Raw genomic sequence first — 72,089 nt, 5'->3', positions numbered from 1 at the left:
TATCCCGAACATCCTTCCATCGGTTGTATAGAATGCTCTGTCGATTATGTTGGTACTCTCTATTACCCATCTCACCATGTCATTGTATGGTAACACTTTCGCACGGGCTGCTATTTTTAGGAGGAAGGAGTTGGCTGAATCCTTAAGAGTATTTTCTGATTTATCTCTTGAATCAGTGGTTCCTCCTTCTTCTTCAATTTCGGTTGGATCCTCGGCTTCGAGTAGATTATATATGCCCTCCCATGAAGTCTTGCCAAGGCCTAGACAAGTAGTATCAGCTATCAGCACCAACTTTGCTGGTTCATCTTTCACTATGACGGGGACCTTTACTTTCCGAGATTTCTTAGACATTTTTGTTGGACTGATGATTTCATATTCACTCTACAAAATGAAACAGAAGGACATAACAGTGGAAAAAATTGTTAAAAACTAATACACAGTGCACAAGACTAACAACAATTAAGCGTAATAGATGATACGGATCTATGATATATTAAGCCACCATGGATGAAATCCTTGAATGATTCAACCATAACTACTTCTTAATGATTTCCACATAACTTCCATCGTGAAACTTTAATGTCGTGATCGTATGTCACATCTCAAATTTATAATGGTCCTTTTTAGAATGGGTATCGTGACTTCCCATTCGGCGATTAGTGATAATTGCATATCACAGATTGGGAGTTACAAGTGCCATGCTTAAATGGTTCCTCTACATGGTTGCAATCGTGATCACTAGTGAGCTGGCATAGGGAGGTGACATGCTTTAAAATTGATAAATCATTTAAATTTTCTTTATAATTGACTTATAACTTTAAACCGCACATGTTCGTAATTCTTCATGTTTTACCTTTATCGAAAGCGCAATATACGATAATGAAATCGCATTGGAAGATTTCAAAGGAGCTTTTGGGATGTGTCTTATGATTTTAGTGATGCGCGATTGCGATCAGCTTATCGCATCAGAGGTTTTCAAAGGAACACTTGGGACGATTTCTTAATGAGTAGCGATATGTGATTTTCTTATAGATTTATCGCATCATTGGATCTCAATGGAACATTTTAAGTCCACCATTGAGATAAAGGATGTGCGCGCTGTGACAATTCGCTTTTATAATTATTTCCTTTCATAAAGCTTTTGACGATAAGGTTTTATTATGACTCAAATCAGATTAGATTTTCTTAAAAGCCCATGGGTTCAAAAGTTTTGGAAATTGTGATTGTGATCTAACCTGCCCTAAAAGCAAATTTTTATATGACCTATTATAAAAATTTATTTTCAAATGTTTAATTGATTTTATTTATAATCTAAAGGGGACCCATTTCTTATTAAAGTCTTATATGAAAAATTTTGAAATTGGGAGGGTTGTTGTATAGCACAACAATTGGCGATTCACAGGGAGAAATAGTTATCTCTGAAAAATAATGCAATATCTAAAAATTTCTTAATTGGAAACAATTGAGGACAAAGAAATCTATGTAAGAATAGCTAGATAAAAATTAACACTGATTTTTTTTTTTCCAATTTCTTTTACAATCCCTTAAAAATAAAAACATTTTTGGTTTCTTCAAGCTTTGATTGGTTGATAAAGATAAAGTAGGAGGATCCTCCAACTTAGCTTTTAAATTTACTCTTTTGTCACATGTAGTGCCTCTGCTGCCACCAAACATCTATAGTCTCAACAGGGTTACCATTTGACCATCAATCATACATTGTCCCATCCATCTAAGAGTATAACTTTTGAAAGATAAATCCATAAAGATATGTTTACATATATATTTTTTGATTTTATATTCTTTTAATTTTTTAAGATAAAAAGCCATTGTCCTGGTTTGGGAGCCAGCTTATAACAATGCCATTCACTGGTTGTAATTGAACTGAACAAGTTGGCTCGTAATGAGACCCCTTGTCTTGTGATTGTAAGCCATTAACCTGTTTTGATATGCAGTATTGATAATGTCAGTTTAATTAGTTCCCTATGATCATGGTAAGCAAGCTCATGATGAGACCTCTTATCTTTTATATCAGACATATTTTAGAATTACACTTGAAAAATCATAAACTTAGTGGATGGGGTGAATCACTTTCTCCGTAAGAGTTTATGGATGACATTTTTAGAGTTATGGATGCTAAGCTTGGAAAAGTCTTTACCTTTTATGAATAACCTTTCTCGACTTTATAAAACTTAGAATGATTTAAAGTATTTTCAAGGTTTTGGAAGATTTTACAAACTTTAAAGAAGTTCTCAAAGTTTCATGTTTTATTCAACTTTCCAAAACCGTAATCATTTCCTTAAAATTTTCGGCCTATTGAAAGCAATTATTCACAATATTCTCTCAAAGAGCTTTTCAATAGTAAAAAGGCCAATGGAAGACTATTTACAACATTATTTTCTAAAATAAACAAACTTGCATAAAGAATATATACAGGTAAGAAGGGGTTACCTCCTTAAGAAAAGAATTTCTTTAAGATAAGCCCATTCACAGGAAGAGAATCTCTCTTTCCTGATAAATCTTGCAGTATGAACGTTGATGAGCCTATCTTTTCAATGATTTGAAATGGTCCAAGCCACATCTTTTGAAATTTGGTATGTTTACCTTTGTCTTCATGTGCTTTGTCCCATTTCAACATGAGATCACCAATTTGTAATGTTTTTGAGCTAGTAGAACTTGCATCAAAAGAAGATTTAATGACTTGTTGATGTTTAGCATGAGTGATTTTGGCCTTTTCTCTTTCTTCATCTAATTTCAGGATTTGATCAAATCTTAATTGGATAGAGGAAGAAGGATTTTCTTCAATAAATTGTACTAGGGCTAGAGATGGGAGTGCTAAGTTTGAAGGTATTACAGCCTCTTTCCCATACACTAAGTTAAAAGGAAAAGTACCTATTGAGGCCTTTTGAGTTATGCCCATAATGCAAAAATTAAAGACTTATGCCAATTCTTTTGATTTTAAAGAGAGAGTCTATACAGGGTGCTAGAATTTTTAAATTTTGTGGAAAAACCTATGAACAGTTTTGAAACCAACGTTTCGGACAAGCTTAGTGAGTCCATCATCAGGGCAATGGGATTTGTATTTTGAGAAGAGAGAGCGCAAAATTATGGAGCTTATTAATAGTTAATTGAAAAATTTCTAATGTTTTCTTTTTTATTGTAGGCTTACAAATGGCTAGTTGATTATTTATTTATTTATTTATATTATTATTATTATTATTATCATTTATTTATTTATTTATTATAATTATTTTATTTTTTTTTATTTATTTATTTATTTATTTATTTATTTATTTATTTTTATTATTATTATTATTATTATTATTAATATTTAATCCTGTGTTATATATTTAACTTCGTTGTTTTATACTAAATGTTTTACTAGAATGTATATAATTTTAAAGAAAAGGATTTTCTATGTTAACTTATTAAATTTTACTTAAAGGAGAGTTAGATAGGGTGCTAGCTATGATAGGTTATATTTATTTACTTATTAATTAAATAAATTTATTTATTATTATTATTATTATTTCATATTATTATTATTATTATTATTTTTAATGAATGTTTGTGAGTCTGTGTTTATTTCTTTTTTTATTTTATTTAATAAGGGTTTCCAAGGGTTACTTAATTTAAGGCCGTTGTCTCTATTCATGTTGTTGGAGGATTTTTTGATTTCAATTGCCTCTTTCACCCTTCTTTTTTAAATAATGGTCTTCCTTGCGAATTAATTTTCCTTGTTCGATGCAAATATAGTGTGAGGAAGAACATATATGCTCTGCGAGACCTGATTTTTCCGACCTACTTCTTGAAATATCATTAATGTGTTCTTTTAATCTTATGCCAAAGGATCTCCCTGTTTCACCTATGTATACTTTGCCACATGAGCAGGGAACCGAGTATACTCCTTTGTGATTTTTTGGGTCTATTAGGTCTTTAGCAAAATCTAGCATGTTTTTGATGGTGTTAGGGGGTGTGAAGGAAACCATGATGTTATGCTTGGAGAGAATTCTGGCAATTTTGTTTGTGGTTCCTTTTATATAGGGTAGGTAGATTCTAGGGTTTTCAAGAGTTTTTCTTTTTTGGTTATTGGTTGTGGATTCTTTGATTATTTTTTGGATAATGTTTTTTTGATAGCCATTGTTTATAAAGACCTTGTAGAGATGGTTAAGTTCTTCTTCTAAATGTTCAGGGTCAGAGATTCTAGAAGCTCTGGTAGCTAGGGTTTTGATGACACCGACTTTTTGCTTCGGATGGTGGTGGGAATTTGAGTGAAGATATTTGTCAGTGTGAGTTTGTTTCCTGAAGACCTGGTGGCTTAGTTTGCCATTTTTCTTGGTAAGGAGGACATCTAGGAAGGGGAGTTGGTTGTCTTTTTCGATTTCAATAGTGAATTTAATGTGTTCAGAGAGGCTGTTTATGTGTGATAAAAATTCATTAAGCTTATCTAGACCATGGCTCCATTTAGCGAAAATGTCATCTACATATCTTTTCCATTCATCAGGGGTAAAGGGGAAAGATTTAAGAGCCATTTGTTCAAAATGTTCCATGTATAAGTTGGCAATCAATGGTGATAAAGGAGAACCCATGGCAACTCCATGAGTTTGCTCATAGATTTTACCTTTGAAACTGAAGTATGAAGATTTAAGGCAAATTCCTACTAGTTCCACAGTTTCATGGTCTGTGATTTTCTTCAATACTTCTATGGCTTCATCTACTGGAATCATAGTGTAGAGAGACACTACGTCAAAGCTAACCAGGAGAACATTGTCACAAATTTCTAGGTTTTTAATCCATTCTATGAAAGAAGTGGAATTTTTTATGTAAGAGGGAGTGTTACCAGATAAAGGTCTAAGTTTGTTAGCAAGGTATTTTTCTAACCAGTAAGTGGGTGAACCTATAGTGTTCACAATGGGTCTCAATGGAATTCCATATTTATGGATTTTGGGCACCCCATATATTTTAGGGATGATGACGTTATTGGGTATTAACCTATTCTTAATAGTTGAATCAAGAGAGGAGTTTTTGATTTTGTTACTAATTAGGTGAAGGATTTTGTTGCTAGGGTCCTTGTTAAAAATTCTATAGCAACCACTTTTGTTAAGGTGTTCTTCCATCTTATTATCATAATCTTTCCTATTCATAATAATGGTGGCATTTCCTTTGTCTGCTTTTAAGATTATGATGTCCTTGTTTTTCTTGATGTTTTTTAAAGCTATGGATTCTTCTTTGGAGATGTTGCTAGGAGGAGGTTTTGCATTTCTGAGAATTCTAGCAACGTCCTGTCTTATTTCTTCTGCCACATTTTGATCTGTGTCTTTGATGATAACCTCAATGTTTCTTATGATATCATTCACAGGAATTTTGGCTGGAGACAAAGCAAAATTTAGGCCTTTTTCTAGCAGCGATTTCAGTTTATCATCTAATGTTAGATTTGAGAGGTTGATTACCATTGACTGTCTAATTGAGTTGTTGTCGCTGGATTTTTCCTGCCAAGAAAGGTTGCAAGGGTCTGGATTACGAGAAGAATGGATGGTTTCAACCTACGCTGCGACCTGAGTGTGGGAAGTTTTGGAGAGAGCGCGTAACCTGCGCTGCGACCTAAGTGTGGGAACTTTTGGAGAGAGCGCGTAACCTGCGCTGCGACCTGAGTGTGGGAAAATTTTGATCGACAGTTCTTTTAATAATCTTAATGAGATTCTTATTAGTTGACTCTGACAAACCATTACCTTGAGGATAGTAATGTAGAATATTTTAATTTAAAACCTCAATTAAGAGCAAATTCAACTATACTACTCCCAGAAAAATAAGATGCATTATAAAAAATAATGGCATTAGGTACACCAAACCTAGTAATGATGAATTGATCAATGAATTCAATGATTGCATCATAAATGGCTACCTTTAATGGAATTTCTTCTACCCACTTTGTGAAGTAGTCTGTGGCTGTAAGGATGTTCTATGTTGCTTGGAAGAATGTGGAACAATCTCTCCTATGATATCAAGCCCCCACTATTCAAATGGTTGCTCAATGTTTACTGGTTGTAAAGGAAAGGCTAATTTCCTTTGTCTCCCACTAACAGTTTGGCATATCTTGCATTTCTTGACATAATCATGGGCATCTCTAAACAAAGTGGGCCAATAATATCCAACATGTATTATCTTGTGAGTTGTAGTATCTTGATGGGAAGGATAATCACACTCAAGCAATAAACCCTTTCATATACCAAACACCTATCAATACCCATGGTTTATGGCCCACAACTTCTATCAGAATCGTTATATCTATGCTTTTTCATTATAAACTAGGGCTACACAAATTTATCGAAAATACACGGAAACCATGGATACACGGGGAAACTCCGCTCCGAAACACTTAGCCAAATCTCAAAAATTATACATCTGCGTTGATAAATTGTCAGGTTCGGCTCATCAAAGCTACCTTTGCCCATGGTGCCATCCTTCGTTATCTCCAATCGCCGATCAAACAAATTGCATGACAATCTTCCACCATTGATCTAACACACTTGATCCGATGGCTGTCAGAGATTTTGGGTGGACAAATGTCACGGGAATTACCCGCCCGAAAAGTAGTTTCCTCTCTCCTCCCAAGTGCTACGTGTCGCTCGGTTAGTGGAATCGGGTGACTCCCCTCAATTACCACTTACCACTTTTACCTCACCTGAAATACCACTTTTGTGTATCCACATTTTCGTTTATTATCTTCCGCGTCCCTTCTCTATGCGATGATCGTTAGATCTGTAGATCTATCAATCGGACGGCTCTCACTCCCCTTTAACAATCCGCTAATGCGATATGAATACTCTACTCCATGCGAATTAATCTAATCCGTTGATCCATGAGATCCAATGGCCCCTATGCATCCACTCTTCTCTTCTCGTTCTATTGATGGACTTACACCTTTCACAGGTTTCCTCTACCATACTCTACTTTCACACCACGACTCCATATATAACAATAATTCCTTTACTCAATGGATCGCCATCGATCCTCATAGTGATCGATGGTCGATCAACATGCTTGCAAATGGAATTTTAAATGATTAATGCATATACACAGCACAATTGGAAAATGCATAAATACACAGTTCTTCTATCTCTCTCTCCTCTATGTGTTCACCGAATTCTACCTGGATACATATGTTACACAGAATCACTAATCTAACCAAAATTTATCATCTCATATTAAATCACACCATCCACACTCAGAATTAACTCTCTGTATATAACATATAAACACATAATTACATATTTGAGGCTCTCCGTCCCTCTCTGGCCTGATTATTCTAATTAGAGCCTATGTTTCCTCAAATCTTCCCGTAGGCTTATGATTTTATCGTGAATCCTCTCCAATCCTCCCTCTCTATCCTTTCAGAAAAGAAAGGAAATACAATATATCTAAGCTAACCATCTCCTCCACAATTGAAGGGATATACTATACATTTAGAAATCAAATCCTATCTTAATCAGAACAAACTAAACTACCTGGCTTGATCTCCATGCAGAGAGGATCACTTGTCACTTATTCTCTCTTTTCCTTAGTATTGTAACAATATAACTACTTACATACTTTGCAATTAATAAAAACTAAATAACCAATTCTTCCTCCAAAGTTTCATTAGCCACAACATGTGAAAACACCATCACATTGCTAGCTACCCGTAGATGCTCTTGCATCAAACTCCCAAGGTTAAAGATAATCATGATCTCCTGATCATGTGCCTTTTATCTGTGTCCTCCTAGATCCCATACTTTATTTGGTAGTCTGTGGTGTAGACATTTTTGGGCACTGCAACCCCAATCATAAATGTCCATAAACCAAGGGCTCTTAAGTCCCTAAAAGTGTTGTTCCAACCCCTAAAAGAACAAGGTCAGCTGGTTACATCATCTCCTAGAAGTTCTCCATGAAAAACTACTCAGAACTGGTCAAAATTGGACCATCTCACCTGCTCCATGGTCAAAGTGAGCTGCATCCCACCTAAATGCACATGGGAGGTGCAATGCATATAGAAAAGCCCTTCTATGGGGTGCGATGGGCGAGAGCAGACAAATGGCAGGGTCAATCTGCAAGGTGGAGGATCATGGAATCTTCTAGAAACTTCTCCTGTGACACTTGCCACTCTGCATTCGCCCAGGGATGAGTAAGAGATCACCAATCTCCAAGTGGAATCAAGAACAATCAGAGAGAGGACACTAATAAAATCTCAAAAGCCAACTCACCCCCCTTGCAAACATCTATATATGGATCCCTCATCCTAGAGATCCGGAGGCTGGAATTTTGTATCTTGTAAGGATGTGCTGCTGGTTTCTTGGTGTAACATCATAGTGTTGGGTGATCTAAGCTTTTCATGAGGTGAAGAAGGGCTTTCTTGCTGAGAGGATGACGCTGGGCAAGAACAATTGGTTGTAATCCTCTTTGTTATTCTTGATTATTAATAAAGTTTCTTCAAGTTTTCTTCCCAATTTTTCCCCAGTCATTGCTGACCAGTACCTCTTTATTTTTGTCAAGCTTGAGGAGGATAACGTATGCTTGTTCTATAATTCGCCCTTCGGGAAAACCCATCGCTATGTTTTAACGAGCCTAGCGATAGTGAAACTCGTTCTTGTCTGTATGGACAAGTTTTTCACTATTCGGTTTTAATGAGTTTAACGACAAAGATAACTCCGTCCTTTTCAATTTTAGAGAGTCTGAAAAGGGACGTAAAGAAAACTCCAATAATCCTTTTTCTTCATATAATCCCTTGAGTCTGAAAAAGTATAAAATAATACAAAAGGGATGAATTTTCAGTAATTTTAACGAGCCGAACAAAACAAGCGCTCAATCTTTTTGTGTAATAATCCCTCAGGTCCAAAAAGATTAAAATCTAAAAGAGGGATAGAACTTCCGGTCACTTTAACGAGCTGGAGAGGCCAATTACTCGGCAATCTTTTCATATTTTACGAGTCAGTTGAAAAGAGCTTAAAGGAGACTCGTTTTTTGAGGAATGAGTGATAAATTTGGGTAGCAGCTAATTCTAGGTAAGGTTTGGAATTTTCCAATCACGGCAATGTCACAAGGATGGCTAACAGGATCACTCTTCGCAGCTGTTCCTCAAAAAGGTTAAACAATCAAATGGAGGTGAATGATCGGCCAAAATAGAGTGGAGGTGATGATGAGAACATGACCAAGGCTGAAAAGGCTGATGATAATGCATTCACGATGGTTATTTACCGAAAATTGGTTCATTTTTTAATGAGCTTAAACTCTAGGGGAATGTTTGCTCATTGCTTATGTTTATTTTTTAACGAGCTTGAATTCCACGTTAAAAATGCTCGATATAATGTTCATTGATTACTTTGATTTTACAATTGACAACTTTGTTCCTTCAAAGGTTGTACTGCCTCTTCAATTGCTTCATCAAACTAGTTAGAAACGAATAATATATGCTTGAAAAATGAGTCAAAACACTAATATTTTACTTGAATTACGTGAAAAGTAATTTAAAAGTGGTTTTTTACCTCTCATTTTACCATTTCAGTTGAAATTTGGTTTGTTGGAGCTTTGGAGGTGCTTTCCCCCTTGATTTTCACTAGCTGATTCCGGGAGATTCTATGGACGATTCTCAGTGCCGTCTGGACCAGGTAGGAGCTAAACCTGAGCTCTTCAGTTTCATCCTTTCCTTTTTGAATTCTGAGCATGTTTTATGGTTTTTCTGAGCCTCTGGGGTTTGAAAAACTCACCCTGGATCCATCGCACCTCTTCTATATCAAAAGGTGTGATGCATGCTGGCTTGGCCATTGGCCAGTCAGCATGCATCCCACCCAGAACACTGCTGGGGGTGCGATGGGCGCAAAGAGGGAAATTAATGCACAGTTTTTCATGGAAATTTTTGCCTGTTTTTTACCAAATCAGGATCCTGACTCTTCTCTTGTTTGCTTCAGAGATTCATTGGAGAAAAATGCATGTTACATGGTGATAACGTGAGCATGAAGAAAAGGACATGCTTGCTTTACATGATCCGGTTACGGTAAATGCACTGCGGAACTGTGGCCTATTCAAGTTTTTCCACATCTCTAGCATGAGGCAACAAATCAACTTGTTGCAATGTTTTCTCGATGCATGGGATCCTACCACCCAGGTGTTCCAGATTAGGGGCAATTCCATCCCCTTGACTGTCGTGGGCATCTATTTTTTGACTGGCTTATCGAGGCGGGGTGCCCCTATCTCATTATTAGGTTCAGCTCGTGAGGGTGAATCTGTGAGAGATTACATTCACAGGTATTGCAAAGAGAGATCTCAGCCAAGTAAGGACAGCAAGATCAATATCCGATATGTCACTGACAGGTCCTTGATGACCATTTTGTTCACTTTTGCTAGACTGGCTGGTAGTGCGGCTCTTCATGTGGCCAACAGGTCTTATATGCAGTACTCCTTGGAATGCCTTGAACCAAAGGTGTTCAACTAGTGTGATGCAGTACTCTCTGTGATGAAAGAACAACTAACCAAGGTGAAAAACGGAAGATTGAAGAAGTTTGGATATGCTTCTATCTTGACTGCTTTCGCCTTGGAAAAGATCCCGCTGATGCAGCCGCAGTATGTTTCACCTGGTTTACCTCCACCGACTGAGCCATGGATGCAGAGATGGGTCGACCTTATGGCTAGACATGCTAGTCATGAGTCCCAGGTTTCCTTTTCTGATACCTTTTTCGAGTGGTTCAACCGTCAGGAGATGGTTTTTTCTGAGTATCCATATGCTGGTATGGATTTCTAGGGCGATCCGGATTTGGTACTGCCGACTGGCGAGCAGTGGGGTTTCATTAGTAAATTCTCTGACCATATCTTTGTTTATCATTTCTTTTATAATGTTATTGTGCTTTCTTCTATCAGGACTAATCAAAACTCATGTGCTCATGCAGATTTTGGACCAGTCCGGCCAGTAGTACGCCTGAGAGTGCCAGTTGCCGCTCCAGCAGGAGAGGCTGTGGGAAGGGCTATCCTTCGCGACCTTGATGTGGCCGAGACTCTCGCAGCATTGCAGGATCAGGTCGAAGGCCTCACTCTTGGTATTCCGGACATGAGGACTGACGAGCTGCCTCTGAAGTTGCAGCGACATACTACCAGCGTGCCAAGTCGATGGACTAGGCTTTTACGCATGATTGCACAGGCGGTGACTTGTTATCACCAGCATCATTAGACTAGGGTGCCCCCTAGCGTTTCGAGTTTTGGGTCATCTGACCAATTTTGTCTTGGTTACAGAACATTATGTGTAAACCATAAACAATTATATGTATATTTTTTATTTTCTGAGTTTTATTTTGGTTAAGTTACATGATCCTGATGCAAATATTGATGAAATGCTTATTTTTATAAATGATGCAAATGTGTATCTAACACATAATTTACCAATGAGTCTGTTAATGTGTTTAAGTTTCTGGAAATATGCTGATATTGAATAAAATCAAATTGCCTTCCCAAAATCTTGACCCTAGGAACATGCAATAGATAGCTGGATTTCAGACGGATTAGATACCAGTGAGTTGTAGGATGACGAGTTGTGAGTCTAGCATGACGAAAAGTCAGCTTATTCCATGTGTGATGGCATCAGAGAGAATTTCTATCAACGCGCTATATTCAGCGATGTTATTTGTTGACCGACCAATACATACCCCTCTAAAACTTACTAACTCGCCGCTTGGATCAAAAATGGCCCAGGCCGCAGAAGATAGGTTCCGCGAACTACGACTCGCTCTGTTGGAATATCCAAAAAAAGATTCCAATAGGTTCAACATCTGCGACAAATGTAAAAAGTGAATTACTTGACCAAAACAATTACCCTTAGCGAAAACAAAGATGTAACAAAAGCATATGGGTTACTACACTGAATCATGCGTAGTAACACTTAAGGTAAAACCCGTTACGAGGTTGCGCCAGTGGAATCCCGTCATAATCCATTAACTCGTAGGCCCCTTTTGCTAATACACGCTTAAAAATATAGGGGCCCATCCACAAAGACTTGAATTTACCTGCTCCCAATTTATCGGATTCCTAGTCGTAAAGTAAGACCAAGTCACCTTCTGAGAAGACACAGGGTTTGACATTTTTGTCGAACTGCGCCTTGACTCATTTCTTATGGGCTTCGTTAGCCAAAGCGGCATCACGATGGGTTTCATCCAATTGGATTAGTTCCAAGAAACGAGCCTCCTCTTCTGAAGTTCTAGGGAGAAGGTCGACTGCAAGTTTGAGGGACGAGATTTCACACTGAACTGGTAAGATTGCTTCTAGGCCATACACCAGTTGAAAGGGTGTGAACCCGGTTGCATTCCTCACCGATGTTTGGTATGCCCACAAGGCCGAGTACAGAATCAGGTGCCAACTCCTTTTGTGGACTCCAATGATCCTTTGCAGCATCCGCTTCAGGACTTTGTTGATTGCTTCAACTTGTGCATTGGCCTGCGGGTAATATGGAGTAGATCTGTGGTGGGACAACCCCAATTTGGCAGCCAATTCAACCATCATGTGATTACGAAAATGCGATCCATGATCTATGACTATGGCCTGTGGAACGCCGAATCTGGTGACTACATGATTGAAAAAGAAAAGGGCAGCCATTTCGCCGGTGTTGTTTAATGTAGGCATCACCTCGGCCCATTTGGTAAAATAGTCTACCGCGACTATGATATACCCATGACCCCCGGTCGAGGTGGGGTTACATGTCATGAAATTTATTCGTTCCCACAGTAACCCTTCCGAATCACCAGTGAACAGAACAACCCAACCCGACTCGGATGCGAAGTGAAAGTGTCATGTTCAAGAGCGACTTGCTACCAATAAAGTTTCTTCAAGTTTTCTTCCCAATCTTTCCCCAGTCATTGCTAACCAGTACCTCTTTATTTTTTTCAAGCTTGAGGAGGATAACATATGCTTGTTCTATAATTTGCCCTTCGGGCAAACCCATCGCTATGTTTTAACGAGCCTAGCGATAGTGAAACTCGTTCTTGTCTGTATGGACAAGTTTGTCGCTATTCGGCTTTAACGAGTTTAACGACAAAGATAACTTGGTCCTTTTCGATTTTAGAGGGTCTGAAAAGAGATGTAAAGAAAACTCCAATAATCCTTTTTTTCATATAATCCCTTGAGTCCGAAAAAGTATAAAATAATACAAAAGGGATGAATTTTCGGTAATTTTAACGAGCCAAACAAAACAAGCGCTTGATCTTTTTGTGTAATAATCCCTCAAGTCCAAAAATATTAAAATCTAAAAGAGGGATAGCACTTCCGGTCACTTTAACGAGCTGGAGAGGCCAATTACTCGACAATCTTTTCATATTTTATGAGTCAGTTGAAAAGAGCTTAAAGGAGACTCGTCTTTTGAGGAACGAGTGATAAATTTGGGTAGCAGATAATTCCAGGTAAGGTTTGGAATTTTCCAATCACGGTAGTGTCACAAGGATGGCTAACAAGATCACTCTTCTCAGTTGTTCCTCAAAAAGGGTAAACAATCAAATGGAGGTGAATGATCGGCCAAAATAGAGTGGAGGTGATGATGAGAGCACGACCAAGGCTTAAAAGGCTGATGATAATGCATTCACGATGGTTATTTACCGGAAATTGGTTCATTTTTTAATGAGCTTAAACTCTGGGGGAATGTTTTCTCATTGCTTATGTTTATTTTTTAACGATATTGAATTCTGCATTAAAACTACTCGATATAATGGTCATTGATTACTTTTATTTTATCATTAACACCTTTGGTTCAAGGCATTCCAAGGTGTACTGCATATAAGACCTGTTGGCCACATGAAGAGCTGCACTACTAGCTAGTCTCGCAAAAGTGAACATAATGGTCCTCAAGGACCTATCAGTGACATCTCGGATATTGATCTTGCCGTCCTTACTCGGCTGAGATCCCTCTGTGCAATACCTGTGAATGTAATCTCTCACGGATTCACCCCCACGAGCTGAACCTGATAATGAGATAGGGGCACCCTGCCTCAATAAGCTAGTCAAAAAATAGATGTCCACGACAGTCAAGGGGTTGGACTTGCCCCTAATCTAAAACACCTGGGTGGTAGGATCCCATGCATCAAGAAAATATTGCAACAAGTTGATTTGTTGCCTCATACTAGAGATGCGAAAAAACTTGAACACGCCACAATTCTGCAGTGCATTTACCGTAACCGGATCATGTAAAGAAAGCATGTCCTCTTCTTCATGCTCACGTTCTCGTCATGTAACAGGCATTTTTCTCCAATGAATCTCTGAAACAAACAAGAGAAGATTCAGGATCCTGATTTGGTGAAAAATAGGCAAAAATTTCCATGAAAAATTGTGCATTAATTTCCCTCTTTGCGCCCATCGCACCCCCAGCATTTTTTTGGGTGGGATGCATGCTGACTCGCCAATGGCCAAGCCAGCATGCATCGCACCTTTCGATATAGAAGAGGTGCGATGGAGCCAGGGTGACTTTTTCAAACCCCAGAGGCTCAGAAAAACCAGAAAACATGCTCAGAATTCAAAAAGGAAAGGATGAAAATGAAGAGCTCAAGTTTAGCTCCTACTTGGTCCAGACGGCGCCAAGAATTGTCCACAGAATCTCCCGAAATTAGCTAGTGAAAATCAAGGGGGAAAGCACCTCCAAAGCTCCAACAAACCAAAGTTCAAATTAAATGGTAAAATGAGAGGTAAAAAACCACTTTTAAATTACTTTTCACGTAATTCAAGTAAAATATTAGTGTTTTGACTCATTTTTCAAGCATATATTATTCGTTTCTAACTAGTTTGATGAAGCAATTGAAGAGGCAGTACAACCTTTGAAGGAACAAAGTTGTCAATGGTAAAATAAAAGTAATCAATTACCATTATATTGAGTATTTTTAACGCGGAATTCAAGCTCGTTAAAAAATAAACATAAGCAATGAGCAAACGTTCCCCCAGAGTTTAAGATCATTAAAAAATGAACCAATTTCTTGTAAATAACCATCGTGAATGCATTATCATCAGCCTTTTAAGCCTTGGTCGTGTTCTCATCATCACCTCCACTCTATTTTGGCCGATCATTCACCTCCATTTGATTGTTTACCCTTTTTGAGGAACAGCTGCGAAGAGTGATCCTGTTAGCCATCCTTGTGACACTGCCATGATTGGAAAATTCCAAACCTTACCTGGAATTAGCTGCTACCCAAATTTATCACTCGTTCCTCAAAAAACGAGTCTCCTTTAAGCTCTTTTCAACTGACTCGTAAAATATGAAAAGATTGCCGAGTAATTGGTATCTCCAGCTCGTTAAAGTGACCGGAAGTTCTATCCCTCTTTTAGATTTTAATCTTTTTGGACCTGAGGGATTATTACACAAAAAGATCGAGTGCTTGTTTTGTTCGTCTCGTTAAAATTACCGAAAATTCATCCCTCTTGTATTATTTGATACTTTTTCGGACTCAAGGGATTATATGACGAAAAAGGATTATTGGAGTTTTCTTTACGTCCCTTTTCAGACTCTCTAAAATTGAAAAGGACTGAGTTATCTTTGTCGTTAAACTCGTTAAAACTGAATAGTGACAAACTTTTCTATACAGACAAGAACGAGTTTCACTATCGCTAGGCTTGTTAAAGCATAGCGACGGGTTTGCCCGAAGGGAGAATTATAGAACAAGCATATGTTATCCTCCTCAAGCTTAACAAAAATAAAGAGGTACTGGTCAGCAATGACTGGGGAAAAATTGGGAAGAAAACTTGAAGAAACTTTATTGGTAGCAAGTCGCTCTTGAACATGACACTTTCACTCCGCATCTGAGTCGGGTTGGGTTGTTCCATTCACTGGTCATATCACCATTGGTCCATCACACCATCCATATTTGGGGTTAACGCTACCAATCCATCATGTCAGTGTCGCCGATATGTTCAAGAGAAGTCGCTAAGAGAATTCACCTGTGTCTCTTCCACTGCAATACATTTACGCTCCATTCTTTCATGACCACCACACTGAACCTTATGTCATCAGATCATTTTCACCTCCATTAAAATCATTTGCTCCGTTCCATGTCATTGATGTGGGATTCACTAAGGCCCTCCTATTATGGATCACTTCTTGTCGACATCAGCTCATTATCCAGGAAGTCGATCTAGGAACAACCTTTTCAGTACTTTGAAGCTTGCATGCCTCAATGGCAAGTTTTTCACTTCTGGAAATAGGTTTACGTCAATGGCCTTCGACCGAAAGATTTTGCGTGGTGTTCAACGCCAAGTCCCTTATTCACACCACGTGAACTGTACTATAGTACCTTGAGGGTCATCATCATTATCGATGATTCCTCTCGCGCCTATTAACAACTTACATCATTGGCTGGTAATCAGGCGATGTCTTTCCATGTTCGACTCCAGAACATCTCTCACATGGATCGACTTGTACTTTGAGTGAAGATCAAACGATATTGAAGACCTTGAATCTAGTTTCATCCATGCGGGCTACGATATATATTCAGGAAAATAAAGACATCAAATGTACATCATTGCTGCACAGATAATCATCCAATCCAAGGGATGATGGCTCTACTAGAATCATCAGTCTGCACTCCGACGATTGTCCGTCTTATGTACATGAAAATGAATTTATAAAGCTGAGCATGGGAATGCCCGCCTCAACTAGATCATGAAAATATTATGAAGATAATGTATTGTATTGTATCTTATTACAGGTCGCCTTCCAGCTTGAAAAAACTTCGGATCCTCATGATAAAGCATTTCACCTGACATCAAAAGATTAACGACCTCATGCTTTAGGGGGAAACTGTTATAGACATTTTTGGGCACTGCAACCCCAATCATAAATGTCCATAAACCAAGGGCTCTTAAGTCCCTAAAAGTGTTGTTCCAACCCCTAAAAGAACAAGGTCAGCTGATTACATCATCTCCCAGAAGTTCTCCATGAAAAACTACTCAGAACTGGTCAAAATTGGACCATCTCCCCTGCTCCATGGTCAAAGTGCGCTGCATCCTTCCTAAATGCACACAAGAGGTGCGATGCATACTGAAAATCCCTTCTATGGGGTGCGATGGGCAAGAGTGGACAAATGGCAGGGTCAATCTGCAAGGTGGAGTATCATGGAATCTTCTAGAAACTTCTCTTGTGACACTTGCCTCTCTGCATTTGCCCAGGGATGAGTAAGAGATCATCAATATCCAAGTGGAATCAAGAACTATCAGAGAGAGGACACTAATCAAATCTCAAAAGCTGACTCACCTCCCTTGCAAACATCTATATAGGAATCCCTCATCTCAGAGATCCGGAGGCTGGAATTTTGTATCTTGTAAGGAAGTGTTGTTGGTTTCTTGGTGTAACATCATAGTGTTGGGTGATCTAATCTTTTCATGAGGTGAAGAAGGGCTTTCTTGCTGAGAGGATGACGCTGGGTCAGAACAATTGGTTTTAATCCTCTTTGCTATTCTTGATTATTAATAAAGCTATTCAAGTTTTCCTCCACATTCTTGTACGATTGATGATATATGCATTTGTGTGGTCAATATATATCTGGTCCTAGATTGTTTATGATAGTAGATCTCTGTTCCTGGATAGTGTCATGCTGCTTTGATTCCATAGGTGCTCTTTGAAGCTGGGTAGACGAGGAAGTGAGTGGCAAAGATCTATCAGAAGGGAGAGGAATCAAGCTAGGAACCAAGCACAAGACAGAGGTTGGTCTCCTTTATTACCCTCTTATCTACTTCTCATAAAGGAAAACGAAAGTGGTTTTAGTTTGTTTGTTTCTAAGGTAGCTACCAGCGTTAGTGGGACTAGCAGCTCTGCATAGACACTAGATTCCCCGATAACAGTCTGTCCTTGGTTACTACTATTTTTGGTTGTTCTCCATGTCTCCATACTTTATGCTGCATTACCCCATTAGATATGCTCTCACTGTCTGTTGTTGTCTTTTTCATATATCTTACTGATTTTTGCTCATCATCACAATTTATGTCAGGCTTCCACACTTTAATTTGCAGTTTACCATTACCTTCACCTGTACCATTCTTTCCAACCCATCTTCCTAAATACACCATAAGATTATCCATTTGGTTTGTATTAGCTTCATCAATTTTCCTAAGAAAACTTTGTGTTCCATATTCATATGAATCAATCTCTTCCTTTCCAAACACTTCTTTGATCTCAATAATTCCTTTGCCATCCTCCTTTTGGCTTATCCTTTGGATGTCATCTGACTAGATATCTTCCTTCACTTCGTTGTAACTTTTCTCTTTATTCTTCATATGACTATGGGTATTCATCTTTTCACCTGTTGATATGACAGTTTCCAATAACTTCTTGTTTTTACCTAAGCTTACATAACCTGCAAGCACACAACAATCATCAGTTTCAAAAATACAATACCTTTCATCCTCTTTTGATGATTCAAACACCAATCTTCCATCATAGATCTTTTGGATTTTAGCAGATCATTCTTGCTGTGACCCCATTTCTTTAAGTCTCTCCTTCTCTAACAAATCAATATGAATTTGTTCAAGTTCCCTGAACTCACTTATCAGCTTGCCATTCCACCTCTATTGCAATAGCTTCCACTTGACTTGTTTCTTCGTTCTCCATCTGAATCTTCAATCTTCATTTGTATTTATTTGTAGGCCCTATGTTATGTACTCCTCCTCTCATTACTGGTAGATTAATCTCTTGTTCTTCATTATGTTGCCAATTGCTATACTCTTGCAATCGAATGCCTTCCTCAAAGTCACCCTCATGTTGTTGATCATCTCTTTTAAATTGTTGGTTTCTTCCATCTTTATCTTGCTAGATTAATACTTCTGTTTCCCTCATGTCTCTAAGGACATGACTTTCTTGTTGCTCTTGATCTTCCATCTCACTTTCAAATAACCTCTACTCAATTTCTCTGATTTCAGCATCATATTTATTAATGTTGTCTTTCGTACCTACAATCACATCACTAACTAAAGAGTCTAAACATTTACTTAACTCTATAAATGTTTGAGACATTTCATCCTTATTATGCATGGTAACTATAATCTCTTCTTTATCAAGTTTTGAAAGCTTCATTTCTCCTTCAGGTTCCTTGAGCAATCTTTCCAAGAACTCTATTTCCATGTGAAATCTTCCCAGTATTTCATCACAACTTTCATTCTCATCTTCATTCTTTTCCTGGCAATCTTCCTGAGTTATCTTGTTTTCTGAACTATCATATTGCAAATTTCTTTCATCAATGCCATAAAACAAATTCATATGTTTACCTTCTTGGAATACCACTATGGAATTTTCATTGGGCTTCTAGTCTATATCAACTTCATCCGACTGTCTTACACCAAACAGAAATTCATATATGAAATTTTTCTGCTGCAATAAATCAACACCTTCTTCCTCTAAAAGGCATTCTCCATCATACTTCACCTCAAGAGCTTCATTCCAGTTTGTGACAGTTTCACCAGACTTTCCATCATCCTCTGCATATCCTGCAAACAAACACAAACTATGAGGATTAAAATCACAAGGCTTCATTGCCTCATCTGCTTTCCTTGTCAACATATCTTCTAATTGTTCTAAACTATTCCAATAGTTCATGAGATCTTCAGATGACCTCTCATTATCCTCTTCACCCAAAATTTCTCCCTGTTCTGGTCTACAAATGGAAACTTCCATTTCTTCTTCTGCTTCTCTAAGGTTTTCCATCAACCCCTTTACCTGTCTTTGTTGTAGCCTTTTTTGCAACTTAGACCACTTCATTGGCTTCTTCTTCAAGACCCAACCTAGTCTTTGGTTCTCCTCTAGTAGCATTACTAACGCATCGAGTTCTTCTCTTATCTCAGTTATTTCCTTGTCAAGATCTGCTTGACTCATCTATTTCCGACAAATTGTTTGAGCACCCTTCTCCTTCATCTTGTAACCTTCTTCTGAACCTTCCATATGACTTTCCATAGCCATCTTCTCTTATGTGTGAGTTCCTACACTTGCAACTAGTCAACTTCCTTCTAAGTTGATCTTCTCACCAAGCTTCTCCTCTGCTTGGTCTCCAAGTTATCTTTCCTTAGAACTTGCACTGAGAAATATTGCTCTCTCTCTGGTTGCTACACTCACTACTCTTAAGGACTCCTCTGTCCCTATCTATTCCAAGCCTTAGCTAGAATGAGGTTCTGCTACAATCTCTAAGAACTTCTAGGAGTTATTCCTACAGTCTTACCATTGTAGTCCTGTGCCAAACATTGCATTCATTTAACATGCTGCGAACTCTCGTACCTTTTTAGTCATAATCTTCATAAGCAAGGCATCCTTGCTCTGATACCACTTGATGGGGAGGATAATCACATTCAAGCAATAAACCCCTTCATATACCAAACACCTATAAATACATGTGGTTTATGGCCCAAAACTTCTATTGGAAGCATTATATCTATGCTTTTTCATCAAAAACTAAGGCCACACAACTTTATCGAAAATACATGGAATCCATGGATACACGGGGAATCCCCACTCCGAAACAATTAGCCGAATCTCAAAAATTATACATCCGCATTCATAAATCGTTGCGTCTGGCTCATCAAAGCTACCTCTATAATGCGATGTCGTCCTTTGTTATCTCTGATCGTCGATCAAACAACTTGCACGACAATCCTCCACCATTGATCTAACACACTTGATCCGACGACTGTCAAATATTTTGGGTGGACAAATAGCACAGGAATTACCCACCCAAAAAGCGATTTCCTCTCTCCTCCCAAGTGCTACGTGTCACTCAGTTAGTGGAATCGGGTGACTCCCCTCTATTACCACTTACCACTTTTACATCGCCCGAAATGCCACTTTTGTGTATAAATCCGCCTTTTCACTGATTATCTTCCGCATTCCTTCTCTATGCGATGATCGTTAGATCTGTACATCTATCGATGGAATGGGTCTTGCTCCCCTTTAATAATCCATCGATTCGATATGAATATTCCACTCCATGCGAATTAATCTGGTCCGTTGATCCATGAGATCCAATGGCCCCTATGCATCCACTCTCCTCTTCTCGTTCTATTGATGGACTTACGCCTTTCGCAGGCTTCCTTTTCCATACTCTGTTTTCACACCACGACTCCATATATAACAATAATTTGTTTACTCAATGGATCGCCATCGATCCTCATAGTGATCGATGGTCGATCAACATGCCTGCAAATGGAATTTTAAATGATTAACACATATACATAGCACAACTGGAAAATGCATAAATACACAGTTCCTCTGTCTCTCTCTCCTCTCTGTGTTCACTGAATTCCACCTGGATACATATGTTACACAAAATCACTAATGTAATCAAAATTTATCATTTCATATTGAATCACACCATCCACACTCAAAATTAACTCTCTGTATATAACATATAAACACATAATTACATATTTGAGGCTATTTGTCCCTCTCTGGCCTGATTATTCTAATTAGAGCCTATGTTTCCTCTAATCTACCCATAGGCTTACGATTCCATTATGAATCCTCTCGAATCCTCCCTCTCTGTCCTTTCAGAAAAGAAAGGAAATACAATATATCTAAGCTAACCTTTTCCTCCACAATTGAAGGGATAGACTATACATTTAGAAATCAAATCCTATCCTAATCTAAACAAACTAAACTACTTGGCTTGATCTCCACGCAGGGAGGATCACTTGCCACTTATTCTCTCTTTTCCTTAGTATTTGTAACAATATAACTACTTACATACTTCGTAATTAATAAAAATTAAATATCCAATTCTTTCTCCAAACTTTCATTAGCCACAACATGTGACCACACCATGACATTGCTGGCTAGGCCTAGATGCTCCTACATCATATCTCCTCCAAAATTTCCACCTACTGGACCATCATGTAATTCCTGTAAAACCTTTTGTGCTTTAGTTTTTCAAGGCATCTTAATAAAATTGAATCATAGTTTCTTCTAAATAACACATCATCAATGATTTCGAAGTGTTTTTCTTTTAATCTTAAAGCACGTTTGTTTTTGTAACTGAAATCAGGGGGAGAATATCCATTTTTCAAGTAAAAGATCAGATCAGCATATTGAGATTCAAAATTTATGATACTTATCTCGTTCACTTGAAGAGTATTATCTGAATCTTCATGTTCTGGAATATTAGAAGCTCCTACTAATAACCTGCAAAAACCTTGCCCTCTCACAGTTTTCGCTAGTTTAATATCAATATCATACTCTTGTAAAGTTGTTACCCAATTAGCTCTCTTTTCTCCTACTTCCCTTTGCACTAGAAATTGCCTCACTGCAGAGAATGGGACTATTACTTTTGTGTGTGTTTTTAGAAGAAATGGTCTAAAGTGTTTGATAGATTTAAACACAGCAAAAGCTTGTTTTTCTACTTCTGAATAGTTGATTTCAGCACCCTACAAATTGGAACTAAAGAATGATATAGGTGCTTCTACTTGCTAATCATTGATTTGAGTTAAAACAGTAGCATAAGATGTTTTAGTGGCCAAAGTATACAAAATAAAATGATTAGAAAAAATGGGAGTATTCAATGTAGGAGCATTAATGATTCCCTATTTGATTGAGTCAAAGGATTCTTTTTCATTATGTCCCCATTTGAAAACTGAATTTTTCTTAATCATAATTTGTAAAGGTAAGACTATATGAGAAAAATCAGGAACAAATATTTTTACAAAATTTATCTATCCCAAAAATGATTGCATTGATTTCTTGTTATGTGACAAAGGAATATCAGAAATCTCTTTTATCCTGTCAGGATCAATATATATGCCATATTTGGATACAATAAACCCTAAGAGTTTTCTTTCATTAAGAGCAAAGAATGATTTCTTGGGATTTAGAGAAATCTCATACCTTTTACATCGTTCAAAGATCTGTTTTAAATCATGTAGATGATTGGCCCTTTTCTTGGAAAAGATAGTTATGTCATCTAAATAAGAAACAACTGACCTATTGATCAAAACTTTGAAGGCTATATCCATGGCTCGTTGGAAAGTAGCTCCAGCATTTATCAAACCAAAGGGCATTTTCTGATAAGCATATGTTCCCCATTTAGTTCTAATGTAGTTTTTAGTCTATCATCTGGATGCACCAGTATCTGCTTGTATCCTAAAAAACCATCAAGCAAGGACATTAACTCTGAACCAGCTACTAATTGAAGTATCTATTCCATTTTTGGTAATGGGAAATTATCTTTTTGACATGGCTTATTGAGATTTCTAAAATCTATACAAATCCCAATATCACCATTATTTTTTCTTACAGGTACCAACATTGAAACCCATTTAGAATGACTGAACGGAAAAATTATTTTAGCTTTCAAAAGTTTATTCAACTCTTCTTTGATTTGACTTTCCATATTTGGGTGAATTTTCCTTGACTTTGTTGTATAGGTTTCTCATCAGAAATCATTGGAACTGTGTGTTGAACGATAGAAGTATCATAAGTTCTGAGATCTTTGTAATTCCAAGCAAAAACATTTTTGTATTTGTTTAATAATCTGATGAAAGAAAATCTTTATTCTAATGTGAGTTCAAGTCCTATATTGACATTTTGTGGTTTTACCTCAGTGCCAAGATTTACTAATTCAAACCTTAAAGTAGAACATTGAAGTTTTGCATTAGTGACCTTTTTTAATCTATCTTTGATATCATAGAGATATTTTAGCTTGACAACAAATTTAGGAATAGAATTCTCATTTAGTCTTTGTTTTAGTTGAAGATCATGATCATTTTCATCGATAATCTGATCATCATAATATTTTTCAGAAGTCAAGAAATTTAAGATGTCTTCATCATGATTAAATACCCGCCAATTGGTGACATTGTCTGGGATAGATGGCTGAAAAATTAATTCAATTGAAAACCTATTTGGACTATAATCCTCGGATGGAAGGATCTTAGAAGCAACATTAGCCAATAAATCAGTTGTTGCATTCTGAGATCTAGGAATAGGAGAAATGTTGAATGCCAGAAAATAAGTTATGAGATCTTGAACAAGGGATTGACAATGTTTGAGATGACCTGAGAGACAATGAATAGTATTCCTTACTTGTTTGTCAATTTCGGAATCACCAAAAACTTTCAGATATTGGATATTCATGCCTATTTCTTTATAAAGCCCTTGAATCAATTCCTCATTTTTTGCAGTGTTATTGGTACACTCAAATTCTAGTCTACATGATGGCATAGTTTTTTCCCCTTCTGGACTAACTAAAATACACCTTGCTCCTGCACCGTCATTGGATTTTGACCCATCAAAATATAAAGACCAAAATAAATTCTTATCTACAGCTTTATTCACAAGTTCATCAACAATACTAACACATCTTTAGGTATCAGTATGAGAGAAATTTTCAATTTGTGATGCGATACTACTAGCAGGAAAAGGCGATCGTTGAGCATTAAAATTTCCAAAGAATGACTCAGTTGAGTAATTTCTGAGAATGTTGTTATTGAAAGCTACAAGTTGGTTTTCTTGTTCAAACTCCATTACTGTATGAGTCATGTGTTTTTCCCGATCTATTTTGATTTGATTTGGTTTCCCTTTATAGGGAAGCCACATGTGAGACCAATCAGTGGAAATGTAACCATGGAGTTTCTTAGACCAATCCCTGCTTAGGATTAAACCATAAAACTCAGGGATGTCAGCAATCAATATATCAATTCTTTGAACTACTTTGGGATCAACTTATAATCTAATAGTAATTGAATTAATATCTCCTAATACTTTCACTTTAGTCTGATCTAATTGAATAATATGAACTACATATTTCTGGGGCTCAATGTTTAATTTGGAGCAAATTGAGGTTGGCATTATGTTTGATGAAGCCCCTAAATCTATCAGGCAGTTATGCAGATTTCTATTATAGATCTCATAAGTCAAGAGAAAATGAGGAGTATGAGAATTAGGCATATCTCCAATCAAAACGGCATCAGTAGCATCTACTTTATCCGATGGTGGCTTCCCTGATCCTTTAGCTTCCTTGGATAATACACTGGTTGGAAGAGGAGAAGAAGGTACCACATTCAATTCTTTTAGTAACAACTTCTATTGATGTTTGAGCTTTCTAAGTTCATGTAAAGAAATATTTGCTCGAGTCTTCTTCATGTCTTCCACAATGTTGTAATCCATAGAGTCATAGACTACTAATGTTTTAGATGATGAGGGAGGATTAGAGGATGATGGTTGATTTTGGGTAGGCACAACTAGAGTTTTCTTCATGGGAGCTTTGCCTTTAGTAACAAGGCTTTAATTTTTCTTCTTTGGATTTGTTTGAATATTCTCTGCTGCATTTTTACTTCTAGTATTTACTGGGAGAGCTTCTTGTTCAGTTTCATAATCAGAGTTGGGCAAGATAAAGTCCCACATTCCATGACATTAAACTGTTTCATCTTCTTCTGTTTCCTTCAATGATAAAATTGTGTCTTCATCTTCATTGTCATCTAGATCTGATTCCGCATTAGATATAGCATTAGGTTGTTTAGGTTCAGTTGATTGATTTCTTCTAAAGTTTCTAAATGGTTTTTTAGTAGAAGTTTCAGCTACCTGCTTTTTTATTTCCATCATTTCATTGGACATAGTTTTCAGAACCTTTTGTAAACCTTCCATGTCATATGGCTCTTTAACTGCTTTTTTTTTTTTATCATCTTTGAAAGTAACTTTTTTGGATTTTCTTTCTTCAAGAGCGTTTTTCTTTTCCAAAGCAATGACACGTTATTCAACATCGATCGCTTCCTTAATATTTTCTTCTAATGTGGCTTTGGCAGCCCTATCAACGAAGATGGCTATGTTTGAATGCAAGGCAGAGATATACCATTCACTTTGGACTTCTTCACTAGGCTTGGATGTTGCAGGAATTTTATTCGGCAGTTTATTAAATCAGAAGTTGAAGTCTTTGATGGGTTCCTTTGATTCAGATTTCATATTGGAGATATCATTAATCAAATTTGCTATGGACCTATCGTCTCCAAACTTGGTTAAAAATTTCTCCTGAAAAGCATCCCAACTATTGATGGATCCTGGTGGTAATGAAAAATACCATGATCCAGTTTCTCCTTGTAAAGTGTATGGAAATAGTCTAACAATGACATCTTCTTCTGTTACCCCATTCAAGTTTATTGATAACATAAAAAAATTTATATGTTCTTCTGCTAATATGACAATGTCAGGATTAAATTTTGGTAACCATTTTTCAAGATGGGCTGGTAATTGCCTCAAAGGTGTGGGCATTGCAACAGCTCCTAGATTGGTCCATGACCTTGGTTGAGGTTGTGCCATTGTTGCACTAACAGTAGAAGAAGGTGAGGAGGAAGTTCAAAGTGATTGGGTAGAGGATTTTGGAGCACCTATACTGTTTTGGACTATGATTTGGAGTTGTGAAATAGATGGTTGACTTTGCAATGGTTTAGATGGAATGGATGATGATGTGTAAAGAATCGCACTATCAGACTCTAAAGGTGTCTTCCTAGCTCTTTCTCAACTTGGCAGAGGAAATTCAGTTGGTGGAATACCAAGCTTTTCACTATGTGCTCTCATAAGAGGCTGGGATGGAATATATTGCGAAGTCACACTGCCTTGGGATAACTCAGACTATTCTTGGGATATCGAAAACCCTTGGAGTTTATGAATCAAGCACTGTACTTCAGGGGGTTCAAGAAAAGAATTGTTAGGTGTGTTTAAGTTTTTAGTAGTGGGTGTTGTATTTTCCTTTTCAACTTCTCACTTAAAAGTAGGAGATTTAGAATGCGAAGGAGAAGTTGGAGGAGATGGTGAGGGAGTTTTACTCTTAGAATGGCCTATGGATTTCAATTCGCTCGCCATTCATAGTTCAGAACCTCCTTCTAGCGCCAAAAATGTTGATTCCTCTAAAATCCTAGCACCAACATTGGGGATAACCACCTGGCCTGAACCTTAATACAACTCCTTTTCTGTTTGGTATGGTGGCTCCGACTAGATATTATGGGACCAGTTTCCCAGTAATATATGATTTGATGGGTGATTGTTTTATAATGTATAATAAAGATGATAAGTGCTTTAACCTATAACTAAAAAATATACAAATATACTTATCCAACCTAGGTAATGTATTAACAATGCGATTTATGATTATTCCTAACATACAAATAATCATATAGATGAATTACTAATCGATAGAAAGATGCATTCGTAGATAATGATTACTTTGCTTAAGAAATTAAACAAAGTAATTATAAAAACATATCGGATTCATAATAATGTATATCGCTAACATATATAGTTAAAGTATAACAATTCTAAATCTTTAGAAATGACATGATAAAGAATTATTTGAAGAGCATATATATATCAACAATAGCAACTTTTAAAAGGAATGCTTCATCACATAACGAAATAAGGCAAAAGAACAATGATAGAAATACCACATGCAATTGTGTCTTTCCAATGTAAATAACGCTCCGATTCCACTTTCTTATTTGAAAAAACTTCCAGGAGATACAAAAGTTCAAGTCTTGAAACGTTTCTTCACAAAAATGTAGAACCTTCATCCACTACTGATAAAAATATATTCATGAGTACAAAAGTGTAACTTCTCTAGTCAAGTTTTATACAAATTGAGGACCCTTTCTTAAAAGACATGAAAGGGTTTAAATAATAAAATAAAAACTGACTGTCAATAAAAATCGCTTTGAGCTATTGAAACTGCAAACATGAAAATATGGGATTTGATTTATGAAAATAACAGTGCGATAGCCTTTGAACTAATTCATTGTATCTACTTCTTCTCTTTCACTTGCAGCTGACCAATTGAGAGAATTTCCTGAATTTCCAAAGGATGACTCAGCCTAGAATGTAATTGACCTATGTATATGGCATCTGAAAGTTTGGGAACCATGTGATTGACAGTGTCAACAAGGCATTTGGCAGCCATCTGCTGACTGTGCGGCTTGACTAGGAAGAACAAAAATGCATCCCAAGTCAAGTTTTTCACTTTGCTGATTTGTTCTTCTCTGCTAGCCAGATCTAATCTCCATTGGTTTTCTAGTGCTTTTACCTTCGGGAGCATTCCTGGGAGTAATTGGAGATCAAGTTAGCTCCATATAAGTTGTCATTTACCAACTCGATCACATTGTTCATTGTAGCCCTATCTCTAGAAGTAGCTCTTTCGTCCTTTATTAACTGTGATTCCCACTCCGAAAACAAGAATTCTTTGTGTGATTCTTGGATTTTCAGTAGATTAGCAGCCATACCTTCTTCTGTACTTTTCCAAGAGAGAAATTTTGTGACCTTATCATCTGCGTTTTCAAATTCTAACCTGGTGTCAACTTCCTGTTCAATGAGTGATGTAGAGATGATGAACAATGGGTCAACCAATGATATTTTATGGCAAAGGATATTTAGTTGCCGGGATAAGGCTTTAGTCACACCCAGGGCTTCTTTTTTGAATTCAACAATCTTCAAATAACCTTTGAATTTCTCTACCTATAATTGCAGCTGTGTGATTTGTTATTCTTTGGCCTTCCTTTCCTGCTGAAGTGCCACTTGAGGCTTGCTAAGTTCTTGAGACAACTTTTGTTGTCTCTGGAGAGCCTGCTAATCGATCTTTTGTTTCTCTAGATTTAACTATTATTTCAGTTTCTCATTCTGTTGTTTTTGCTTTGCTAGCTATTGCTCAAGCTGACCAATTTTCTAATGTTCCACTACTACTTGCTCTTCAAGTATGGTGATACTTATATCCTTTTCTTTGATCAGTTGGCTAACTTCGGAGGCCTTGTCCATTGTAGTGGTTGTATAGGCACCTGCATATTGAGATAACTTACTTAAATCCTCAGAAGGATTGAATTCTAAGTATTTTGATACCACATTCATAAGCTCAGCTTGAGGAGTTGAGAATGGTCCCTAGTCAATTTTCCTCTTTTTCCTCTATCTTTTGACTACATCCCTATGCTTTGGACTGTAAAATACATCTAGGGTTGGTATTTCCTCAACGTTCAATACAATCTCTTCAAAAGCATTTTCTGGAATTATTTTAATATAATGTTGAGTGTTCACTGTGCCGACTACCTCTTCAATTGTAATACTAATAACAATAGGCTCTTGTGTTGTGGGCGATTTTGGTATAATGAAGTTTTGGGAGTCATTCTAGTTCTTGATTTGCTGATCGAATTGCTCCCATTCCTTGATTAATTTGGCATCAATATGCACATTGGTATCTAAGAGCTCACTGGTCTTCTCATTTGTCTACTCCTTTTCAGGAATCTTCTCAGTAGTGTGTTCTTCACTGTGGCCTTCTTACTGCACCATAGGGGTAGTGTTCAATAAATCCAGAGGTAGTGTTTGTAACCTCTGTGTCCTGAACTGCATAAACTTATATATCTCCCCTGCTCCCAATTTGATCCCTTCTAGATGTTTTACCTGTGAAAACGACACAAACAAAGTGAACAAGTCATCATAGTCATCTTTCTCATGTTCAAATTTGGCAAGTTTCACCTGAGTGGTAAAGTTGTAAGCCACTTCATTTGGGTCATACTGTCTCTTAGGGATGACTGCTAACTTCAGAATTTTTATCTTCTTTGCTTCTTTCTCAGCATGTTTGAAATCATGCAGTGAGTAAGTACCACAGCAGAGGGGAAATGTAGGCCACATTTGTTTCTTGGACTCTTTGAGGTTCCTGGACATTCCTTTCTTTGTTATCTAGTAAGCTATTTCTTTGGCTAATAGCTTATCAGGAATGTACAATGGGAGAACATGTGGATCTATGGTGCTGCCAAAAAGTCTAACATAGGTGAACTTTTCTTCACCTAACCAACTGTTGATTGATGTTAGATAAATGTTGGCCTCATCGGATAACTGAGGAGCAGGTCTGTTGCATATGGCGTAATGGATGGGTAAAACAAAAGCATGGCAAATTCTATATATATATAATCTTTATAATGGGCCTTCCAGAAATACTTATGATAAATGTGAATAGGAGTTGGGTCTTGAGGAGTCCATTTCCAACTTAGAATGGGGAAGTTAGAATTGAAATAGATGGTATCCATAATGTAGGCACTCATATAGAATGGGGGTATTATCTGGGTAGTTACATACATATTTCTTCTATAATCAAGGATTTGGTTGGCCATTTTATCTGATAAAATGGTTTCCCAATGCATGATAGAAGTGTTAATTGATTCTTCCATTAAAGGAACCATTTCTATGGAAAATCTAGCTGAATCAGAGGCTCCAAAGAGTCTAGATATCATAGTACCAGCATAGCAATAGGGAGATGCTAAGGATTCCACCGAGTACATACCAAAGGATTCATGCTTATGCTTGTTTGGGAAATGTCTCCATTACTTGATAGGGTCCGACTCTACCTCGTTCTCCTTGGTGAAAGCTTCTAAAAATGCCTTGTTTTAATGTTTATGGGGGTCGGGCAAATGATACATCTTCTTGCAATCTTTTGCCTTGAATGTCTCGAACATCCTTCCATCAGCTGTATAGAATGCTTTGTCAGTTATTTTGATACTCTCTATTACCCATCTCACCAGGTCATTGTATGGTAACACTTTCGCACGGGCTACTATTTTGTGGAGGAAGGAGCTGGCTAAATCCTTAAAAGTATTTTCTGATTTATCACTTGAAATAGTCGTTCCTCCTTCTTCTTCAATTTTGGTTGGATCCTCGACTTCGAGTAGATTATATATGCCCTCCCATGAAGTCTTGCCAAGGCCTAGACAGGCAGTATCAGCTATCAGCACCAACTTTGCTAGTTCATCTTTCACTATGACGGGGACCTTTACTTTCCGGGATTTCTTAGACTTTTTTGTTAGACTGATGATTTTAGATTCGCTCTGCAAAATGAAACAAAAGGACGTAACAATGGAAAAACTTGTTAAAAGCTAATACACAATGCACAAGACTAACAGCAATTAAGCGTAATAGATGCTATGGATCTACAATATATTAAGCGAAAACTGATGAAATCCTTGAAGGATTCAACCATAACTACTTCTTAATGATTTCCCTATAACTTCCATCGTGAAAATTTAATGTCATGATGGTATGTCACATCGCAAATTTATAACGGTCCTTTTTAGAATGAGTATTGTGACTTCCCGATCGATGATTAGTGATAATCGCATATCGCAGATCAAGAGTTACAAGTGCCATGCTTAAATGGTTCCTTTGCATGGTTGCAATTGCGATCAGTGGTGAGCTGGCATGGGAGGTGGCATGCTTTAAAATTGATAAATCATTTAAATTTTCTTTATAATTGACTTATAACTTTAAACGGCACATGTTCATAATACTTCATGTTTTACCTTTATCGAAAGCGTGATATACGATAATGAAATCGCATTGGAAGATTTCAAATGAGCTTTTGGGATGTGTCTTATGATTTTAGCGATGCACGATTGTGATCGGCTTATCGCATCGAAGGTTTTCCATGGAACACTTGGGATAGTTTCTTAACAAGTAGTGATATGCGATTTTCTTATATAGTTATCACATCAGTGGATCTCAAAGGAACATTTTAAGTCCACCATTGAGATAAAGGATGTGCGTGATGCGAAAATTCGCTTTTATAATTATTTCCTTTGATAAAGCTTTTTACGATAAGTTTCTATTATGACTAAAATCGGATCAGATTTTCTTAAAAGGACTTCCATGGGTTCAAAAGTTTTGCAAATTGTGATTGCGATCTAACCTACCCTAAAAGAAAATTTTTATATGACCTAATATAAAATTATTTTTAAAGGTTTAATTGATTTTATTTACAATCTAAAGGAGACCCATTTCTTATTAAAGTATTATATGGAAAATTTTGAAATGGGGAGGGTTTTTTTAGAGCACAACACAAGGCAGGTCAACTCCTTCACCAGGGCAAGTGGCTCACCACGAACCAAGTTCAACAGAAGTTTCCTCATCTCATGGAGGAACTCAACGCAATGGGGACCATTACTTCCTAAAGGGGGAGTAATGATCTAGGTGGATATTGGTGGCCACCTGCCAAGTCCACTTGGACCCACACCATTGCTTGTTTCAGCTTTTCAGTTTCCTTAATTATAGCACAATTTACTATTTTTAGCAGTTTTTCATGTCCTGAACTTCCGAAGCCGTTTTCATGCCCTAAACGACGTTTCTTAGGAAAAATGGGAGCAACATGGGTCCATGGACTGATGTTTCTCTTGCTAAAGTTGTAGTTCTCGAATAGAGCTTTCTAACGAGATACTGTGCGCATCAAACGAAGATCTCATGCCAAAGTTACGATCCCGGGAAGTTGATGAACCAATTTACCCAAACAGGGCCCACAATTTGGCATTTCATCTTCTAGGGTTAGATTTTTGGATGTTTATGGTTTTACATTATTTCTCAACAATAAATAGGCCTTCGAGCCTCATTGTAACACAGTTCAGAGGCATGTAGCCGCCACATCTCTTCTCAGAGATAAGCTACCATCGCGCTAACTAGTTTATTTCCATCGTTGTTTATAAGCATATTTGAGTATTTTACATTAATGAAATGAAGTATTATTTCCACTGCATCTTTGTGTTTATGGCTATCTCTGTAATTTTTTGCATTCCAGTTTAAATCTAGATCACCTCCTGAAGCACTTTCTTTGCATAAAACATGTGTGTCTTCCAAAACGCTTTGCAACAAGATACATTTTCATAATCTGGAAAAGCCGAATTAATGAATCAACTCCCTATATTATGCATGAAGAAAGTTGTTGAAAGGAATGAAAGCATGAGTGAGATCTACTGCAGAGATGGAGATGAAAAAGATGACATTGAAATCTATGTTGCAAAACTAAGCAAATACTAAATTAAAGACAACAAACTCCAAAGATCATTAAAGAACTAGAAATCTGTGTTTCTGGGGCTGCTTAAGGGTCCCTTCCTCAAGTCATGGTCCCAGAGGGAGGAAATGAAGCTGAGACACCTGCTAACAACCTTGTGGTGATCCTTTTTCTCCTTGCTAACCTACTACTTGAAATAAGGAAGAAATGGAAGCGAACTATTAAACAACCAATCTAATCTACACTATTTGTAATGGAGATGCATCTAAAAGGCAAAATAACAATGAATCTATGAATCACACTAAAGATACATGTAAAATAAAGAGGTGCCTTGGCTGCTAGGGTTGGGCCCTAACCCAAGAGCTTCAGCCCTCTAAGTTAACTCAGTGCTGGCTCAAAACAAAACTTGTTCTTATTACCAAAACAACAAATTACATCAGTAGAACTTTCACAAGTCTTGCAACTCGAAAATAGATTAGAGTTTTACAATAAAAATCTGAATCCTACTGAGGTCCTAGGCCTCTCTACTTATACACCTAAAGTCCCCAATGAATTCTTTAAAATCAGGGAGGCTCGGATCCCAAACTCGAGATAAACTGGTGCTTTGTCTCTCACTTACTTGGGTGCCTTCTAGTCCTCATGATTTGGCTGTTTTCACTTCAAGTTGATGTGATGAATGGAGGAATATTCAAATGGAGGAGTAGTAAATGAGGAGGATTTACCTCCTACAATCCCTCTCCCTTGTCCCATTCGAGTTTTGACCTTAGTCTTTGCCAAAATTCCTTGATTTTCTCCTTTAATCCTGCATTGAATGCATATGAGTCCACAAAGCATAATACCCAACTCTAACTCACCTCATAAAAAAAATATAATCAAAAACATGTAATAAGTTATGAGAAAAGTTTGTTTCACTAAGCTAGGAGGTGAATTAAGGCCCATATAATTACCCAATGATGAGGCTCATCATTATATTCAGGGCTTGTTCTCCATCTATCCCTGAATAACTTTCCACTTCATGTAGCTCTAAACATCAAGGTAATTGCATAACCCTCTTTTCATACAAGAGCATTTAATCCAAGTATTCAAAGATCTTAAATACTTACCTCGCGGTCCCTTGAAGAGGCATTGCTCTGCTTCGTTGTAGTTGACCAAGGTATCAACCTAGAATTCTATCACGAATCCTCCAATGACACGATCAAGCCAGTGATTGACAGCACGCGTGATCTTATCTTCAGAGGCTTCCAATCTCTGCACTAACTCCGAGGTCCACACAATTGGACCGTCAAGCCTCCACCTTCCCTAGTCATCTGCCAATTTAGCGATCCACTCGTATAGCTCGATCGGGAAGGAACAAAATAAAATTTCATGTATCTCTGTGTACAGATACCTGTCCAACCACTATTCTTTCGTCAATTATGGATTTTTGTTTTCTTGCGTTGCGAATTCATGGATCTTTCTAACCAACCACTCATCAATTTCTTTCTTTTTTGGAACCTAGTGATTTGACATCACACATCTATTTATGCAAATCCTAGTCCCAGGAACGAAACCATTTGTTTTCTTAGTGGGTCCTTACCCAGGTTCAAAGTTAAGTTTACCTAACAAATCCCTACACTACTGGCCCTTTTGGAATTAACCGGTGGAGCGTGGACTGAAGTCTCACCCAAAGCAGTATGAGGGGATGATGGAACCAATTTTCCACACCTAAAGATGAGTGTGATGTCATTTTAGGCCCTAAACCTACCTTCACACAGACTGATAAGCCCTTAGGGCTTATCGATATAACTTCCCTTAATCAGATTATATACCTCCACGACTGTTCATGACTATCTTTCGTGGACCCTAAACATGTGAATCAACCACTTACGCTCCTATGTAATTACCCTTAGTTCTATATATACCCATATTGGCTTAAGTGTTTGATAACATTAACATGCAAAAATATATTCTTCGCGTAAACAGTTATTATTACTTGTGTTCATTTAACAATATAAATCATGTAAAATCGTGCATCAATACAGTATTAATTCATAAACCCATCATTCATCATAGCATAATAGTGGATTCATTCATAACAGAAGGAAATAGATAAACACAGGAATTTCTAGAATAATATCTTTATTAATACTCCAATTCTTCTTACAGACTCAAGGCTTCCTTGTGCACACAGCAGCAGGGGTCCGCGCACTCAGCTGCAGACTCTACCCTAGGCCTCTACACACACAATTGCAGAGCCTCTCTTCTACTCTGAGACTTCTTCACTCTTACTCTTAATGACCTATTACATTTGTATTCATTGATATCTATTATGCCTTATGCTCTTTAAGAATCTCCTTTTTATACAATCCCATGGTCCACGGATCATGGGTAGATCTACAAAAGCCAACACAACTTACATAAAAGAAGGGTAAAACCATTTATGACACTTTACTATCTATGCGCTCTGCGACCACATCTTGTGGAGACTTTACATTCTTCACAACAAAAATTAGTCTTTTTGCCCCAAAAACTTTGGCTTTTGCCCCTAAATTGACCCTAGGGGACCCTGTCCCAACAAGGAATATGGACCTCTAGGGTTATTTGTTTATGTGAAAATGTCATTATTTCATACTCTTGTAATATATTTTTGACCAATACACATAGCGGCCACCTCTCTACCTCAAAGATAGCTACCATCATTTTGACCACTTTGTTTTCTATAACATTATGTTATTTTATTTATCAATTAAAGTTGGGTTTTCACTATATTGTTATGATCTATGCTAATTTTTTTTTGTTTTCTCCATTTCTATTCTTGCATTTCATTTCATTCCTTCTATAACCTAGATCAATGGTATCAAAGAAATATGTTCCTTTTTGTTTCTCAGTGCATATACCCAACAAGGTCAAGGTATAAAGAGTTAGGTATCAAGCTAGTTTTAGTTGAGAATATTCACTCTCACATACCAAAGTGGCCTCCCATGGTGGAAGATAGGAGAGATGAGAGATTACGATATCCTATCAAGTTATTTCTCGAGGAAGCACTCATATGAAAGAGGAATGAGATGATGGACAATCTCTCCAAAATCCTTCGATGACATCCAATAATAGCAAAGGAACTTTCTATATGCAAAAATCTTAGAGGTATAACACCCTTCAAGGTACAAGTTAACTTTGATATCCCCTTATTTAAAGTGCAAATATATGAAAATTCTTTGGATAAATCATCAAATATGTTCGAGGGTTGTTACTATGTCCAAAAAAATTCTGACAATGAAAATATCACCTTGGCTCTCCTAAAATCCCTTCCCTATATCAAATATTATTGGGAATGTTACTAAGGGAGACACAACGAAGATAAGTCTATGATATTCAATGCATGACCTACTTGGGATGCTTTTTTTTATGCCCTCAAGGAGGAATTCTACCCTGTAGGGAACTACGTTGACCAATACATGAGATGTACAAATTTATGATAGGAGAGAGACCAGACCGTGTTGGAGTACATCAATATTTTTCATACCTTGCTAATGATCCTATTAATTATTGCTCAAAAATACAACCAAATTAATATGGATTTAACTCTCAACTTGGGGCTCATATGAAACCTACAACTTCAGTGCACTATATATGTAAGGCTACACTCTCTAGTTCCACTAGCTTGTCTTATGGTTGTAGTATTAATTTCTACTTTTGTAGATGGAATATAGACAATTCATAAGCTTAGAAAGGTTCTACAAATTCAAGAGTAAAATGACTAAAGTTACTTGCAAGAAAGTAAACACACTTTCCAAAAACTAAACACATTTGTAGGAAATTAAACACACTTGAAATAAAGTAAACACTCTTGCATGAAATTAAACACAATTACAATAAATTAAACACGCTTCTAAGAAAGTAAACACACATGCAAAAACAGATGGGGCCCTCATGTTGCTTTATACCATTAGCGGAAAAAGAAACATGCAATATGGAAATAAAATAAACACACTTGCAAAATTGAAATAGCACACTTCTACACAGTGGTCTTAGAAATCATATCCCTATAATGCCCAACTTAGGTATAATAAACTACACTGACAAGAAATAAATCTCACAAGAATAAATGAATGAAAGTACTAATCATTGCCAAGATGATCCTTGTATTTACTGAGACCAACAAATGTAATCATTGCATTGAACACATTTATTCAACAATGTAAATGAATGCAAACCAATATGAAATGTAAGCATGTCAAATTAGAAATAAACATGAATAATCAATTGCATAAATAAATTGATAAATAAATAAATATGACTATGTTTGAATAATTAATTAATTAATTAATTAAATCATAAAACTAGAAATTAATTATAAAAGTAAATAAAATAAATCCTATGTGAATAAATGACTTAATTAGATTACACCACCAGAAAAGAGAGCTACCTAAATTATACAACACTTTGTTCTGTTAGAGTGGACCCTCCCTCCATAGCATAGAGTGTTGATATTTATCATCACTTGTGAGATTGACATCATAAATTAATTTAATTAACTAAAATAATCAAATAAATTAATATTTCATAGATATGCAAAAGTTATGCCAAAAAGAAATTAATTAAATTAATTAATCAAATCATAAATTATAGAAATTATAAACTATGTTTAATATAAAATCTTAATAATTAAATTATCTCATCATGATTCAAAAATTACTCTAAGAGTCTTCCCTATGGAATTAAAGTGTAACGTATTTTATACATAAGTTTTGTTTAAAAATAAATAACAACCAATAAATGAGATCCACAAGTTTCTAATATGGTTTGCTAACAAATAGCAAACAATAGATATGTCTCCATGAGTTTCTCATGTGGTTTGTTATTAAGTAGAAAACAATAAACAACTCATACATAATTCCAAAATAATTATTAAGAATTCAATTAATCATGTCTAATATTGAACCAAATTGAAATAATGGAACCACAATTGTGTAAAAACATCAAAACTAGTTTCCAATCAACTCAAGGTTCTATCGGATCATGGTTCCATTATCAACTTGTGGTTTCAAGAGTTGCAATAGCAAGTTGCAACACCAGAGTTGTGACTCTAGAGTGCAGTGCCAGAGTTGTGCTACCAAAGTTGTAGCACCAAATTTGTGGCACCATAGTTGTAGTAGTGAGTTGCAGAAACATCCTAAAGTTGCAACAACAGGGTTCCAAATTTATGAAAATGGTACTCCAGAGTTGAAAAAATAATGATAACCAAAGTTGCAACTCAATCTAGTCATGGTGTTATAGCTTGAAATGCCATCACCCATTTTCGCTATCCAAATTGTAGCCATGGAGTTTTAGCAACAATGCTCCAGCGCTGCAGCAATTGCAGTTCATCGTTTAATTGCATCATTGTACTTTCAACAATTGAAGTACAAGAATAGTGACCAAGGTACACATTGTAGTGACATTACAACCTACACATAAACCTTTTTGGTACTTCATCCTTGCACATTATCTCGGAGATAAATACAAGATGATATTTTTCCAATGTTTAGTCATAAATTCATGTAAAAGACTAAGGAAATGCAACGCAAAACATTTTATGTCTAAAACCCATGTATAAGTATTATAATGGACCCATCACTTGCACTCAAAGTTAGGTATTAGAGACTCTAAGAATAACTTGGTTTTGAAGTGTTGTAGTGGCCTACATAGGTACATCCAAAATGAGATAGATTTCATGTAAATCACCTCATTAAGAACCATTTATCAATATACTGTCAAAATTGAGAAAAAAATTAAGCAATAGAATAAATGAGAGTTAATTTAATCAAATCTATGTAGAAATAGAAGCCTAGAAAAGGCATCCCTAACTCAAAAAACAAACAAAGTAAGGAGATATAACCTTAAGACAACCAATCTAAGTTTTAGGAAAATAAAGGTAATGGGAAATCGAAGAAGGATACTCAAAAGTGGTCTGAGTTCCACAAAATCTCCTAGCACAACATTGATGAATATTACTTGAAATAACCATTGTTGGTTGAGCATAAAGAAAAAGAAGTGAAATCTGGCTCAGCTTCCCATTTAGAACATGATAAAGGAAAAAATATCATCAATGCAAAACCTAGTGCTATTGTCATGACTACAAATATCCAACCAAAAGAGTCAGAGGAGCATGAGGAGGGGGAGAATATCTTCCATTCATAGATGTGGGTAAAGGGGACCCCAAATGCATTTCATTATTGATAGTGGGAGATGGAATAACCTAACAATAGTCAAGGTCATTAATTAAATTTTCCAAAAATTCTGCATCCCCATTCATACACTATTGGTTGGTCAAACCATGGATGAGACATCCATGTTAGCCAACAATGTTGTTGTCCTACAACATCAAGCTCTTTAAAGATGACGTATTGTGTTATTTTCCCCACTCAATGTTTGTGATGCTCTTCTAGGAGAACCTTATACGTGGGAACATCATTCTATTTATGAGTCACATACAGGTAGTTTCATTGTTACTCTAAGGGCTCAACACTATAGGGTACTGGAGGTAGCTATGACTACCGCCATTTCATTGATCTCAGCAAAATAGTGCCAAACGTTAATCCTCATAATACATGTTTTTTTCTCCTTCATGATTCAATTAGAAGGTGAAATGAAGGTTAATACAACCACCATAGCCTCAGAACAAGGGCTCTCTACAAAATATAAGTATGTGTACAAGATTGTAGAAGCATATAGAGATATGTTTGCTTCTCCTGTGGAGGTGCCTTTGCACTGTTAGGACAAACACTCAATTGACTTCATACTTGGTGCTCCTTTACCTAATGGCCCAATATATATGTTCTCTCTCTTGGAAAATTAGAAAATAAAAAATCATATTCATGAGCTCATATAAAAGGGCCACATTCAAATAAGCTCCTCACCTTGCAAGAGCCCAATTGTGTTGTTGCAGAGGAAGGATGATACATGGAGACTTTGTATTGATTATAGAGTCCTTCAAAAAATAATTTTCAACGGTATATACATAATCCCCCATATTGATGATATTATTGATCAATTTAAGGGTGCCATGTTCTTTAGTAAGATTGATTTGAGGCTAGGTTATCACTAGGTTCCAATTGAGTAAATTGATGTATGGAAGACAACCTTCAAATATAAAGAAGGCCTTTTTGAGTGGTAAGTCATGGCCTTTGGCTTGACTAATGCTTTAGCAATGTTCATGACGATGATGGATTATATATATTGGAAATACTAAGGGGGGGTGAATTAGTATTTCACTTTAATTAGTTAGTTTTAATACTCAGAAAATTAATTAACATTAGCATCATATCAAACCATCACATCACAACAACACCATTCAACAGTGCACAACATCAAATATAGTACACAAGATATCTTTAGGTGGAAACACTTATGGGAGAAAATCCACCAAACACTTTTAACATAGGTCTTTGAATGTTACATCAATAGGAAGCTCAAACTTCTAAGATTCTCTAGTAACAACTAGAAGGAGGCTCCAACCCCCTGATTTATCAGATCCAACTGAAAGGATTCTCCAATGCCCTAGTTTACCAACTCTAGCTTTAAGAATGCTACAATGCCTTGGATTTATGAGCTCTAATTGAAAGGATTCTCCAACACCATACAAGCTCCAACTTTCCCTAGCACCACCTTGCCACCCTTAAGATAGAAGATAAAAGAATAAGAGAGATCACACGAGTGACACTACTTTAGCCACTACTGATGTCACTAAAATTGTTGCATTGCCTTTTCCTTTTTCCAATTGTCATAAAAATGGAATTAATGGGAAGTTTGTAATGTGTAAACCTAAGTAGCATACTATGGAAAATTCACTGACGAAATAACCCGCTCAATACATCAATTTCTTTCTCTATTTTGCATACACCCTCAACAACTTTATAGAACTCCATTATCAAATCCTAGTAAACAACCACTTTTAACAATATTCTCATCAACAATGGTTAGCATCGACATACATATTAGCCAATTACAACCCTTATCTTAACAACTTTGATTAGGGCATACACATGTCTTTGTCACACCCTATCATCTTCAGGCATAAACCCTTGCGCAAGATAAATCAACATCAAGACAACATGCATATAAATTATCTACATCCTTTGGATCATACCAGGCATGCTCAAAAATATGTCATGCCCTAAAAGCTACGTGCTCAGAAATAATAAGACTTCAAGGATAATGTTCATTCCAACATACTACCTGTAACCTTTTTTTATTAGCAACAATAGAAGATACCTTAACTTCTCAACAAGATACAACATTCTCTCTTCTTACAAACCTCATCCAACTCAATCATATCCTGATCAAATTATAAAACTTGTTTCATACCTTTAATGAGAGATGTGTTATTGATTGCTTCAAAATTTTGTTATGACATATTCTATCAAGGATGTGTCTTATGCTTCAGAATTGGCTAAAAAAATTTCACTTGAGGTACTTTGACAAGTTTTGTAGTTCTTCAATTAAGCCTAATAGTGAACTTCTTGCAACTCAAGACTATTGAAGTATGTCATAAACTATTAATTTTAGTCCCTAAAGATTCCCTTGAGTGATCTGAAGATTGCATAGCCTTCAATACACTGCTTCCTATTGATGATGTTCTTACTTTTTCCCTCAACACTTGCTTCATATATATCTTTCATATTTTTTTGGCTAAAGTAATAGTAGATCCCTTGCATCATCTACGAATCCTTTTAATAAACTTTAAAAATTTTCTTGCATGCATCCTAAAATACTTCAAATATTCACAAGATGATGTGAGGATTAACCCAGGAAACCTTTTCACAAATGATTTTCAAAGAAAAATATGATCAGGTATTGATCCAACCTAAGAAATGACTCAAAATAGCAGACCTCCAAATTGAACACAGATTAGATATCAATCTCAGACTCAGTCTTGGATTAGGGGCTTAAATAGGACTCTTTAAAGATCAGTCATAGAAAATATTTGCCTTGAAAACTCAACCAACTTAAATTTGTCCTCTGTTCAGCAAGGATTTTTGGACTCTAGCCTGGTCACTAAATTATTACTCACTTAATAAATAGACGTAAATAAGTGTCATAAATGAGCTGAACAATTTTCCTTGGAAAGAGATTGAATGTCTACTTCAGATAATGAGAAAATGACCTTAGGCAGACTCTAAAACTGAACATGTTCTTGGGTCCACCAAAATTTTACATAACACAACTCACATGAACCATTAGAGAATTGACCTTGAAGGATTGTCACATATTCTTCAATATAAACTAAAATAAAATTTTAAAAACAAGAAAACAAAGGTCTGAGATGCCTCAAAAAATTTCTACAAAGGAAAAGGATTAATCCTTCTAAGAAGTGTGAGTTAGATCACTGAAATGTAAGGTTTATCCGACAAAGAGGCATCAGAATATTTAAGTACAAAAGTTTGATGTATATATCATATTTAAACTCATAACATCATAGAAGAAATAGTAATTTAGCCGAGATATGTCCTCTAGAAGGGGGGTGCTCAATAATCTCAGATAAATTCTAGCATATATTTTCCCCAAAAGACTAGTGAATGTTTCCTCACAAAGTAAGTCTTGAAAATTACAATGAAGACTACCTCAAGATGTTTGAACTAATTCACAAAAACCCTGCTTAATTTACTCTACAAGCTAGTGAAAAAACCCTTAACCAAAAGCTGATAATTAATTCTAATATATCTCCTAAAATATGATCTTCTACTTTAGGTATGCATGATTGTAGAAGGCCATAGGAATCACAGAGAATCCACAAAATATGTGTAATTTTTTAATGTGAAATTTAAGCATAGACTATGGAGCTAACCTTCCAAACTCAAAATTTGAATTTTGAATTTTGAAAATTTTGGATCCGACTTTTTTAAGCCCAACTTAACCTCTGTTGCATACTGAATTAAACTAAAAAAAAATTAATTAATTTCTTCAATAATAATCTTTCCTAGCTAGTTGATTTGGGTCAGGAACGTTCTTATTTTAAGATATGATAAGACCCTCATGATTTAGTCAAATATTTATCCAATCATTAATCTACCTTCATCATCTCATTTTGGGGACTCTCACCACATGTTTGGGGCATAAAATTTAATCAACCTATATGCTTAACCATGATGAGTTACAAGTTGTGCCACCTACTGTTGGAATCTGCACAAGGAGAATCAAATGAATATGGTACTTCTTTTAAAGACATTGATCTTCCCTATCATATTCTCCATCAAAGGTGGTGCCTCATGACCATACATCATGTGTTTGCTTCCATCTTTTCCTTTCCTCAAATTGGAGATTCCAATAAATGAAATATACAAATCAATATTAAAATATTTCAAGATTCAATGTTCACATCAATGACAACACCATTTGACAATCTCCCCCTTTTTAATTTATGGAAACACACCTACTCACCATGTGATTAATGCTCCCCTGTCTTCATGCTTCTAATCTTATTTTCTTGATTCCTCTTCCTCTTTGACATCAATGGAAAAGGGTTACTCCCTCCGATAAATATCTCATTTTTTCTTCCTACAATGTGTCTTTCTTTCTTTCACTTCCTCTCTCCTCCTAACATGTTATTCCTCTCATGGCTTTCCATAACTAATTCCACTTATCAATATGAATTTTCGAAAAGATTTACCTCTATGACAAAGAAAATTATTCCTTTTATAATTCAACAATCTCAAAAACTCTCCTCGCTTTCCAAATTTTCTACTCTAATGAACACAAAGCTAACTAACATTCCCATAATGTTGATTATTGCTCTGACAACTTCTTCACATCTGCCATATGTCAAACTATCAAAGGATATATCTCTAAGTTTGTAACCACAACTACTTCGACTGCCCCTCTTCAACATTCACAAGACAAGGAGTCATCAAGCATTATTATTCAGAATAATGTATGAACTAGCTCTACAATCAGATCATCCTGAACCTTTATATCTTGCATTATAGATTAATCATTGTTGGAAACTATATCACTACCTAGAGGGTGGGGTGAATCAATAGTGATGACCTTTATATCAATTTTAAATATTTTTACCACAATATCAAATATTCATGCACATTCACAACATTAGATTAACTGAATATGAAAGCAGAAATAAACTCAAAGCATAATAACCATGAGAAACATCAACACAAGCATTCACACATAGAACAAAAGTATCTCTAGGGGAAATCCTTTCAGGAGAAAACCACCCTGCTACTTTTGTGCAACTAAATTCTTCTATTAATTTGTTGAACAAGATTTTACATGGATTAGATTACAACCATAAGCTGGAAGACTTGGCTTACTTCACAATATGTTGGCATCTATCAATTAGGAAAAAACAATTCTCTCACATATCTATGGACTATCATCCGTTGAAGGCCACCACAATCAACGATCCTTACCCAACTCCCATTCAATTATCCAAATCCTATTAGATGGAGAAATATGTTCCTCCTACCGAATCTGCCAAATCATTATCTACTATGAAGCCTCCACGCCTTCACTTCCTCCATGTGAAGCACATTTCATATATTTTCAAATTTGGTTCTCATTATACTCAACATTAACAACCCAACAACACCATCATTCTGAACACAAAATCTGAATCAAACTCTGACCTGGAGGAGGGAAATTCTTCTCTTCTTATCACAACTAACTTTTCTCTCAAACACACCACAAGTTTTCAATTCTCTGCCAAAAACAACATAGAAATTTTGAATCTTCTTCTCAACTCTATCTCTGTTTTTTGCATATAATTCTCGGATATAACTCTGCAAAAATATGTGAGCAGTTGTTGCAATCTCTATTCACTCTCAATTCCCTCACAATGGCATGCTCTTACACTCTCAAGACAACCAACCTAATAGACTCAAATCCTTCCTCTATTTATCATTTTTTTGTGATGATTAACTCAGTAAATGCTATAGGTTATGGACCTCTGTTCATTTGCTTGATTTGATCCGAATTCAGCTTCTTGACTTGATCAATCAACTAACTTCAATTAGCTTACGGATATATTCAATTTTAACCAACTTCTAGAAGCTCCTTTACCTTTTTCAACCATATACTGAAAATTTTCAATCAAAAACATCACCATAATACCAAAATTAGCTGCAATGCACGAGGAATCCGAAGAAATTCTAGCTAAATTCTCAACCACACCCACAAAAGTGCTCTATCTAGGCCACAACCGCTCCCATAGGATTTTTAGCCAGTTGTTGGAGCCTTTCAACCACTCCCACAAGCTTGCATGTCAGCAGTTGGGGCATAGGATGGTTAAAACCCAATCAAATACCCTCATAAATTTCTCAAACTTCTTCGAGAGCTTCATAATCCTATGTAGGAACTTTAGAAGCCATTGTCACCTCTGTAATACTTTTCCAAATGACTACCACATCACAAAATCCACTCAAAATCCAAATGCAGGTGATGAACAATGGGATACAATACTGAAAGATGAGAATAACAACAACACTCCTCCACATAGCAGAAAAAGATGTGCAATAAAATCCCCCTAGAAATAAGTTTTTCCCGATCAACAAAAAAATAGACCAGTAGTATAAATCTCCTGTCACTAGTAGCAATAAACTCTTTCACTCCCAAGACAACATGAAAATAAGCAGCAGCAATAATAAATAAAACTCATGCTCTCTCTTCTGAAGTAGTAACAGCATAATCCATGTCAAAATAGTAGCAGCAAATCAAATAACCAACACATAACATCAACAACATAATGTAACCAACTAGCAATAACAACTTTGATCAACTCTATAGTAACAACAACATATACCCAACTAACTCTAAAGCAACAATAGAAAATACATCCTCTCCATAGTTTATTATCCAGCAGTAGGAAAACTCATACATCAGCAGCAACAATGACTATCTAGAAGAATCATCTCTTACTCCTATCTCAAATAGCAGTTATAACATCCCCTGAGTAAAACATGATTACAGGGTCATGTTAGCATGACCAACCATACTATATTGAATGAAAACATCTCCATGGCTGAATGTAAATTGATATATGTATCACTGACAATTCCTCCTTTCCATATGCAAGAGGCTACTCCACATAAACCAATGACTATAACCAAATGATATGAATTAGAGTACAGGGATTCATAACCCTATTACATGAATACCAAAATGATAATACATGATTGTACAATGACAACATAGACCCATATATGATTGAACCAACTCTCATGACTCACTATGCAACATATGCCAATCATGGCTCATGACTCTATGACCAATACCAAATGATTTACAATAAGAATCCATGATTTCATGAGCATAATACAAGGCTTTATCAATGAGATATACCATTGATAAAATGACACCAAGTGATGAAACATCAGAATGCATGGCTAAAATATACACCCACCACAATGTCCAAACACCATGGCTCACCTCTATGCATGACATAAATAAGTAAATCACATAAATTATTAGTAATATGTGCCTTATATGACAAAAGGATAATAACAATGCATATCTGGCCCTACTAGTCTGGCCAAGGGGCTTGATTCCCTTCAGTGGTTGTGAACCACCCGAACCACCTGATAAAAATAAAAACAAAAACAAAAAAACAAAAACAAAAACAAAAAACAAAAAAAAACAAACAAAAACAAAGAAACAAACAAAAAAGAAAATAGATAGATATATATATATATATATATATATATATATATATATATATATATATATATATATATATATATATATATATATATATATATATATATATATGTATATATAAAATAAATAAATAAAATAAAATAAATAAATGCATATCATATGAAGACATGTGACAGACTCTCCAAATCACCAGCCATAAATCAAGATCTCAGTAGTAGTAATCAGCATCACATAACAATACATAGTGGCCCAACAATAGCATATATCACTAGCATCATAAACCAGTAACATAGCACACCAATCAACACAATATATTAGCTCCCTATAGTAAAACATAGAAACAATGATAATCATCATATGGAGCATGAATCTATGAAATATAAACTAAACTAGCAACAGCAACAAGATGTAGTGACATTAGCAATATCACATCAGCAACCATACTTACAAATATAAACATCATCCACCATCATACTAATCTCCATAGCAGCAACACATGCATAATATCATCAAATGAGGATGGTAATACATGCCAATTGCATGTCAACTCATATAGGAAATATATAATCCATGCACAATCAAATTACAAGCTCTTGCAACAAGCTCATGTTAGATAACCACATAGCATGGAACATATAGTAAACTCCTATAGGGAACCATGATTCCATCAATATCATTTAAAAACATTGGAGGCATATGACATGCTCCCCTTCACCAAGTGTCATCACACTTTTTCAACCTTCTTCCTGATCACAATAACCTTAGAAAAAATAACATCAGTAGCAAAAACCCATCATCAATCAATCATAACAAAGAGATAAGCATCATTAACATCAAATCCTAAATGCATGCAAAACAATATGTGCCATATACTCCCCCTCATCCTATGAAGGCCTCACATTCATTTTGCGGTCTAAATTATCAATCATGCAAGAGAGGACGACAATATGTGCTGATCTCTTCTACTCAGAATCTAATGATGAAGAGTACTTCTTTTATCTCCTTTCTTTGCTTACTCTTCCCTTCAATGCATAAACATTGTCTGGCGTCTTGAATCCTTTAGAAATCATGCTCTTTGATACTTCTTTCCAGATGAAACAACCTTTGGAGTTGAATACCACTTCCTTACCTCTATCAACCATTTGGCTCACACATAGAATATTTTTCTTTAGACCCTCAACAAGCCATAAATCTTCTGCAAGAGTCCTCTTCTCACCAAGGTTTGCTTTACCACTTCCCAATACTTGCGCTGGTTCACTCCCTTCTAAACAACATGACCACTCTTTATTCTATTTAAGAAGTGAAATTTGCTAGTATCTCCTGACATATTATGTGAACATCCATTATCATTATACCATTTATCATCCTCATCATGTGAAAAAAAAGACAAATACCACACTTTCCTAATTGTTCCTCCTTTTTCTTCCACATAGGTATTGGTTGGTTCCTTGGTTGAGCTTTATCTTCTATCTGTTTCCTTTGACTAGATGGCCTGATGGATCTAGGTGTCTTACAATTTTTGGCCATGTGCCCAAAATTATGACATAGATAACACTCTATATGACCAATATATGAAGCCAAAGGATATGATATTTTGTTTATCATGTTATATCTCCATCTACTTGTACTAGATATGCAATCAATGGCCTTATGGAAAAATAGGTTACAAGCATAACATAAACCAGAAAACAAACTTGTATACTTGAAAGAGGATCATCTTCTTTGATTTCCAAGATTCTACATAAATGTCTCCAATTTCTCCTAAAAATGGCTTCCAAATGTCCAAAATTGTGACATTTTAAACACTCAATCTCATTCATCCAAGGGGGGAAATGATTTTTGACTCCCTCTTTACAGCTAGTGATGAATTTCCCGCCTCTTTTCTCTGATATTGTCATGGTTGCTCACAACCTTCATTGCATGCTTCTTTGGTTATGTTTTGTTGATCTTTCCCTCATGTGAACTTATCTCTCCTGTTTGAAGGCTAGGGCTAGATCTATTCACTATTATGCTACTCTTAACTTTTTCCAGTTGCTGGTCTTTTCCATCAAGTTGCTTTCTCTATCTGTCTGTTACATTTTCAATTGCTTCTACATAGTATTTCTTTTCCTTTTTCTTACTGCACATATTTCTTCAGTTATTTTTTATTTTGCAAGAAGGTACCTTAAGGTAGTGATCTCCTCCTTGATATTTTTCTCCTTTTCATCACAATTCACAATAGTTTATCCTGATCCTTACATGCAGTTGTTAGTCTATCCATTTCAACAACTAATTCTTTCATTACAACCATTGTTTATTAATATTTAGCCTTAACAAGAGAAACATCATTATCCTCTTCACCACATAACTCAATAGAACCATCAGAATCATAATTCAAAAATTCTTTCAACATATTACCTCGTGACACAACTGTTTTGGGTGACATCTCATAACTTTTTGCTTCATTTGCAATGAACTGAATCTTTTCCTTCTTCAAACCCTTTGTCTTTTGAGACATCCACTTCTTACTTTTACCCATGATCCATGGTCTTCTCTCTAATTAGTCAACCTTCACTCAAGAGAACCTGGCTCTGATACCATTTGCTGGAAACTATACCACTACTAAGAGTGGGGGTGAATCAATAGTGATGGAATTTATATAAATTATAAATATTTTTACCACAATATACAAATAGCCATGCATATTCACAACATTATCTTAACTTAATGTGAAAGAAGAACTAAACTCAAAGCATAATAACCATGAGAAAAATCAACACAAGCATGCACACCTAATAACACAAGTATTTCTGGTGGAAACCCTTTTGAGAGAAAACCACCTTCTTGTTGTTGCGTTGCTCAATTCTTCTATTAATCTGTTGAAAAATATTTTACATGGATTAGCTTACAACCATAAGACAGAAGACTTGGCTTCCTTCATAGTATGGTGGCATCTATCAGTTAGGAATTTTTTTCTCTCATAGATATATGGACTACCATCCATTGAAGGCCACCACAACCAATGATCCCAACTCCCATTGGATTATCCAACTCTTATTGGATGGATAAATTTTTTCCTTCTATTGAATCTGCCAAATCATTGTCTACTCTGAATCCCTTGTGCCTTCTCTTCCTCCATGCAAACCACATTTCATATATTTTCAAACTAGGCTCTCAATTTTCTCAACATGAGCAACCCAACAACACAATCATTTTGCACACAAAATCTAAATCAGACTCTGGCTGGGAGGAGGAAAATTATTCTCTTCTTCCCATAACAAATTTTTCTCTCAAACATACCCAAGTTGCCAATTATCTTCCAAAAACAGCATATAAATTTTGAATCTTCTTCTCAACTTTGATTTATGCATATAATTCTTTGATATGACTCTGCCAAAATATGTGAGCAACTACTATAATCTCTATTCACTCTCAATGCCCTCATAATGACATGCTCTCACACTCTCAAGACAAACAACCAAATAGAGTCAAAGTGTTCCTTTATTTATCATTTTTCTATGATGATTAACTCAGTAAATGTTACAAGTTATGGAGCTATGTTCATATACTTGATTTGATTCAGATTTAGCTTCTTGACTTGATCAATCCACTCAATTCACTTAACTGATGGATATTTTCAAGTTTAACCAACTTCTAGAAGCTCCTTTACCTTTTGCAACCATATACTAAAAAATCCAGCTCACGAACATCATAATAGTACCAAAATTAGTTGAAATGCGTGAGGAATCCATAGAAATTCTAGCTAAATTCTCAACCGCAACCACACAATTATGAGATCTAGGTTGCAATTGCTCCCACGAGCTTTTCTGCCAGTGGTTGGAGCCTTTCAACCACTCCCACTGGCTTACATGTTATCAGTTGGGGCAGAGGATGGTTAAAACCCAATCAAATCCCCTTAGAACCTACCCAAACTTCTTCCATAGCTTGATAAGCCATTGTAGGACCTTTGGAAGCCACTGTCACCTCTAAAACACTTTTCCCAACCATTACCACATAACCATTATCATCACAAGTCAGACGACTTGGATGCCAACCAACAACCATACTAACACATGTATCATCAACCTGCTCCACAACAACTCTACCATCAAGATGTAACTCCAGAACATGTCAAACATCCTCCAACACCTGTACAACAAACTCAAGCATCCTCTGACACTTGTAGATCATCGCCAAGCCCTATGTATCATGTCATCAACATGAGGGCCTAATTTGGGACATGGAGACCTAATCTACCAAACTCCTCACTTCTAACTCTTGTAGAAGAAACCAACACCTGTACGTAGCAACGTGATTAGTCAACATGATTAAGCAGATCATCACATTTCCAACACAATCCACTAAACATGCAACACCTATGCACAGTGGATCATCGTGGGAAATGCAACAAACCATCCATGTACAAGTCACTTGTAATCAAACATATAAGTGTTGACCAGCTCACTTGCAACCCAAGCTAATAGGTCGACATCAATGCCCACCAACAACACACCTACAACACTGTAACACACATCAATGCCAACAATCATGACCTTCTGAATTTACATGTACAAAGAGCATAACCACTGGGAATTCATCATTCACCTTATCTTCTTTATTTTTCTTTCTTCTCCAAATATTCTTGTACCTAATATTAGATTAATTCTCCGTCGTGGAAGATTCCATATTGTATCCTAAAGCATGAGCTATATGTCCATAGTTATGGAATTTAAATCACTCTACATGGTACTTAAATGATGAAGCAGCTGAAACATACTTTATTCTAACGAAGGAATTTCAATATTTGTCTTGTGTTCCTGCAAGCTTGCTTCTACTAGCCTTGATAATCATCCCTAACATAATATTTCGAATCTCTAGCCTAATGCCCAAGGTTAGTACATGAAAAATAATACCTAGAAAATATACTATGGCACTAGATAAAATTGCTTCCCTTGATGTTGTTGATCTTCTGAAGAAATTCTTCCTTGGAGGAGGTGCATCAGTCTGTTGATCTATGTCCTCGATTACCTCATCATGACTTCTTGAAGTATCACCTTTAATCTTCTTTTATCCTTCACTTTAATTTGGCCTTTAAGGGATCTTGCTATAAGACTTCTCATCAATATTGCTCTGGGGGGCTTGAAGCTTGTGCATTCATTGCATGGTGCTTCACCTACTATTTTTCCTTTATCTTCAACTAAGAAATTTATTGATCCTTCTTATTCATGACATGATTTTTATTTCGACATATTGCAATTTCTCCTTCTTCCATTCCTTGAGCCTATTTTTTTCATCTAGAGCTGCATCGAGTTCCTTTTTATTTTGAATAACTTGTGTCTCCTAGTTATAAATAGATTCCTTTAATTGGATTGTCAATATCTTATCTTTCTTCTCTATGTCCACCACTTGAAGTATTAAAAGGGAAACTTCTTCTTCAAATATTTGATTTTTCTTCCTTTCTTTGTTGAGATCACTTAGAGGCACTGATAATTTCTTCCTTTGTTTCCACATATACTTCTTCTTTATCATCTTCATATTATCTAACCTGAGTATCTTCTCTATATGAATCATGATAAACATAATTATCTTCACCTTGACTTGCAAGCTTCCTTAAGTGAAGACTTTTAAGCTTCTCCCAAAGATGTTCAAATGATGAGCATTGATCCACTTTGGCCTTCATAAAATCTGGCAATGTATTTTCATTGTACTTTCTTGATTCATTGGTAGATGTGTCCCCAGAAAATAGATAAGACCATACATCATAACCAAGGGCTCCAAAATAGAAACTACTCTTTCAAAAATTCAAAGCGGACATCATCGAACAAAGAAATTGGACCACCTTGATTCTCTTCAATAGTTTTAACAAGTTTTGAACCTATTGCAATGATGGAGACTTCCTTTGATTCCTTTGAGTGCTTGGCATCTTGCTCCGTTGATCTTCCCATTTCTAATCTCCTAAAATCTACCTTCCATCCATTGGGCTACAACTAAAGGAACTTGGATTTGATACCAATTGTTGGAAATACTAAGAGGAGGGTGAATTATTATTTAATTAGTTAATTTTAAACTTTAGAGAAATAATTAACATTAGCATCATATCAAAAAATCACAACACAACAATATCATTCAACAATGCACAACATCAATTATAGTACATAGGAGTTTCTTAGATGGAAACCCTTCCAGGAATAAAACTATCAAACACTTTTAATATAGGTCTTTGAATATTACATCAATTGGAAGCTCTAACTTCCAAGATTCTCCAGCAACAACTAGAAGGAAGCTTCAACCCCCTGATTTATCAGCTCCAATTGAAAGGATACTCCAACACCCTAGTTTACCAGCTCTAAGTGGAAGGATGCTCCAATGCACGGGTTTTATTAGCTCCCACCAAAAAGATGCTCAAATTCCCTACAATATCCAACTTTCCCTAGAACCACACTATCACCCTGAAGTATTCTTAGGCTCCAACCTAAAGGAGTCTCCAATCTCTTCCTTACACCACCCTTCCACGCTCAATGTAGAAGATAAAAGAGTAAGAGATCACACTAGTGATACTTCTTCAACCACCACTATTGTCACTACCACTTCTTTTGTCTAGTTTTCATAAGAATGACATTAATGGGCTCTCGTTAATGTGCAAACCTAAGGAGCATACTCTGAATTTTTATCTAATGAAACATCATGCTCAATACATCAATTTCTTTCTTTTTTTTGCATGCATGATCAACAACATTGCTCAACTACAGTATCAAAACCTAGGTAACAACCTCTTTCAACAATTCTCTCACAAGAAATGGTCAACAACATACATATTAGCCAAGTACAACCCTTTTTTAAACAAATATACTTAGTACATACATATTCCTTCGTCACATCCTGGCATCTTCAAGCAGAAATCCTAGCACAACATTCATCAACATCAAAATAGCATGCACATAAATTATCTACATCCTTTCCATCATATCAAGTATTCTCAAAAATACACCATGCCCTAGAAGCCATGTGCTTAGAAATGCCATGCCAACATACTACAAGTAAAGTTTCTTGATAAAAAACAATAGAAGATACCTTAATTTCTTAGTAGGCTACAACATTGTTTTTTCTCACAAACCTGAACCAACTCGATCATATCTTGAACAAATTACAAAACTTGTTTCATACCTTTGATGAGAAATGTGTCAGTGAATGCTTTAGAATTTTTTTAGGGGGTACTCTATTAAGGATATGTCTTATGCTTGATAATTGGATAATAGTTCTTCTCTTGATATACTTTGACAAGTTTTTGAGTTCTTCATTTAAGACCAATAGTGAACTTCTTGCAACTCAACACTATTTAAGTGTGACACATATTGCTAAGTTTAGTGAATGAAGATTCCCTCGAGTGGTTTGAAGATTGCATAGCCTTCAATACATTGCTTCCTATTGATGATGTTTTTACTTTGTTCCTAAATACTTGCTTCAGACAACATTTTAGAATTTTTCGGATAAGGTAATAGCAGTTCCCTTGCGTCATCCAAGAATCCTTTTTACAGACCTTACAATTTTTCTTGGATGAGACCTCAGATACTTCAAATATTCATAAGATGATGAGTATATTAGCCCAAGAAACCTTTTCAGAAATGATTATCAAACAAATACTATGATCAGGTCTTGATCCAACCTCAACAACAACTCAAAATAGAAAACCTCCACAATGAACGCAGATTAGATATCAATCTCAGACTTAGTCTTAGACTAGAGCTTAAACAAGCCTCTTCGAAGGCTAGTCACAAAAAATTGTTGCCTTCAAATGTCAACCTTCTTAAATGTGTCCTCTATTTAGTGATAATTTTTGGGCTATGACTTGGTGTTAAAATTGGCAACTAGGGCCAAACTCCATGTGGGTCATCTTATTTATGGCAGTTGATATTTTTATTGGATCCCTCTTGTCGAGAGGTGTAGGATTGATCTAAATATCATCCAATTCTGATAACTATTTATGGAGATATTAATTTATTATGATTATGGAATTATTATCAAGCCGACCAACAATTTGAGTAGGCTCAGAAGCCCAATAGACATGCCTATTCATCATCTACGTTTTAGTATAAATTGGAAATGACTTTAAGTCATTTTTACACACACTCCTTAGGTGATCTCCTCTCCACGTCTTGGGTTTTTGGAGAAGGAGAGATACTAAAGAGTATGATGCCCTAACTACCATATGATGCCCTAATCCATTAGCAATGGGAAGCAACTATACACACAATAATGTGATGCCCTAGATGCAGTTATATGCAGTCATGAAAAGAAACCGTTGTCAAGGCATGGAGCCACAATTAGAGGAGATCTGGACGTAGTAATGGAGCAGCCCTAAAACGTAGTCAAGGGATACATTGATACGATGTCCTAGAATCCTTCATATGCTACCTGTAGCAGCCTAAATGCAGACTTGTTCACGCAGTCAATGGAGGAAGAAGAAGCCGCAGTTATGTCAAGGATATTTGGCCGCAGTTAAAAGGAGACCTGTAGCTACCAAGCCAATACGTAGTGTGAAAGTTTATGCAGACCTATACACTGTCATAAATAAGTTCTAATCACTGTACAGAATAGCCCTAATCTAAGGCTGTCATGAAACAAGGTTTTGAATATTATGCAGCCTAACGCTGTCAAGGTGAGGACCGATGGAACCACTATACATGAGAATATATACGCAGCAACAAGGATAGGTATGAGGATCAATCTATTGTCATAATATTAGATTGTTGTAGGCGATAGCATGAAAATAGAAGGATAGTTTAAGATGGTTGTGTTGGAAGGTATCTAGAACTATAGCCTAGCTGCTTTGCTAGGCTGCAAGCCATAACAAGCAGCTAAGGCTGATCTACTTATTGTTGCATAAATAAGGCAGCATGATGCAAGAGATCATGGGCAGCATGATTAATGGGCAGCATAGTGATGAGAGATCATGAGCAGCATGATGTAGATCATGGGCAGCATAGTGATGAGATCATGAGTAGCATGATGTAGATCATGGGAAACATAATGTATGGGCAGCATAGTGATGAGATCATGAGCAACATGATGATGCATGATGCAGCATGATGGTGCTACACGGAAAGGTGTAGAAAATGGACGAGATGCAGCACTATGATAGGTGAAGAAGTCACCCTAGAGAATCAATTGAAGCAATATGTCTTCAACTGATCTCTGTAGATATCAAAAGTAAAAGTGTTGACTTCTATTGTATATGTATTATCTCTCTCACTTTCTTTGTTGAAGTTTGAAGAACATAAAAGAAGAATAGATCAACGGTTCCCCACATTGTGGGGTTTGTCCCTGGCTAGCGCCACATCTTGTGTCCTCTTGCCTTGGCTTGTCTTCTGCGATTTATATTTATGTTCTATCTGAGTTTACTTTAATGCTGATGTGATTGCTAACTGAGAAAATTTAAATAAATTTCTCTAGCATAGAACATACCTAAAATTAACACCTGGCCACAGAACTAGGGTTCACTTCAGAAATAGATGTAAAGAAGTGTCACAAATGAGCTAAACAATTTCATTGGGAAGTGACTGAATGTCTACTTTAGATAATGAGAAAACCACCTCATACAGACTTTGAAATTGAACAAGTCATTGGATCCAGCTAAACTTTCCTTAACATTCCTCACAAGAACTGTTATAGATATTACCTTAAAGGAGTGCCACGTCTACTTCAAGATAGATTGAAACAAATTCAAAAAACAAGAAAAAAAAAATGCCCAATGTGTCGTAGACATTTTTTGCAAAGGACAAGGATTAACCTTCTAAGCAGTGTGAGTTAGACCATTGAAATGTAGGGTTTATCTTATGAAGAGGCATCAAAAGATTCAAGTTCAAAAAATTGGTGTAATATATCTCATATTTAAACTCAAATCATCGCATAAGAAATGTCAATTTAGCTTAGGTATTTCCCCCCATAAGGGGGGACAAATTACCTCGGATAAATTCCAATGAAGATTTACCTAAAAAAACTAGTGAATGCTACCTCACAAAGTAAGTTTGGAAAATTTTGATGAAGACTACCTCAAAGAAAAACAAATAAAAGTTGCTTCAAGATGTCTAAATTAGTTCACCAAAACCCTGCTTAATTTACTCCACAATATAGTGAAAAAACCCTTAACTGAAAGCTAAGAATTATGTCCAGTATATCTCTAGAAATACAACCTTCTACTACAGATATGCATGACTATACAAGGTCGCAGGAATCACATAGAGGCCACAAAATATGCGCATTTTTTATGTGAAATTTGAGGGAAGATGTGCCCTATATTTATACACAATTAGGAGAGTCTTCAAAGGGGTTTATTACTAGCCCAAAAATCTATGTAGCCAACCTTCCAAACTTGAAATTTGATTTTTTTATTTTTTAAATTTTGAAGCAAAATTTTGAAGGCCGACTTAACCTCCTTTGCAAGCCAAATTAACCTCCAAAAAAAGTAATAAATATCATCAATAATAATCCTTCCTAAACAGCTAATTTGGGTTAGGAACATTCTTATTTTAGGAGCTAATAAGACCCTCATTATTTAGTCAAGTATTTATCCAATCATTAAGTTTCCTTAATCATTTCATTTTGGGGAATCTGACCACACATTTAGGGCATAAAATTTGATCAAGCTTATCTCCTCAATTGTGAGGAGTCATTAGGTGTGCCACCAAACATTGGAATTGGCACAATAAGAAGAATCACTTGAAGATGGTCTTGCTTGAAAATACATTGATCTTCCCTATCATACTCTCCATCAAAGGCAAGGTTTCATGATAATATTATAAGGGCTTGCTTCCTTCTTTTCCCTTCCTAACATTGGAGATTCCAATCAATGCAATCCATAGACGAATATTAAGAGCGTTCAAGGACCAATGTTGGCATCAATGACAACACCATTCAACAATATCAAGCATTCATGCACAAACTCTTTTTGTGGTTATATATTTGGATGACATATTCATATTTGGCATAACCTAATAAGAAGATTCGCAACATGTTCAACAGCTTCTGAGCACCATGCAACAACACAATTTTTTTGTCAATATGGAGAAATGTTCATTTGGAATGCATTGAATTCAATATCTAGGATACATCATGGATGAATATTGAGTGCATGTGGACCTAACCAATATCCAAGTCATCTGAGATTGGCCATCTATGATGACCCTAACATAGCTCTACAGCTTCTTGGGCCTTAATAACTTCTACTAAAGGTTCACATTTTGGTTCTCTCATATTTCTTGGTATAAGTCAAGTGATCAAGGGTCGAGATAAAGTATTTTTTCTTGTTCTGAATCATAAAAAAAAATCATTTAAGGATCTAAAACATCACCTTTTCTCTCCAGTGGTCCTCACTTTCTAGACCAACAACAAGAATTTGAGATTGAGACAGATGTCTTTGAATATATTATTGGTTCATTCCTTCCTTAGCAAATGCATTCAGTGTCTTATCATACTAAAATTATCTCTAATATGGTCTATATATACCCCACCCGTGACAAGGATATGTACTCCATCATGCAAACATATTGATAATGGAAGATTTATATTCTAGGGAATGAGACAATCATCCACATTGATCATAAGCCTCTCTAGTTCATGCAAACATAAATAAATTTATAGAATGTTTGCAATCAAAAACATTCCATATACCTACAAAACTTCCACTTGAACATCAAGCACAAAAAGGGTAGCACCAACCATGTTGTAGAATGTCTTAGTGGGTCCCCAAGTATGGCTTTAACCACTACAGTTCTTAATTATTGTGGGAATGAAACATCAGGGTGGTCATAATTATATAATAGTGACTCTGACTTTGTTACTACGTATCATATATTAATCACATTTAAACAAGTTCCATACTTCCACCTCCAATATGTGCTCCTCTACTACCTAGGCCACCTATGTGTTCCTTAAAGCGAGAATTCCAAGATAATTTCGGAGGCACATTATAGTTGGGTGGTAGGGAATTTTTGTGTGGAGAAGAGAGTAGTAGTAGTTTTGAAGTATTTATGCTAGAGAAAATTTCAACACGTTGTCCACCAATATATCAAATCGTGCACTTCATGTGTCATTTCTAAACCACTCACCAAGAAGTTGGAGTTGTGCATGCCTCTACTTAACCCAAGAAACATTGGGAGTTAGTGTCCATGGATTAGATGTCAGGCTTACCCTCCACCAAGCATGGTAATGATTGTGTGTTTGTGGTCATTAATTGGTTCTTTAAGATGGCCATCATGACACAAGCAGCAAGAAGAGTATCACAACCAAATCCACTACTAAACTCTTATTTGAGTGTATTTGGGTTCATTTTAGGATGCCTTGGACCATTGTTTTAGACATGGGTAGCAAGTTTCTTAGTACCCTTTTCAAGTCTATGGTCTCTAATGGATACCAAGTAGACCAAATTGACCACCTTTCATGCCCAAATCGATCAAAAAATAGAAGTGGTCAACAATACTATTATGCATATCTTGTTCATTTACAACTCCGAACATCCATGTAAATGGGTTGGATGCCTTCCATTTGTTCAACATGGCTATAATTAAAGCCTCCTTATCTCTATTGGCCACAATCATTTTCAGTTGAGCTTAGGGTTCCAACCGTTGGCCTCAACTGATGTACCAATTCCCATTACGCCTTCACCGACAAAGTCCTCCCACACGTAATTCAAGGTAGATAGAGTAGCTAAACTTGTGGAACATACCCAACACCTCAAACAACAGGTTCATGATATCCTAAAGAAATGCAATGCCAAGTACAAGCAGCAAAAATGACCAACACTAAGTTCCACACAAGTTTCAATTTGGTGATAAGGTGTGGTTGCACTTACAAAAAGTGCGCCTCACGAACCCCCATAAGAAGTTAATACCACTCTAATATGGGCCTCACAAAATCATAAAGGTTATGGGTCAAAAATATTTTGAACTGAGTATTCCCCCTTTCCTTGGCTTGCAACTAATATTTAATGTGGAGCTAATTCAACCATAGTTTCCACCTCCCTTGGATGCCTCAGAGGTAGCTAATATATTATCCCCCATACAAAGCAATATTGATTACATTCAACTGGTTCTATTGAATTGGAACATGGACACCAAGACAAAGGATACTCACTAGAAAAATAGACAACTCTATCAGGTTGTCAAAGTAGGGCAGCTTCTTCACCAACACGAGTGACTCACTAAGATCCAAATTCAGCAGAAGTTTCCCCATCTAATGAGGGAAATTGACACAATCAAGACAATTACTTCCTAAGGGAGATGATTGATCCAAGTAGATATTAATTCCACCCACCTATTCCATTAACTCTATTTTCTTGACTATTTTTTATGGTTTTTTGGGTCCCAAACTTATAGGGTTGTTTTGAGGTGCTAAAAAATGTTCAACGATTCTTTTCAATGCGATATTGTGCACCCAAAGTGGACATTATATGCAAAGGTTGCACCCATAGGAATTTTATGTACCAATCAACCACCTTAAGGTCTGGAAACCTTTTGGCACTTCATCTTCTACAGTTAGGGTTTTATACCTTTAAGGTTATTTCTTTATGTTAAAAGGCCATTATTTTTTCCTCTTGTAATATGTTTTTGGTGAATGCATGTAGATGCCATCTATGCCTCCTCATAGATAGATACCAATATGTCTATTCCATTTCCTTTATTTCCTTTCATTTTTTCCTTGTAAAATCCATATTAAAATTTAAAATGGAGCAAAATTACATTGAATCTCAACCATAAAGAGATGTTTAGTATTGTTGCTTATGAGAACCTAATTTCCTTCACTTATTTTCTAATTTATTGTATTAATGGAGAGCAAGCCCCAAGGGTTAGTTGAGTTGGTCAAAAATCGTGCCTCGCCATCGGGAGGTCACAAGGTCGAATCCACCTGAAGCCCTTTAGGTCAAGTCTTGCAGTAGGCCGAGGGGTGATTTAGCCTAGCTATCACCCAGATTTTTCTATGGATGTAGCGATCACTCACTGACCAGGGTGCTCGTGAACCACATGCAAAAAAAAAAAAAAATGGAGAGCTATCAATTTTTTGTTTATACCTAATTGAGTAAGATATTAATGGTTTTCAAATATTTCTAATAATAACACTTAAATTTCATTCAATAAAGGTGCACAATTACTCCAAGTTAATTTGTCATGCATGAGATTCTTGAATGAAATTCAATTGTCGGCCTTTAGATGGAATCTATCTCTAAATGCTTGTAGGTAGTTTCCTTTACTTATTTTATTATCCTTATTTGTTTTATGTATTTATTATCTATTATTAGACTATATTTCCGCCATTTTCCTTCAATCTATTATTCTTATATCTAATTACTTTAATAACATAAATAGCATGAAGAAATGGTATTATTTCATGAGGTGGTGTATTTGCAACATACTTAAGACATTTGGTGTTGCATATAAATGGGTTAATTTATGTTCATCAACAACATCAAATATATCTTTCTCATTTATATTTCAATAATAAGTGTTGGTGCCATCTTGTGCAGGCATGACCCATGCAAAATCCCAACCATCACAATGAAACATGGGTGTTTTCTAGAGGTCAACATGCTTAGACTTCATTTCCCATTTATCAAATTATTTTCATGATTGGAAATATATTTATGATTATCACTAAAATATGTTATATTCTTTTCTAATTCATGAATCATTTTCATAGTGTTGATCATTTCCCTAGCATCAAAATTATAAAGAATAGCACCAGCCATAACAACCCTATACCTATAGCTAAGAGGGAAAAGATAAAGATACTAGTTTAGACTAGTGTTACTATTCTACATATATCTCCTTCTATGAGGTATGGGAAGCCACTCACATAGCGGGTTTAGGATTGTGTTATATTATTTTCACAACTACCACCATGTGTTATATGTTGTGTTGAGTGCAGCACCCTTGAAGAAAAATTGGGTGGTTTTTTTCTTCTTTTTTTTGTGCTTTTTTACACATGGTTTTTTCTCTTAGCATTTTTATGGTCCATGGTTTTGTAGTTTTGGTTAAAGAAATATTGTTACATTATAATCCAGGGTCAATGGATTATTAATTTGGTAATTTATGGATGACATGATATATATATATATATATATATATATATATATATATATATATATATATATATATATATATATATATATATATATATATATATATATATATATATATATATATATATATATATATATATATATATATATATATATATATATATATATATATATATATATATATATATATATATATATATATATATATATATATATATATATATATATATATATATCTTCCTATAGGATAAAATATATATATATATATATATATATATATATATAAGAGGAGTATATATTGAAACCTCTTCCTAGTTTTCCTGGTTTGGGTTTCTAGGATAAAATATATTTATTAGCATATGGTGTGTGTCATTGCATATTTTTTATTATTATTGAGAATATATTTGCATCAACTAACTATACAAGGCCAAAACATACATTTGGTATGAGAGATATTTTGGCTTCAAGTGGATTCCTTTGTGGCTAAGGGGTTTGGCGCAGGCCTATGGCAGACCCTATTATAGTGGGAGATCTATAGAATCAATTCTTGTGGTGAAAGAAAATAATCAAACAGTTCAAATATAGAGATTAATAGATTCAATGGGAAGAATTTTGAGTCATGGAAGTCGAAATGAAAGAGCTATTGGTGGACAAAGATCAATCGATCATTGTGGATTCAGGGGTTGCACAAATGAGGATTTTGGCAGAAGACTAGACCAAATTGGTTTCAAAGGAAAAGAGAAAAATATGATTGTGCCTCTCAAATTAAATATTATTGAATTTTTTGGGAGAAGCTACAATGAAGACATTATGGAACAAGTTAGGGACTTTCTATGAGTCAAAGTCCTTGGTGAACAAGTTGCTCATATGGAAACAATTATATAACCTGAGGATGAAGAAGGAGACGTGTTGACATAGTATCTAATCACCTTTAATATTATGGTAAGTTAGATATTATTTATTGATACTAAGATTTCAGATGAATAAAATTATATTAGTTTTTTGTGTTCTTTACTAAACTCGTGGGATAATTTGGTTGCTTCTATAGGTAGTAATGAAACTGCTTTAAGTTTCAATGATATTGATATTGTCTCATCCTTGTTATCAAAGAAGATGAGATATAAAAAAATGGAAATTTAGAACATAGATGCCTGGTCTATAAGAGGACACTCCTGGAATATAAATATAAATAATTATGGGCATATAACTCTAGATGGAAACCTAAATCTCCAAGAAAATTAATAAAATTATGTTGCAGATGTGGAAAAGAAGGTAATTACAATAAAGATTGTAGATCCAAAATTGCAAAGAAAGAGAAGAGATATGATGATGCTCCTTCTACAAAAGAAAAAACCTCCTTAAATTTAGGAGGGGATGTGTACTTTGCTTATCCAAATACACGTGTAAATCATGAAGCATGGTTGATTGACTTAGGCGGGTCATTTGATATGACTCCCCATAGGAAGTTATTTTCTAAGTATGAAAGATATGATGGTGGTGATATTTTCAAGGGATATAACTTGAGAGTCAAAATCATAGGATTATAAAATTTCAAGTTGAAGCCCATGGGTGGAAGGATTATAAAACTCCTAGGTATTTTGCACATCCCATGATTGGCTAGAAATTCGATTTCAATAATCAATATGAGTGATGTATGTGTAAAAAGCATGTTTTAAATGAATACTTGTAGGATGACTTGAGAAGCAATGGTATTGCTTAGAGGAGTTCAGATTAGAAATCTATATAAGTTATTGGGAATAAATGTCATTTTGAGTGCAATAGTTCCATTGTTCTTGAGAGTGGATCTCAAGAAGAAAAAACTACTATAGTCTTTGGATAAAAGACTATGTTGTGGAATCAAAGACTAGGACATATCATAGAGAATGGCCTCCAAGTAATGCATGGTAATGGTATGGTAGAAGGTATGTCTAATTCTCTGCAAATAATCATTTTTGTGAACATTTTTTATATGGGAAATGGAATTGGGTAAGATTCTCCTTCGGTGCTAAAAGGGTGGAGGGAATATTATAGTTAGTGCATAGTGACGTGTTTCTACCTTTGTTTATTATATCATTCTATAGATTTTTGTACTATGTATAATTTATAAATGAATTATTGAGGAATACATGGATTTTTATTTCCTAAATAAGAAATCTAGCTTCATTAGAAAATTCAAAGAGTTTAAGGTTCTTGTGTAAAATCAAATAGAGAAGAAAATTAAAATGTTGAGGGGTTGAGAACTCTACAGGAATGAATTCAAATAATTTTATAAGAAGATTGATATAACAAGGAAGAAAAATACTCCATACACACCTCAAGAGAATGGATTTGTATAAAGGATCAATAGGACATTGATGGAGAAATAAAGGAGCATGCTTGGTGGTACCACATTAGGACAAGAATTCTAGATAAAGGTAGTGGATGCTACATGTTACCTAGTAAATAAATCACCCTCATAAGTGTTAGATGAAAAGACTCCACGTATTTGGATGTGATTCTTATGTTCATTTTCCAAAATAAAATAGGAGTAAGCTACATATGAAAGTTCAAAATTGTATCTTTATTGGATATAAAGATGGTATGAAAAGTTATAAGCTTTGGAACCCAGACACTAAGAAGGTTGTGTATAGTTGAGATGTTTTATTTAGAGAAATAAAGGATGTTGTTAAAGAGCTAGTCCTACCAATGGAGAAAGAATTGGAGAAGATAAGAGTTTTAATTAAAGGATGAAGAATTATTCTCTATAGAAGAATTGGAATTAGAGGAAGGAGAACGACATACTCTAGAATAAAGGATATTGCTTCGAGAGAAAAGGTAGCTAGAAAGGTAAACTCAACTTGATTTCCATTAAAAATTTTATTTCTTTATTTTATTGATTATCCTAGAACTATTATGGAGAAAAAGGATTTTGAGGATGGAGGACTCGCGAAAAAGGGCATGGTTGAAGAGATAATATCCTTGGACAAGAATTAGGCTTGGGATATAGAGGAGTAATTGGATACAAAAAACCCCATTGGTAACAAATTGGTGTTTTGAGGTCGATCCTGGCTAGTTACCATATATTTCATTAAGGCTTCTCGGTATATTTTCTTGGGTAGTCCAAAAACAGAGATTGTTGCATATGACGTATCTAGTTGTAATGATCCCTGAAGTTTGGCTCCCTATGATCTGGATAGAAGCATGCCATACTTTGGTGGGATGTCAGAAACTACAATATCCATAAGGATGATTTTGGCAGGATATTGGACTAAAGTGACACATAGGTCTTTAATCAATCCTAGACACTTTACCTGAATGGAGTCAAATGAGAATAAGTCTTTATAAGGCCTTGTAATGTCTAGGTTTAATTTCTCCATCACTGATTTGGGAATTAAGTTGTGAGAGGCCCCAGAATCCAACATTGCATTGGCTAGAATTTTATCATGGATACTAAGGCTAATGTAAAAAGGTGAAACTCCTCCTTCTAATGGTTTGCCATTAACATTTGGGCCAAATATGAGTTCTAGTTGGTCATCAAACAAGTTGACTGAATCCTCATTCTCAGCAATGTTTAATGTCTAGGTTATCTATGATTTATAAGTTTCATTCTTGATTAGTTTTGTTAAAGGAACTCAAATATTTAGCTTTTCTATATTCACTCCCAAACTGAATGGAAAAGAGACTTTTGCTGTTTGAAGGTTTTGAAGTTTTACAGTTGGGATTTAAGTACGCTCGTCTTCTTTCCCTTTATTGGGGTCCTCCTTATGTGGATTTTCAAATTTGATGTTTTGAGCTTTGCCCACTCGTTCCTTAGGTGGAATTGAAGTGGATGGTTAATCAGTAGAAGGTTGATCAGAGGTTATGTATACAATTGGGGGGCTAGCAAGTTTAGGGTTTTCCCTAGGGATAATTTGGAGGATTTTTGAAACAGGGGTCTCTTTAATTTCTTGGATTGATTTTGTACTGTTCTCTTAGTTTGATCAGGGACATCAGCATTCTTCTTGCTTCTTAGGTTATACTATTTATGAACTTCAAAGATGGCAAAATCATATCCCTGTTTGTAAGTAAATGATTCCCCAAACTGTACCTACAATTGTTGCAGCATATACAGTTCCTGCTCATCTTGGGTTAGAACAACAGTGTCCTCATCATTTATTCTCATTAGGTTAATTTTTGTATCTTTTTCTGGATCTTCTGGATGGGCTGTCTCTACAAAATTTTCTTGAAAGGAGACTTAATGTTCTGATCTGGTCCATTTTTCCCAATGTTTTGGTTTTTTTTTGAAATTTGGGTTTCTAACTGGAGGTGCTTTTTGGTTATCTCATTAGGGTTTCCTTTCCATGTTCTCTATTCTATCCATTAGTATTTCCATATTTTTTGTTAAACTTTCTATTTTAATGTTAGATGGTGAAGTTTCATCCTTAGCAGTTCCTCTCCTTTCGTTTCTAACTCTAGCCCATTTAGCTAACAAATTAGCTTCAACACTAACAACTACACTTTTCATTTCTTCTAATAGTTGGGGGTTCTTTCCCTAAGTTGGTATGCGATATCTGTGTCAAAACCATCAGGGAACTTTATTAACACTAAGTCAGGTGGGGGCCTAAGGTTAACTAGGATTGCATTATATATATTATCGAATCTAGTGTAGTAATATTGAACAGTTTCATTAGGCCCCCTTCTAATATTCTCATATTCTGAAAGGATTTGTAGGGGATTCTTTTTCTTTTCCCACCTATCAATAAATAATATTTGAAAATTTGCTAGGACTACATTATGGTTGGTTGGAAAGGCTTTAAACCACTTCTCGACATCACCAGTCAAAGTTTGGGCAAAGAGTCTCATCTAGACATCTGCTTCATCTATTTCATGTAGTTCAAAAAAGTCAGACATCTTGTTTACATGCTGTTGGGCAGTGTACTGACCAGTAGCATCAAACAAGGAAATCTTACTCTCATAATCTACAGGCATAGAATGAAGATGGGCAAGTAAAACAAGAGGAGCATATTTGTTTGCCATTGTCGTAAGCTGGGAGGGGTTGAGATGTGGGGTTGAGGTACTTGGAGATGATGCAGAAGTGGATGAAGAACCAAGACTAGTAGATGATGAATGAGTAATGATAGGTTGGTGAGGGAGTGTAGGTATAAATGGTGGTGAAGAATGGACTTCAAAAGATATTATTGTTGAAGTTAAAGGGAATAATGCTGAACTCAAAGTAGTGTACAATTGTTCAAAAAGCTCAGGGATCGTGGCAATATTAATGGATGATTGTGAAGATTTTAGAATGTATTTATCAATTGATTTGTTGGCCTATTAAACTTCAAGGTCTGCAATAAAATCAAGATCTAGAACAGTTTCATCGATAGCATTTTCGATTTTGTTCTAAATAATGAAAGATCAAATGGCACATCAAAGGGAAGTTCTTCTAAAAATAACCACTCATCAGGACATGAATTATCTTTAACTAATGGTATTTGGTTACCTAAACTTTATTCTTTTTTAGATTTTCTTGAAATTAGGTTGGGATTATCAACTATTGGGGCAGGATTTGGATCTGGATTAGCTCTAGTAAAATGAGTCTTCCTAGAAGCCATAATTTCAAATTTTTTAATTGTTTTTGTGAGATTTTTTCAAAATAACTTCTAACAAATGACTCTAAGAGGCTCAAAATGTAGATTTAGAATTTTCTTAAAGCTTTATTAGGACTGAGGATTTGTTGTTCCCTAGTGGAGTCTCCATTATGTTATCACTCAGAAATTTCTCTAGAAGTTATTAGAAGAAATAAAATGACCGAGGTAACCACAAACCAACTTTGGAGCATAGGCTCTAGCTAACCTAGGCTCAGAGAGGGCTCTCTCTATATGATTTAGCTTTGTTTGCTTGGATTTTAGGCTAGTTATGAATGTTCTAGGGGTTTTTAATTTGTATTCAAGATTGGATGGTGGAATCCTTGGAAAAGATGGATAGAATAATGTCTGTAGACCATTGGGATATGGAGTCAACAGAAAGGCAGAAAAAATGGATCAACTCACTAAAGGGAATGTTCAAAGGGCAAGCTAACAGAGTAATGTGTAGGTCTTTGGAACAGGGGGTGAAATGGCTTTAATCAGGGTGAGAGAGAAATTAAGGGTTCTCAGACCAAGATATAAACGAGGAATAGAGGGTAATCGAAAACAAAGGGCAATTAAGAATCCTTTGATCTGGATTAGCAAGAAACAACCTAAACTAAGGAGCAATTAAGAATTCCTTAACTTAGATATCAGTTGAAAACATTTACATGCATAACTGTTAAGGCAGAGTGTAATTAAACAAATTATGAGATATTGTTCTAGTTATAGCATTCAGATTCAGAAATACATAAAAGATTATGGAAAAAAAAACTTTAAGAAAGATAACAATAACATAAGGAAATACTTGTCTGCACTTCACTCAACACATGAATCTTGTGAAATATCTTGTCTTTATTCATCAATCCAACTTGTTGGCTCAGTCAATGATACAATAGGTTTACAGTCTTTTTGATCAAAATTCTATACAAATGTCTAAGAATCCACACCTCATACTTTGAATTGTGAAGTATTTATACAAAAATTATTACCAAATATCTCAAACTAACTTGAGATTTAATCTAGGAAATAAAAATATCTTCTTGCAAGAAGATAGAGATAGTTATTGAAATGCTTTCATGATGTCCCTTTTATTATGGTACTGTTGGCCTTTATGGTTTGAATTTAGCCCTTTTTACTGCTTTTCTGTTTGATCTTTCATGCCGGAATCTTCATTTACTTTGGCTTTTAAGTGATACTCTTTGACTCTGTTGATCTGTCTTCAGCTTTTCACCTAGCTGTTTTACTTTCACTGTACACTAACCTTTTTACTACATTTTTTTACAGTAAATCAATCAATTTTGTAGAAATTTTGAATAATTTAACACATATTCATAGAGATTATCCTGATCATACAATTATAAGCGGAACATGTATAATACATAATCTCCTCTACGTTGATCATCAATTTACAGAAGCAGAAACATTCACAGGCACACATAGAAGCATCAATCAAACTCATTAACACAGTATGTATCCCGGGGAAAGAATCTCGCTAAAAACCCCAACTATCTGTATATTATAATGATTGAATCATGTAACATTACAAAGTACAATGCTTATCACAAGCAATCCAGTACCAGCTCCACCTGTTGAACACAATACAACTCAGATCTGATCTCCAAATCTATTCCACTGCTTGCCTGCCTCTCCAGCTCAATACCTGCTCAAGAACTGATGAGAATGGCTTACCAAACTCGTATTTGACCTGCAAATAATCACTCACACTCTGTTGGACGTGAGCACAGACTGTAATACTAGGCAAATACGTGAGAAAACTCATTTGAATACTCAATCCCTTGATTGTGCAGGATCTGGTGCACAACTATAGTCACAACGGATAGCAATCTGATTCTCTACCACCTGTCCTTGTTGAACTGAACATGCACTGACATGCAACTGAGTTAACTGATGTATTCTATAGTTGCATTATGAGTTAATAACTTGTGAATTAATTAATAACTAATTCACCCAACTCATCTCTAGTCTATTGATCAGTTAGACTAAATACAACTAGTTTAACAAAGCTAAACTGAACACAACTCCATCAACTGCACAATCAACTCCACCAAACTCAACTGATTGAGTTCTAAATGAAGTCATGCATGCAACAACTCAATTGACTCATAAGAAAAGCGTATTTCCTTCTGACAGCTGCATGTGCCACCTCTGTAGCTCAAACTGAAGTGCTCCAAGAGAATAAGATCAAGTTTATAGTCCAAATATTATTATGAGACAATAATATTTGACTTTTCTATTTTTGACAGCCAGTCTAAAAATAGACTTTGATCACTCACACTGTGATCACTCACACTTTGATCAAAAATAGAAGTCCATCTATTTTTCCCAACTTGACCAATCATCCATAAACAGCAACCTGCAATCCATAGACATGATCCATATGTCTAAAAATAGACATAGTCTAAAAATAAACTTGCGCCAAAAATAGCCTGCGGGCCCACTTAGTGAAGGCGACTCTTTTCACTAAGCTCCATCATCTTGTTGCACTCTCAACAAGCATTTCTTGTTGCACACTTTTCAAAACTCCCTCTCAACAAGAAAGGCTTCCTTTCAAACCCGATCCTGTAACTCTGGAATGTTCTCCATGCAACACATCTGGCCGGTCCACTTGCTCTGTCATCAAAGTCTCTGACTGCTATTCCCTCTGTCGACTGAAACTCTACATCTCTGTGCTCTTCAGTATCTGACTGCTCTAGCCTCTGTCACTTTGATCTCTGACTGCATCCGTGCTGCTGTTGGTTCTATCTCCCAGCATTGCGTCCGCACTGCACCTCCCAAATGACCTCCCTGTTGGGATAGAAACATCCTCTGATGCTGAAGCTCTACTTGCTGCTGACAAGTTCTCCCTCTCTGACATCTGCGCTACTGCAACATCTCCATGCATCTCGCACCATTGCACACCTCTCTGTGCCACCTAGCACTATGCAAAACACTTGTGCCTCTCGCATTGCTACAGCCTGCTAGCTATGCGCTGTCCTGGGATTCCCTACACTGTCGCTCTCTCTGCCGCTCCATCCGCATCTGTCTCTACCCAATCAGTCAGTTCCTGCTACTACACATCGGGGCTCTCGTAGCAAGGTCTCATCCAAGAGGTTGGGTACCTCAAGGATCTTGCCCCTCCTCCTTGGGACGATCAATCCACATCACCCCACCTCCTACCTGGAGGTATGGCTGCATGTGATCCCTCAGCCCACCTGGCTCGAAGTTTCCCCCTACTGGAGGTCTCTGGATGAGTAGATGTCTCTACTCGATCTCCTCTCAGCTTCCCTTGTTGTGTCTCCTCCATAACCTCCTGAAGTTGCTGCACCAATCGTGGCTCCTCCACAATCGTCTGAGACTTCTTCTGGCTCTGCATGTTGAGAGGTAATATACCCTCCATCTCAACCACCAAGTCTCCATCAATTGCCTCGCTGCTCAAGGCTTCGCATGCATCTTGAACCTCAAGAGCATACAGGTTCTTGACCTGTGAACCAATCTCATGACAACAAAAGCATCTCACCTTCGACTTGTCAACCTTCTTCCCATCACTGGAAGAATTGGATTCGGAAAGAGAACCCTTCTCCTTCCCCTTCTTCACCTTACTCGCTAAGGCACAGTTCTCCTCATCCTGCATGGATGAAGAACCGTCTCTAGTGCTCCATCTAATCTCCTCCTGCATCAAATCCGACCATAGTCGTTCCCAATTTGGCAGTTTCTCCCTTCCATTCACTGAGTTCTGGTAGCTATGCCAACTCTTAGGAAGGTCAAGGAGTGCTAGACTCACCATCCTCATCTGACAGTCACCCCCACACTTCCCAGCTCATCCCAGCATTGGGTGAACTTCGTGAGATACTGGGGCATACTATCTCCATTCTCACACTAAATGTTTCTGAGTTTTATCTCTTGCTTTGGAATTAAATTCGAATTCCACCAGCTAAAAAACTCAACCACTTCCGATCTAGAATTCGTGAGAACAAAGTATTTCTTGTACAGAGATTGATTGTCTGGGCATTCACTGGATATCTCACCTTCCAAAAGAAGGATGAATCCAAAGGCTACCTGGCCCGATTACAGACTCTTCCTAAAGAAATAAAATGAAAACACTTTCTGAATAATAGATCTGATGATCAATCCTTGCTTGATATCCTGTAAAAACTCTTCTACAAATCAAGCTGCTCCGATACCATGTAGAAATTTTGAACAATTTAACACATGTTCACAGAGATTATCCTGATCATACAATTATAAGCTGGAAAATGTATAATACATAATCTCCTCTACGTTGATCATCAATTTACAGAAGCAGAAACATTCACAGGCACACATAGAAGCATCAATCAAACTCATTAACACAGTATGTATCCCGGGGAAAGCATCTCGCTAAAAACCCCAACTATTTGTATATTATATTGATTGAATCATGTAACATTACAAAGTACAATGCTTATCACAATCAATCCAGTACTAGCTCCACCTGTTGAACACAATACAGCTCAGATCTGATCTCCAAATCTATTCCACTGCTTGCCTGCCTCTCCAGCTCAATACCTGCTCAAGAACTAATGAGAATGGCTTACCAAACTCGTATTTGACCTGCAAATAATCACTCACACTCTGTTGGACGTGAGCACAGGCTACAATACTGGGCAAATACGTGAGAAAACTCATTGGCATACTCAATCCCTTGATTGTGCAAGATCTGGTGCACAACTATAGTCACAACTGATAGCAATCTGATTCTCTACCACCTGTCCCTGTTGAACTGAACATGCACTAACATGCAACTGAGTTAACTGATGTATTCTATAGTTGCATTATGAGTTAATAACTTGTGAATTAATTAATAACTAATTCACCCAACTCATCTCTAGTCTATTGATCAGTTAGACTAAATACAACTAGTTTAACAAAGCTAAACTGAACACAACTCCATCAACTGCACAATCAACTCCACCAAACTCAACTGATTGAGTTCTCACTGAAGTCATGCATGCAACAACTCAACTGACTCATAAGAAAAGCGTATTTCCTTCTGACAACTGCATGTGCCACCTCTGTAGCTCAAACTGAAGTGCTCCAAGAGAATAA

The sequence above is a fragment of the Pinus tabuliformis genome, chromosome X (genome assembly GCF_031772625.1).
Source record: "Pinus tabuliformis cultivar Carrire ecotype Pingquan chromosome X, CPIR1, whole genome shotgun sequence".
In the NCBI taxonomy this organism is placed as follows: domain Eukaryota; kingdom Viridiplantae; phylum Streptophyta; class Pinopsida; order Pinales; family Pinaceae; genus Pinus; species Pinus tabuliformis.
Note: the sequence above shows the minus strand (reverse complement) of the source record.